Source organism: Bufo bufo, chromosome 2 (assembly GCF_905171765.1).
Source record: "Bufo bufo chromosome 2, aBufBuf1.1, whole genome shotgun sequence".
Taxonomy (NCBI): domain Eukaryota; kingdom Metazoa; phylum Chordata; class Amphibia; order Anura; family Bufonidae; genus Bufo; species Bufo bufo.
The window spans coordinates 683,537,620-683,609,708 of record NC_053390.1 but is presented as its reverse complement, the minus strand read 5'-3'; positions in this window follow the sequence as shown (position 1 = coordinate 683,609,708).

The following is a 72,089-nucleotide window of genomic DNA, read 5'->3' as shown; positions in this document are numbered from 1 at the left end:
TGTGTGGAGCAGGGACAGACTGTTAGGGACACAAAACGCTAGCTAATAGGCTACAAAAGTCCTTTTAAGGACTGGTATAGGTGTGCTAGTGATAGGTGTGACATACTGAGGGGTGTAATATACTTATAATATACTTTCTAACATAGAAAGTATATTATAGTGCATTTGTATTGTGCAGCAGTTGTGAGCGGTTCAGCTGCGATACTGCAGCCACACAGATTGCCAAACGCTATTGGAACAAATAATTTCTACTGGTGTGATTTACCAGTTGCCCCCCCAAAAAAATGATTGAAGCAGGGGTGCTATATCCCAATAATATACTTTCTATATAGTGCATTTAGGTAGTGCAGCATTTGTTTGCGGTTTTGATGCGCTACCGCATTTACACAGAGTGACAAACGACATTGGAACCAATAATTTCTACTGGTGTGATTTACTAGTTGCCCCCCCAAAAAAATGATTGAACGGTGACAACGGTGCTAATCTGCTCAGCGCGCTGAAACAGGGCAAAATGACACATGTGCCGTGAATGGCACACGTCCTGAACTTAGTCGTGCATCGATTCTTTTCCAAATACCCTGGGTCCAGGATGTCTTGTGGCAGGCCAGGAAAATCTCTGGCAATTTGAGAAGATCTTACACGGCCAAGGCTGACCTTGCTGACATTCAGCGGCAACACCACCTGCCCATCAGACGTCTGATTTGTGACTGCCTGATGCGATGGAACTCCACCTTGTATATGCTTGAGAGGCTGCTCCAGCAGAAACGTGCAGTTAAGGACTACCTGTACGAACTCTGTGGCAGGACAGGTTCTGGGGAGCTTGTTTTTTTTTTACCGTGCCAGTGGCTGCTCATGCGCAATGCATGCAGACTTCTGCGGCCATTTGATGAGATCACCAAACTGGACAGTCGCAGCCAGGGCACCATCAGTGACATCGTACCTTACGCCTTCTTTCTCGAGCGTGCATTGCATCGTGTCATTGATCAAGCCGTCGAGGAGCAGGAGTAGGAAGATGAGGAAGTCGCAATGCTGGATGAATTCCCAGGGGGGGCTACTCCATCTGAGACAAGTCAACAACAGGAGTCTGAAGAGGAGTCAGAGGAGGATGGTGCCGGGGCAGAGGAGGAGCAAGAAGAGCATGCTTTAAACTTTTCTGGGATCCCTTTGTTGTCCATGGCTGTGTCACGGTCTGGAGTCGGGCTCGGAGGCCAGTAGCTATAGCAGCGGAGCAGATATTCAAACAGGACACCTTGGCTGATGACACGAGTTCACCTGAGGTGCTTGGTCTAAGTACTAACCGGTATTCGCCAGAGCTCCTGATGGTGGAGATTGACTTTGCTGCGTGTTAGTACCAGGTCACGGTCCTCAGGATAGCCCCACCAGGAGGTGAACGAGCCAACGTCCAGTAGCAGATATAGCAGGCAGGGATCAAGCAGAAGCGTGGTAGAGAAACAAGCCAAAAGTCGGTAACGAATAGTACAGGTTGGGATTAGGCAGGAGCATAGTCGAGGAACAAGCCAAAAGTCAGTAACGGATGGAAGCAGAGATACGGTCTGCAGCAGGATAGACAGGAGCAAGATATTGGCTGGTAAAGGCACAATATTCTGGCAACCAGGAAGTGCAGAGACATGGCTTAAATCAGGAAGCTCATGGGAGGAGCAAAGAGTTCAAGGTTCAAGGCAAACAAGATTCAAGACAAGATCATTCAAGGAATTGTCTAAGGAACTGTCCAGCATTTCAGGTGGCTCAGCAAGTAGAGGCACCGCCAGACACAGCAGAGGTCCTGGGTTCAAGTCCAGATCCTAACAGTACTCCCATCCTCCCAGGACATCCCCTGGATGTCTTAGGGCCAGGTTTGTGTGGAAACCTCTGGTGGAATTCCTTTGTTAATCTAGGGGCATGAACATTCTTATCAGGCTCCCAAGAGTTTTCTTCTGGCCCATATCCTTCCAAATAGGTAGATCTGGAATAAAAACTGGATGATACCCAGTGTTTAGGAAAAAGGGGCTTTGAGAAGTGGAGCTATGTTTAGAGTTATTATAAGCAAACTCTGCCGTAGGAAGGTAGTCCACCCAATCATCCTGAAGATAACTCACAAAACATCGAAGGAATTGCTCCAAAGATTGATTGGTCCTATCGGTCTGACCATTAGGCCTCTTTCACACGACAGTATGTCTTTTTCAGTGTTTTGCGGTCCGTTTTAAACGGATGCCGTTTTTTGTTTCCGTTGTGTTTCCGTTCCGTTTTTCCGTATGGCATATACAGTGTACAGTAATTTCATAGAAAAAATTGGGCTGGGCATAACATTTTCAATAGATGGTTCCGCAAAAAATGGAACGGATACGGAAGACATACGGATACATTTCCGTATGCATTCCGTTCTTTTGCGGACCCATAGACTTTAATGGAGCAACGGAACGTGATTTGCGGCCAAATATAGGACATGTTCTATCTTTAAACGGAACGGAAAAACGGAAATACGGAAACGGAATGCATACGGAACACATTCAGTTTTTTTTGCGGAACCATTGAAATGAATGGTTCCGTATACGGACCGTATACGGACCGCAAAAAACGGCCCGCAAAACGTAAAAAAAAAACGGCCGTGTGGATGAAAAGCTGAGGACAGATTAATTGTTACACCCAACGCTGAGCAAAACCCAACGCTGAGCAAAAACTTCTCCAAAATTTAGAGGTAAACTGTACTCTTCTGTCCGACACCACATCATCAGGAATTCCATGTAGTTTAAAAACTTCCCGGACCATTACTACTGCAGTGTGTTTGGCAGAGGGTACCCCCTTAACTGGAATAAAATGAGCCATTTTAGTGAGACGATCCACAACTACTAGGATGGTGGTCATCACTTTAGAGAGGGGAAGGTCGACCACAAAGTCCAAAGAAATTGACCCCCATGGTCTTGATGGAACAGGCAGGTTTAAGTAACCCCAGAGGAGAAGATCAGGGTGTCTTATTGCGAGCACAGGTTCGACATGAAGCCACAAAACTCTTGACATCTTTCTTGTACCCAGGCCACCAAAAGTAACGTGATAAGAGTTCCTCTGTCTTAGAAACCCCAAAATGACCAAGTTTAGAGTCGTTAACCAACCTGAGGGCTTCTACTCAAACTGATTCAGGTACATAGAGGCTATGCGCTTGAGTCCAAAAACCGTTGCTGTACATGAGGTTAAACTCTTTAGGAGGATGATTAAGAAGTGGGTCATTTTCATACCCCTCCTTGAGAAGATTAAGAAAGGTTTTAGAACTCATGGCCCCTAGAAAGTTCTTTTGAGGCAGTATCGTACATTCAGAGTTGCTTTCCTGGAGAGGCCCAGACAACATCCGTGACAGGGCATCAGCCTTACCATTCCTTGACCCAGGGCGGTACGAGATAACAAAATTGAACCTCGAGAAGAATAGGGTCCAAAGTGCTTGTCTAGATGACAACCTCTTGGCAGAACGAATAAATTCAAAATTTTTATGATCCGTGAGAACGGTTACAGGGTGCTTAGCCCCTTCCAGCAGATGCCTCCACTCAGAAAATGCTTGCTTAATTGCCAGCAGCTCCTTGTTTTCAATGTCATAATTCTTCTCGGCTGGAAACATCAGTCGAGAGAAATAAGCACAAGGATGAAGCTGCATTCTTTCTCCAATTCGCTGAGAAAGAATAGCTCCCATAGCAGAATCTGAAGCTTCTACGATGAAAGGTAGTTCAGGATCTGGATGTACCAGTATTGGTGCAGTAGTGAAGAGAGTCTTTAATTTACTAAAGGCAGCCTGTGACTCAGGTGACCACAAAAAGGGTAATCCTTTCTTTGTCATCTGTGTAATTGGAGCTGTTACCTATAAAATTCCTTATAAATCTTCTGTAAAAGTTGGCAAATCCAACAAATCGCTGTATCTCCTTGACATTCCTAGGGACAGGCCAATCCACCACTGCTTTGATCTTATCGGGATCCATGCTTACCCCTTCAGAAGAAATTATGTAACCCAAAAACTGGATCTGACTTTGTTCAAACTCGCATTTCTCTAGTTTGATGTAAAGTTGATTCTGCCTTAGTCTCTCGAAGACAATACAGATGTGCTTGTGGTGTTCTTCCAAATTATCTGAAAAAATGAGAATATCATCCAAATATGCTATTACAAACTGATCCAGCAAATCTCGGAAAACATCATTAATAAAATGCTGAAAGGTTGCGGGAGCATTGCACAGTCCAAAGGGCATGACCAAAGACTCAAAATGTCCATATCTGGTTCTGAAAGCAGTTTTCCATTCATCTCCAGGACGAATGCGGACAAGGTTGTATGCCCCCCGTAAATCTAATTTGGTAAAGAGCTTGGCGGATCGGAGTCTCTCAAGCATTTCTGGAATCAGTGGGAGTGGATAGCGATTTTTAATTGTGATCCTGTTTAAATCTCTGTAGTCGTTACACGGACGTAGGGTTGAGTCCTTTTTCTCCACGAAGAACAAGGCTGCCCCAGCAGGAGAGGTTGAGTGTCTGATAAAACCCTTTTCCAGATTCTCATTAAGCCACTCCCGGAGCACCTTCAGTTCAGGTTCTGATAAAGAAAAAAGGCGACCAAAGGGTATTTCTGCCCCTGGAAGCAATTCAATGGGGCAATCATAAGAGCGATGAGGAGGCAGCTGATCGGCGTTCTTTTTATCACAAACGTCCCGAAACTCAAGATATTGTGGAGGTAGCTTGTCGTATGACTGGGTAGTTACCATAACTGCTTGAGAATCCAGGGTTGGTGGAGGGTAGTGATGAGCGGGAGGTGCCATATTCGATTTTGCGATATTTCGCGAATATTCGAATGAATATTCGTATTATATTCGTCGAATATTCGTAATTATTTCATTTATCGCGAATAATATGCGATTAAATTTGTAAGGCAACATTCCTATGACTATGGCTAGGCTAATATGTGTATTTTACGAATATTCTTAATATTGCTCTAACTTAGTCTTTTAGAATATTCGTAATATTCTAAAAGACGAAGTTAGAGCAATATTACGAATATTCTAAAAGACGAAGTTAGAGCAATATTAAGAATATTCGTAAAATACACATATAGATTGTAATTTAGCTAATATAGCGCTACAATCCTTTTTTTTTCTCAAATTTTTTTTGCCTCTTCTGAACTTCAGTTTTGGAAAATATGTACACTATTAAAAAAATTACTATAGCAGTATATTAGCTAAATTACAATCTATATGTGTATTTTACGAATATTCTTAATATTGCTCTAACTTCGTCTTCTTAGAATATTTGTAATATTCTAAAAGACGGAGTTAGAGCAATATTACGAATATTCTAAAAGACGAAGTTAGAGCAATATTAAGAATATTCGTAAAATACACATATAGATTGTAATTTAGCTAATATACTGCTAAAGTAATTTTTTTAATAGTGTACATATTTTCCAAAACTGAAGTTCAGAAGAGGCAAAAAAAATTAGACAAAAAAAAAAGGATTATAGCACTATATTAGCTAAATTACAATCTATGTGTATTTTACGAATATTCTCTAATATTGCTCTAACTTCGTCTTTTAGAATATTCGTAATATTGCTCTAACTCCGTCTTTTAGAATATTACGAATATTCTAAAAGACGAAGTTAGAGCAATATTAAGAATATTCTAAAATACGAAGTTAGAGCAATAATATTCCACTTTGGCATACTGCTCCCCGACAAGCGTCCCCGTCACCATGGGAACGCCTGTGGGTTAGAATATACCATCGGATCTGAGGTTTTACGATCTCAGGGAAAACACAAATCCGATGGTATTTTCTAACCCACAGGCATTCCCATGGTGACGGGGACGCTTGCCGGGGCGTTTGTTGTATGCTGAAGATGATTAAATAACGATTTTGTCATGCACTCGGGCACACATATTAACCATTACGATTTTCTGTTGTAATATTCGTGAACTCGAATATTATAACCGAGATTATTGGTTTTGATTAGAATAGGACGAATATTCTAAAATTGAATATACAGCAATATATTCTTTATTTCGATATTCCGGTCCATCTGAAAACGTGATTCCTTCCATCTTCAATTCAGTTGCTTGTGGGCCAATGGCTCATTGACCCACAAGCAAGAAGCAGGGAGGAATCATATATTTTCACATGAAAAAAATAAAAATAAAATACGAATATTCGATTTCGCGAATATATGGAACTATATTCTAAATATTCGCGAAATCTCAAAATTGCGATATTCGAGATAAAAATTCGAAATTCGAATATTCTCAACACTAGTGGAGGGCTTATTTGATAAGCTTCCTTGCAATGTTTTTTGCAATGGTCAGATGTAAAGCTTAAAGAATGTGTTTCCCAATTGATAGAGGGATTATGGATAGAGAACCAAGGAATGCCCAGGATGATAGGGAACTTGGGTGATGTGATCAGCTGAAAGCTGATAGTCTCCTGATGGTCAGTCTCAATTAGGAGTTTAAGTGAAACAGTCTCATGGGTAACTGGTCCTGAAGATAAGGGTGAGCCATCCACAGTTTCCATATCAATAGGGGCGAGTTTATTTCTTATTTGAATGTTATGATTTTGGGCAAATTCAATGTCCATGAAGTTTCCCCCAGCCCCTGAGTCCAGCATGGCAGAACAAGGTATTTCACCATCTTCAACGATAAGCTTTATAGGGATGATAAAATGAGTTGATAAAGAATTAACTTTATTTTCTCCCTGAATCAAAGGAGAGACAGACTGAGAAATTGAGTTTATTTGTTCAGATACATCAGTTGCCGCAATTGTTCTTCTAAATTTATTGGGACAATTAATTGCGTAATGTCCAGAGTTTCCACAATAAATTCATAAGTTCTCTGAACGTCGTCTTTCTTTCTCCTGAGTAGTAATAGATCTTGCATAGACCTGCATAAGTTCAGGACTGTCAGAATCCGGAAGAACTCTTGGACCCTTAGGAGTAAACTGACTAAACTGACTAGTAGAAAAACGCATGTCACCATTACTGCCTAGGATTCCCAGTCTCTCTTTTCTCCTTTCAGTAAACCTTTGATCAATTCGAATACATAATTTAATAAAAGCCTCAAGGTCTTCAGGACTTTCTACTCTGGCAAGTTCATCTTTTACTTGTTCAGAGAGTCCTTGAGGGAACTGACTCTTTTGTGCTGCTGGATTCCAATTGGTATCTGAGATCCAACATCGGAATTCCGTGGTGTACTCTGCAACAGAGCATCTACCGTGCCGTAATTTGTGCAATTTTGCCTCAGCAGTAGCGCAGCGGTTAGGATCATCGAAAACTTGATTCATAGCAGCCACAAAATTATTGAAATTATCCAGGATGACATCATCTTTTTCCACATAAGGGGAGGCCCAGGCTAAGGCTTTCTCAGTCAGGAGATTGATAATGAACAGCACCTTTTTCCTGTCAGAAGTAAATGCAGCTGGTTTCATCTGAAAGTATATACGACAATGATTAAGGAAACCTCTGTAATTGTGACGGCCTCCATTAAACTTGAGTGGTAGGGGCATTTGTGCGTTAGTATCTATGGCAGCAGCATCGCGGGAACGAAAGTCCCGCAATTGTCTATGCAGATCAAGGATGTCCTGTTGTAGCCCTTTCACTTCAATTTGTAAATCAGCAAACTTTTCCTGGTAGTTAACACCAAATGTCTGCAACTCAGAGATTTTCACCCTGAGAGGAGCCACAGCAGCTGCTACAACGGCCTCCATGTTTTAGGCCAGAATATTCTGTCACGGTCTGGAGTCGGGCTCGGAGGCCAGTAGCTATAGCAGTGGAGCAGATATTCAAACAGGACACCTTGGCTGATGACACAGGTTCACCTGAGGTGCGGGGTCTAAGTACTAACCGGTATTCGCCATAGCTCCTGATGGTGGAGATGGACTTTGCTGCGTGTTAGTACCAGGTCGCGGTCCTCAGGATAGCCCCACCAGGAGGTGAGCGAGCCAAGGTCCAGTAGCAGATATAGCAGGCAGGGATCAAGCAGAAGCGTGGTAGAGAAACAAGCCAAAAGTCGGCAACGAATAGTACAGGTTGGGATTAGGCAGGAGCGTAGTCGAGGAACAAGCCAAAAGTCAGTAACGGATGGTAGCAGAGATACGGTCGGCAGCAGGATAGACAGGAGCGAAATATTGGCTGGTAAAGGCACAATATTCTGGCAACCACAAAGTGCAGAGACATGGCTTAAATCAGGAAGTTCGTGGGTGGCTCAGCAAGTAGAGGCACCGCAAGACACAGCAGAGGTCCTGGGTTCAAGTCCAGATCCTAACAGTACTCCTTAAATTAGGAAGTTCATGGGAGGAGCATAGAGTTCAAGGTTCAAGGCAAACAAGATTCAAGACAAGATCATTCAAGGAATTGTCTAAGGAACTGTCCAGCATTTCAGGTGGCTCAGCAAGTAGAGGCACCGCAAGACACAGCAGAGGTCCCGGGTTCAAGTCCAGATCCTAACAGGCTGGGGGGAGGAGAACGAGGACAACATTATCCTGGCCACTCCACCTCTTCCAGTTTAGTGCAAATGGGGGCCTAAATGGCAAGGACCAGTACTGGGTGGCAACGTACTTAGACCCTCGGTACAAACACAAAATGGCAGAAATGTTACCACCATCACAGAGGGCTGTCAGAATGCAGCGCTTCAAGGCATGCTGCATTCTGCTTTTGCGGGCGCTGGCAGAGGAATTTCCACTCATAGAGAAACAGTTGCGGGTACCAATCCAACAGCGCATGCCAGAAGAGGGCGGTTTGAAGATGTGTTGGTGACTTCGTATATCAGATCATTCTTGCAGCCAACCCATCGACAGTCGTCCTCTGGATCCAGCCTCAGGGAACGCCTAAACTGACAGGTATCCGACTACATTGGGTTAGCGGCCGATGTGGACACTCTGAGAAGCGATGAACCCCTGGACTATTGGGTGTGTAGGCTCAGGGAACGCCTAGACTGACAGGTATCCGACTACATTGGGTTAGCGGCCGATGTGGACACTCTGAGAAGCGATGAACCCCTGGACTATTGGGTGTTTAGGCTTGACCTGTGGCCAGAGCTAACACAATTTGCCATAGAACTGTTGGCTTGTCAGTGTCCTGTTTGAAAGGATGTTCAGTGCAGCAGGGAGGATTGTGACCGATAAGTGCACTCGCCTAGCTCACGACAGTGTGGACTAGCTCACATTTCTAAAAATGAATGAGGCATGGATCTCAGAGGAATTCTACACATGACGAGTCAACCACGTATCGGACAAAGTAAATTTTTTTTATGAATTTTCACTTTTTTAATACATTATTTTTCTTACGTTTATATTTATATTACAGATGATGTGTCACAGAGTGTGGAGAGTATGGATGGTGGACCCTTCCTTGAGGAGATCCCTCTGAATGGTTGGTGATATGTGGGTTTGGGTCATGGATGCGGTGTGACCCTGCATTAACGTGCGGGCTTGCATTTGATCCGTGATCCCAGTTGGTGGCTCCATGTCCATCTGGCTGTGGTTGCCCTCATCTGGCCCCACACAGCCATCCGCTCATATTTGTAGCACTGAGCTGTGCATTAGGATCCCCAACCTGTGTGAAGTAGTTACCATTATGCACAAATACGCATGCGCCGGACCTTTTATGTGCTATTCCCTCACCCAAAATGGCTGACGATACATCCAAGCCACAGTGCGCAACCGCACAGAAATGAGGGCAAGTTCATCAGGAAGCAAGAATATACGTCATCCTGACATGCGCTGGAGGCACGCCGGAATACACGCTAAGAGCTGACGGCCGCCATTCTCCTCATCGCTCCTCCTTCGTGCTTCGTTAGATACATAATTTAGTAAGCACTCATCACTTTATATCATTGTTTGCACATGGCACTAATTATGGTATTTACATGAATTATACATTTGTATGCATTTTTCCACATGAGATGATTTTATTATGCACTGTAATCACTATGATGTAATCATATGATATATTAAGTAATTGTCACAGTTTAGTTTTTATCCATTTTTAACTATGATATTACATAATTGCTTGTGATTTTTGAAAATTGGCACAGTAATTTGGTTTGCTATATATACTGAGCACTTTGTCTGTATACACTGCTTCAGGAAGGCTCCAGCATCGAGCCGGAAAGTCGCATGTCCTGCTTGGGTGAATAACTTTTTTCTATTTTTATTTTATCGAGTGCTGCCCGTTTTTCGACTTTTATATATTGGGTTTGCTTAATCCCAACTGGGCCAGCTGCACCCCCTTGTCTTCTCAATAGACGGTGCTGCCACTTTTTTTCTTTTTTCTGTATACAGCATATGTGGCTTTTGTGCACGTCGTCCTGCTTTTTACCTTTTTCATCATGTCTACTGATGAACAAGTTACACCCAGAGGCTTCACATATACACAGGAGTGCTGCCAGTTTTTCGACTTTTATATATTGGGTTTGCTTAATCTTAACTGGGCCAGCTGCACACCCTTGTCTTCTCAATAGACTGTGTTGCCACTTTTATTATTTTATATATATATATATATATATATATATTGTGAGGCAGTGACAGGCCTCATAGCTGCTAGGGGACATTCATGGCAGGAGTTTCTGTGTGTTCCCCGTCAGACAACAGGTCTGAGGCAGCACCAGGTGACACAATCAGTTGGGATAAGAGCCCAGCCCAGACTGTCAGTCAAGGAGAGAGAGTCTTTGTGCAACAGAGGCCTGCTGGAGGCTCTGAAAGAGAGGACTCAGCCGGGCTGGCTGAGGGGCCATGGGGCTAGGTGTTAGCCTGAACTTTGGGGGACTCCGCGAAGTCTGGGAAACGGCGGTCGCAAGGTCAGAGTCGGCAGGACTGCTAGACCCATACCCCCAAAGGTACTGGATTGCGACTACCTGAGAGGCTGGAAAAGCCGCATGTTGTTGCCGTGTGTGAACGGCGCTTTAAGTGAAGTAGGGATATTTCCTGTTTAGTTAGAGCCCAGACGGGCAAGATTTAATGTTTTGTGGCTATGAGAATAAACCTCACGTTTGGACCTGCAAATCGGCTGTTGTGGAGATAATTGCGAGAATGACCCCCGAAAAAGAGCTAATCAATCACAATTGGTGTCGGATGTGGGCAGGCATCCGTGCTGAAAAGTAAAAAGCAATGTGGTTGCTAGGGGCAATGACAACTCAGGAGCCTGTTTGTTCGTTGGAGCAGGTGCTGCTGGCGTTAATCTGGATTTTTTTTTTGTGGTGCAAACTGTGTAGGATTTAAAGGGCCAGAAGCACAGTAAAAGAAACTGACCTGTCAAAATGGCTGCAGTTCGGAGGAGCCTATGGGGGATATCCTGCGAGATGGTGATTGGGGGACTCCTGGCGAGGGTTACGCTAGACTCCCGCCAAAAAGTGTCTCTGGTCAGGCCCAAAGTTCTGGAATTTCTGGAGAGGGGGCCAAAAACAGATACCAAGGTGGCCATGGCCTTTTTTTAACGGACTGTGGCTCTGTACAATGGGAGCTCTTGATATGTGAGACCCTGATGGAGGAAGTCATACTGGGCAAAGACTTTCTGTTATTTTGCCAGCTATGGAGCGGAGAGAATGCTTCAAGTTCTGAGGTTGGAGTTCCAGAGACAAAGATGTATGCCATTGCCAAGGGCAACCGTCGGGAAGACAAGATAGAGAACAGTGCAGTTTTCCGGATTTCCTATATTACTTGCGACTGTGAACAGAGTCCAAAAGTGTGCGGCTGGAGTGACCGTCAGAGAAAAGTCGGGACTCCAGGCCATGCTGTTTCCGGTTGCAACGGTTGCAGTAAGGAGTCTGCCGGTGTTCGGGATACCAGGAACCAAGAAAAGGCTGGTGATCTTGGTGGAGATGTCCTGGGAATATCGTTGTTTCCCGATTCCACAACGTCAGGCGGTAAGACTGTTCCTGTTAATAGTTTTGGGGCAGTTCCAGTGACCGTGAGCCGGCCGCAGTGGAAACCGGCTGGGTCAGTGACTAAAAAATCACTGAGGCGAAAAACTGTCTTGGAAGTGTATGACATTGGGAAAAAACGCAGTGTCTGAACAGGCGGGTAAGCCTGTTGCGGTTACTCCCTTGCAGCAACCTGTAGGGCAGAAGGTTTCTGGGTCGCCCAAAGAGCCTGTGATCAAAGCTAGATTTGGGGTGGTGAAAGTCAGAGATCCCATGCTAGCCCGGGTAAGAGGTAGCATAATAGCCGCCCGAGAGACTGATAGAATGTTAAATGTTCGGGCCAATTATGTGGATAATACGGACTATCAAGTGGTTCTCACTGAGGGAGAGTCTCCGGTGAGAACTGGGACTTGTGAACCTGATGTTACAAATACGCTCATACATGAGGGAATGGTGGGCCGTAATTTTCCCTTATGTTTGGAGGTTTTGTGTAATGGAGACACTTCTGCAGAGAGTGACAGAACTCCTGCAGAACCTGTACCTGTCCCTTTAAATGATAATGTGAAGGAGCTGCACATTGAGAACAAGGGTGCAGATAATATGCAAAGTGAAAGTGTCAAGTTACTTGAACGCCATAATGACAATGTGGATTTTTGTAAAATATGTGAACTTGATGTTAAGGTGCTCGTCCATGAGGTGAAGTGGGGAAACACTTCTGCAGCTAGTGGTGAAACTCCTGCAGAAGTGGTTTCTAGCCCTTTAAATGAAGTGATCATTAGAAACAATGGTGCTGATAAAATGCAAAATGAAAATGTGACGTCTTGTGAAATAGGTGATGATGATGACATGCCTTTTCCATTGCAGGATGTGGTCGGGGAAATAGCGCCCCTGGAGTAAAAAAAAAAAGGCAGAAGGGTTGAAAAATATTGTGAGCACAGAGTGGAGCAATCCTACTCTGGTGAACGTGCAAGAAAGGGTGTACCACACATATCAGAGGTGGATATGCAGTCTCCACAGTGTTCTATGACCAATAAAGTAATGTCCCAGGTAGGGATTAACTTGTCAATGCCCCTAGAGGTCAGCATTAACAATGACACGAGCGGCATAGGTGACGTATGCGCTGTGACCATTAGCAACTCCGAGAGGGAAGCTACCAGGTCGAAGTATTGCGAAGTTGAGGTGGTTACTAGTAGCTACCAGATGACAGTTGTATCTGGCATGACGAGAGTTAAGTGGGGAGACTTCAGTCTAATGTCTGAGACCCATACCCAATCTGTGGTAAATGACCTGACATGTCAATATGCAGTTGCAAGAAAAAGTATGTGAACCCTTTGGAATGATATGGATTTCTGCACAAATTGGTCATAAAATGTGATCTGATCTTCATCTAAGTAACAACAATAGACAATCACAGTCTACTTAAACTAATAACACACAAATAATTAAATGTTACCATGTTTTTATTGAACACACCATGTAAACATTCACAGTGCAGGTGGAAAAAGTATGTGAACCCTTGGATTTAATAACTGGTTGAACCTCCTTTGGCATCAATAACTTCAACCAAACATTTCCTGTAGTTGCAGATCAGACGTGCACAACGGTCAGGAGTAATTCTTGACCATTCCTCTTTACAGAACTGTTTCAGTTCAGCAATATTCTTGGATGTCTGGTGTGAATCGCTTTCTTGAGGTCATGCCACAGCATCTCAATCGGGTTGAGGTCAGGACTCTGACTGGGCCACTCCAGAAGGCATATTTTCTTCTGTTTAAGTTATTCTGTTGTTGATTTACTTCTGTGCTTTGGGTCGTTGTCCTGTTGCAACACCCATCTCCAGTTGAGCTTCAGCTGATGGACAGATGGCCTTAAATCCTCCTGCAAAATGTCTTGATAAACTTGGGAATACATTTTTCCTTCGATGATAGCAATCCGTCCAGGCCCTGACGCAGCAAAGCATCCCCAAACCATGATGCTCCCCATACTTCACAGTTGGGATGAGGTTTTGATGTTGGTGTGCTGTGTCTCTTTTTTTCCACACATAATGTTGTGTGTTTCTTCCAAACAACTCAACTTTGGTTTCATCTGTCCACAGAATATTTTGCCAGTACTGCTGTGGAACATCCAGGTGCTCTTGTGCAAACTGTAAACATGCAGCAATGTTTTTTTGGACAGCAGTGGTTTCCTCTGTGGTATCCTCCCATGAAATCCATTCTTGTTTAGTGCTTTATGTATCATAGATTCGCTAACAGGGATGTTAGCATATGCCAGAGACTTTTGTAAGTCTTTATCTGACACTCTAGGATTCTTCTTCACCTCATTGAGCAGTCTGCACTGTGCTCTTGCAGTCATCTTTACAGGACGGCCACTCCTAGGGAGAGTAGCAGCAGTGCTGAACTTTCTCCATTTATAGACAATTTGTCTTACCGTGGACTGATGAACAGCAAGGCTTTTGGAGATACTTTTATAACCCTTTCCAGCTTTATGCAAGTCAACAATTCTTAATCGTAGGTCTTCTGAGAGCTCTTTTGTGCAAGGCATCATTCACATCAGGCAATGCTTCTTGTGAAAAGAAAACCCAGAACTGGTGTGTGTTTTTTATAGGGCAGGGCAGCTGTAACAAACACCTCCAATCTCATCTCATTGATTGGACTCCAGTTGGCTGACACCTCACTTCAATTAGCTCTTGGAGATGTCATTAGTCTAGGGGTTCACATACTTTTTCCACCTGCACTGTGAATGTTTACATGGTGTGTTCAATAAAAACTTGGTAACATTTAATTCTTTGTGTGTTATTAGTTTAAGCAGACTGTGATTGTCTATTGTTGTGACTTAGATGAAGATCAGATAACATTTTATGACCAATTTGTGCAGAAATCCATATCATTCCAAAGGGTTCGCATACTTTTTCTGGCAACTGTAGCTGCAAGCAGGAAGATGATATTCCTTCCTGTCTATACAGTCCCTAGATCTCATGACAAACCAAGCGCTGTTGTCCTGGGTCTGGCAGAATAAGGGGAAGACTGTAGGCCAGGTAGATGCCCGTTCACGAGCATCTGGATTTGATGCTAGTGTTCACCCCTACCGGCCTGAACAGAGAGGAGGGGGGTATGTGAGGCAGTGACAGGCCTCATAACTGCTAGGGGAGATTCATAGCTGGAGTTTCTGTGTCTTTCCCGTCAGTCATCAGGTCTGAATCAGCACCAGGTGACACAATCAGTCTGGGATAAGAGCCCAGCCCAGACTGTCAGTCAAGGAGAGAGAGTCTTGGTGCAACAGAGGTCTGCTGGAGGCTCTGGAAGAGTGGTCTCAGCCGGGCTGGCTGAGGGGCCAGGGGCAAGGTGTTAGCCTGAACTTTGGAGACTCCATGAAGTCTGGGAAACGACGGTCGCAACTTTGCAAGGTCAGAGTCGGCAGGACTGCTAGACCCATACCCCCAAAGGTACTGGACTTGCTACTACCTGAGAGGCTGGAAAAGCCGCATGTTGTTGCCGTGTGTGAACGGCGCTTTAAGTGAGGTAGGGATATTTCCTGTTTAGTTAGAGCCTAGACGGGCAAGGTGTTATTTTATGTTTTGTTGCTATGAGAATAAACCTCACGTTTGGACCTGCAAACCGGCTGTTGCGGAGATAATTGTGAGAATGACCCCCGAAAAAGAGCTAATCCCCCAATATACAGTCAGGTCCATAAATATTGGAACATCGACACAATTGTAACATTTTTGGCTATAAACACCACAACTATGAAAATTAAATGAAACGAACACGATGTGCTTTAACTGCAGACTGTCAGCTTTAATTTGAGGTTATTTACATCCAAATCAGGTGAACAGTGTAGGAATTACAACAGTTTGCATATGTGCCTCCCACTTGTTAAGGGACCAAAAGTAATGGGACAATTGGCTTCTCAGCTGTTACATGGCAAGGTGTGCGTTATTCCCTCATTATCCCAATTACAATGAGCAGATAAAAGGTCCAGAGTTCATTTCAAGTGTGCTATTTGCATTTGGAATCTGTTGCTGTCAACTCTCAAGATGAGATCCAAAGAGCTATCACTATCAGTGAAGCAAGCCACCATTAGGCTGAAAAAACAAAACAAACCCATAAGAGAGATAGCAAAAACATAAGGCGTGGCCAAAACAACTGTTTAGAACATTCTTAAAAAGAAGGAACGCATCGGTGAGCTCAGCAACACCAAAAGACCCGGAAGACCACAGAAAATAACTGTGGTAGATGACCGAAGAATTCTTTCCCTGGTGAAGAAAACACCCTTCACAACAGTTGGCCAGATCAAGAACACTCTCCAAGAGGTAGGTGTATGTGTGTCAAAGTCAACAATCAAGAGAAGACTTCACCAGAGTGAATACAGAGGGTTCACCACAAGATGTAAACCATTTATGAACCTCAAAAACAGGAAGGCCAGATTAGAGTTTGCCAAACGACATCTAAAAAAGCCTTCACTGTTCTGGAACAACATCCTATGGACAGATGAGACCAAGATCAACTTGTACCAGAGTGATGGGAAGAGAAGAGTATGAAGAAGGAAAGGAACTGCTCATGATCCTAAGCATACAACCTCATCAGTGAAGCATGGTGGTGGTAGTGTCATGGCGTGGGCATGTATGGCTGGCAATGGAACTGGTTCTCTTGTATTTATTGATGGTGTGACTGCTAACAAAAGCAGCAGGATGAATTCTGAAGTGTTTCGAGCAATATTATCTGCTCATATTCAGCCAAATACTTCAGAACTCATTGGACGGCGCTTCACAGTGCACATGGACAATAACCCAAAGCATACTGCAAAAGCAACCAAACAGTTTTTTAAGGGAAAGAAGTGGAATGTTATGCAATTGCCAAGTCAATCACCTGACCTGAATCCGGTTGAGCATGCATTTCACTTGCTGAAGACAAAACTGAAGGGAAAATGCCCCAAGAACAAGCAGGAACTGAAGACAGTTGCAGTAGAGGCCTGGCAGAGCATCACCAGGGATGAAACCCAGCATCTGGTGATGTCTATGCGTTCCAGACTTCAGGCTGTAATTGACTGCAAAGGATTTGCAACCAAGTATTAAAAAGTGAGAGTTTGATTTATGATTATTATTATTATGTCCCATTACTTTTGGTCCCTTAACAAGTGGGAGGCACATATGCAAACTCTTGTAATTCCTACACCGTTCACATGATTTGGATGTAAATACCCTGAAATTAAAGCTGACAGTCTGCAGTTAAAGCAGATCTTGTTTGTTTCATTTCAAATCCATTGTGGTGGTGTATAGAGCCAAAAATGTTAGAATTGTGTCAATGTCCCAATATTTATGGACCTGACTGTGTGTGTGTGTATATATATATATATATATATATATATATATATATATATATATGGAAAAAATGGCGGCACCGAACAAACAAGGAGCGAGTGCTATGTCCCAGGGCATATCTCCAGAGCCCAAATATAAAAGAGGAAAATCGGACAGCACTCCAGGTAGAAAGCAAAATTTGTTCACCCATGTGGCAAAAAAGGAAGCAACGTTTCGGCTAAACAATAGAGCCTTTTTTCAAGCATTGAACACAAGCGCAAAGTGAAATATATATATGCCAAACAATTCATCAAATCAGTGAACATGATCAATATATAAATAAAAATACTCTATAATGATAAAAAAAATGTGATCGATATAATATCCTATACATAAGGTGATACAACAATGCAAAACAAATAGCAGTGTTACATACATCCCGTTACGGGAGTGTCCTTCCCTATTCACCATTATCTTACTTGCAACTCTAATTTTGTTATTTATGTTTTAACATGTCCTTGCAAACTTTTATATGTTGGTGAGACCCCCACTGACCTTAAGACCCGCCTCAACAACCATCGTTATACGATCCGCAAAAAGCGCTCTGATTTACCCTTAAAATGGGACCTCCACAGCAGCCCACCCCCTTAACTTTGACCTTTACAGCAATCTTCCCCTATAACAGTGAGTTCCACAGCACCCCACCTTCTTAACCTTGACCTCTACAGCACCCCGCCCGCTTAATTGTGACCTCCACCATTTCCTGCCCCATTAACAGATACCTCCACAGTGCCCGCCCCTTTAACAGTGACCTCCACAGCATTCCACCTCTTAACAGTGACCTCCACTGTGGCTTCCCCTTTATTAGTGACCTTCACAATACCTCATCTCCTTAACAGTGATTTCCACAACACCCCGCCCCCTTAACAGTGGCCACTACAGCAATATGCCCCTTAACACTGACCTCCATAGCCGACCGTCCCCTTAACTGTGACCTCCACAGCAGGATACCCCTAGGGTAGCCAGAAGTCCGGTTTTAGGTCGAACAGTGTGTATTTCAGACTCCCTGTCCTCCGCCTTGCGCAGGGCCTGGACGGACACAGGGATGCCCTTTTGAACAGCTCACTCTCAGACAGCAGCACTGTGCTCTCTGAGCATCAGCTGCAGGGAGAAAGTCATCCTCCCTCCCACCCCTGCAGCTGACAGAAGTTGATTTTTGCCTTAATTTTTTTCAATTCCCATCAGCTGCGGAGTGGGAGGGAGTGTGGCCTAGAAGGGTCAGGGCGTGGCTTAGTGGGACCTGGGGCGGGGTTTTTAAGTCAATCTTTTAAGGGTGGCCTGAATGTCCACCCTACCTGCCCCCTTAACTGTGATCTCCACAGCACTCCGCTCCCTTAATAGTGTCATCCACAGTGCCCTGCCCCTTTAAAGCTGACCTACAGCAGTAAGAAAAAAATTTCTGGTTTGTTATGGAAACCTGGTGTAAAACTGTGTGTATGTGGAGACTAAGCACATGAGAGCTTCTATTGGCTGATAAGGGACATGTGACCATGTGTATGGCAGTTGAGATATGAAGGGAAAGACCTGCAGGCTTCTATTGGCTAATATAGGTCATATGATATGCTATATAAGTTTTTTATTTTTTATATCTCAGGAATAATATGTCCTAGAGTGCTGAGACCCAGTCTAAAACCTTCCCAGACACCTGATATACCTGTGCGCCAAATTTCGTGATTGTAAATGCGACGGTGCGGAATCCTTTAGCGGACATACAGTGAGAAACAGAAGTATTTGAACACCCTGCGATTTTGCAAGTTCTCCCTCTTAGAAATCATGGAGGGGTCTGAAATTCAAATTGTAGGTGCATTCCTACTTTGAGAGACAGAATACAATTTTTTTTAAAAAAATCTGGAAATCACATTGTATGATTTTTAAAGAATTTATTTTTCTTGGTCTGCTGAACATTGAAGTATTTGAACACTTAAGAAACAGCAAGAATTTGGGCTCTCAAAGACCTGTTACTGTGCTTTTAAAACGTACACCTCTACTCCACTCATTAATCTAACTTAGTAGCACCTGTCTGAGCTCTTTAAAGACACCTGTCCACCCAACAGTCAGTCAGACGCCAACTACTACCATGGGCAAGACCAAAGAGCTGTCAAAAGACACCAGACACAAAATGGAAAGGGCTGGAAAGGGCTGGAAAGGGCTACGGGGCAATTGCCAAGCAGCTTGGTGAAAAACGATCAACTGTTGGAGCAATTGTTAGAAAATGGACGAGGCTAAAGACGACTATCAGTCTCCTTCGGACTAGGGCTCCATGCAAGATCTCACCTTGTGGGGTATTACTGATGATAAGAAAGGTGAGGAATCAGCCCAGAACTACAAGGGAGGAGCTGGTCAATGACATGAAGAGAGCTGGGACCACAGTTTCAAAGGTCACTGTCTGTAGAACACTACGCTGTCATGGTTTCAAATCATGCATTGCACAGAAGGTTCCCCTGCTCAAGTCATCAAATGTCCAGGCCCATCTGAAGTTTGCCAATGACCATCTGGATGATCCAGAGGAGGCATGAGAGAAAGTCATGTGGTCAGATGAGACCAAAGTAGAACTTTTTTGTCTAAACTTCACGTGTTGTGTTTGGAGGAAAAAGAAGGATGAGTTGCATCCCAAGAACACCATCCCTACTGTGAAGCATGGGGGTGCCTTTTCTGCGAAGGGGACAGGACGACTGCACTGTAGGAGAGGATGAATGGGGCCATTTATTGTGAGATTTTGAGCAACAACCTCCTTCCCATTGAAGATGGATCCTGGCTGGGTCTTCCAACATGACAATGACCCGAAGCACACAGTCAGGATAACCAAGGAGTGGCTCCGTAAGAAGCATATCAAGGTTCTGGAGACCTAAAACCTCCAGACCTAAATCCAATAGAATGTTTTTGGAGGGAGCTGAAACTCTGTGTTTCTCAGCGACAGCCCCGAAACCTGACAGATCTAGAGGAGATCTGTGTCGAGTAGTGGGCCAAAATCCCTGTTGCAGTGTGTGCAAACCTGGTCATGAACTACAGGAAATGTTTGACCTCTGTAATTGCAAACAAAGGCTTCTGTACCAAATATTAACACTGATTTTCTCAGGTGTTCAAATACTTATGTTCATCAGTTTAAGAAAAATAAATTCTTTAAAAATCATACAATGTGATTTCCTGAATTATTTTTAATTTTTTATTCCGTCTCTCAGAGTGGGAATGCACCTACAATGCGAATTTCAGAGCCCCCCCCCCTTGATTTCTAAGTGGGAGAACTTGCAAAATTGCAGGGTGTTCAAATACTTCTGTTCCTCACTGTACATACACACACACACACACACATACACTCAGCTTTATAATATATATATATATATATATATATATATATATACTAGCAGAAGGATGGGTATATTTCATCTATTTCATTTTATGTTTCCTTGTGTCGATAAAGATATCAACAGTTTCCCCCATGACAGTGACCTCTACAGTACCCGCCCCTTTAACAATGATCTCCACAGTGGCCACCCCTTTTGCAGTGACCGCCCCTTTAGCATTGACCACCCCTTTAACAGTGACCTTGATAGTGCCCGCCCCTTTAACAGTGACCTTCACAGTGCCCGCCCCTTTAACAGTAACTTACACAGTGCTGGGCCCTTTAAAAGTGACTTTTACAGTGACAGCCCCTTTGACAGTGACTTTGACAGTGACATCCCCTTAACAGTGACTTTTACAGTGACCGCCCCTTTAACAGTGACCGCCCCTTTAACAGTGACCGCCCCTTTAACATTGACTTTTACAGTGACCGGCCCTTAAACAGTGATTTTCCCAGTGATTGCCCCTTTAACAGTGACTGCCCCTTTAACAGTGACTTTCACAGTGACCAACCTTTAACAGTGACTTTCACAGTGACCACCCCTTTAACAGTGACCGCCCCTTTAACAGTGACTTTCACAGTGACCGCACATTTAACAGTGACTTTCACAGTGAACGCCCCTTTAACAGGGACCTTCATAGCGCCCGCCCCTTTAATACCAGTGACCTCCACAGTGCGCGCCCATTTAATAACAGTGACCTCCACTGTGCCCGCCCCTTTAAAAACAGTGACCTCCACTGTGCCCGCCCCTTTAAAAACAGTGACCTCCACAGTGTCCGCCCCTTTAAAAACCGTCGGGCACTGTAAAGGTCACCATTATTAAATGGGCGGGCCCTGTGGAGGTCACTGTTATTTAAGGGACGGGCACTATGAAGGTCCCTGTTAAAGGGGCGGGCACTGTGAAAGTCACTGTTAAAGGGGCGGTCACTGTAAAAGTCACTGCTAAAGGAGCGGTTACTGTTAAAGGGGAATTCACTGTGAAAGTCACTGTTAAAGGGGCGGCCACTGTGAAAGTCATTGTTAAATGGGCGGCCACTGTGAAAGTCACTGTTAAAGGGGCAGTCACTGTGAAAGTCACTGTTAAAGGGGCGGTCACTGTAAAAGTCACTGCTAAAGGAGCGGTTACTGTTAAAGGGGAAGTCACTGTGAAAGTCATTGTTAAAGGGGCGGCCACTGTGAAAGTCACTGTTAAAGGGGCGGCCACTGTGAAAGTCACTGTTAAAGGGGCGGTCACTGTGAAAGTCACTGTTAAAGGGGCGGTCACTGTTAAAGGGGCGGTCTCTGTGAAAGTCACTGTTGAAGGGGCAGTCACTGTTAAAGAGGCGGCCACTGTAAAAGTCACTGTTAAAGGGGCGGTTACTGTGAAAGTGGCGGCCACTGTGAAAGTCACTGTTTCAGGAGAGATCACTGTGAAAGTCACTGTTAAGGGGGAGGTCACTGTGAAAGTCACAGTTAAAGGGGCGGTCACTATGAAAGTCACTGTTAAAAGGGCGGTCACTATGAAAGTTACTGTTAAAGGGGCAGTCACTGTGAAAGTTACTGTTAAAGGGGCAGTCAATGTGAAAGTCACTGTTAAAGGACAGTCACTGTGAAAGTCACTGTTAAAGGGGCGGTCACTGTGAAAGTCACTGTTAAAGGGGCGGTCACTGTGAAAGTCACTTTTAAGGGGGGGCACTGTGGAAGTCACTGTTAAAGGGGTGGACACTGTGGAGGTCACTGTTAAAGGGGCGGACACTGTGATGGTCAATGATAAAGGGGCAGTCACTGTTAAAGGGGCGGGCACTGTGGAGGTCACTTTTAAAGGGGTAGGCACTATTAAAGGGGTGGGCACTGTGAAGGTCATTGGTAAAGGGGCGGGCACTGTGGAGGTCAATGTTAAAGGGACGGCCACTGTGGAGGTCAATGTAAAAGGGGCGGGCACTGTGGAAGTCATTGTTAAAGGGGCGGGTACTGTAGAGGTCACTGTTATGGGGGATACTGTCTATATCTTTTTACGACACACGGAAACATAATATGAAATAGATTAAATATACCCATACTTACCTGCTGCGCTGTCTGTGACCGGCCGGGAGCTCCTCCTACTGGTAAGTGACAGATCATTAAGCAATGCGCGGCACAGACCTGTCACTTACCAGTAGGAGGAGCTCCCCGCCGGTCACAGACAGCGCAGCAGGTAAGTATGATGCTTCTAATATTGCTAAGTAACCATGGCAACCAGGACTGCAGTAGCGTCCTGGTTGCCATGGTTACCGATCGGAGCCCCAGCGATTAAACTGGGACTCCGATCGGAACTCTCCGCTGCCACCACTGATTGGGGGGGGGGAGAGGGGAGGCCGCACACTGGCAACCAATGATATTAATACAATAGAGGGGGGGCGCACACTGGCCACCAATGATAATACAATAGAGGGAAGGGGGCCGGGGGGGGCGCACACTGGCCACCAATGATATTCAAACTGGGGAGGGAGGGGGGTCTGCCCACTGCTGCCTGGCAGCCCTTGATCTCTTACAGGGGGCTTTGATACGCACAATTAACCCCTTCAGGTGCGGAACCTGAGGGGTTAATTGTGCTGATCACAGCCCCCTGTAAGAGATCGGGTTCTGCCAGGCAGCAGGGGGCAGTCATGTACACAGTTCGTAGTATATTCTAACTTGAAGCGTCCCCATCACCATGGGAACACCTCTGTGTTAGAATATACTGTCGGATATGAGTTTTCACGATGTAACTCAAATCCGATGGTATATTCTAACATAGAGGCGTTCCCATGGTGATGGGGACGCTTCAAGTTAAAATATACCATTGGATTGGAGAAAACTCCGATCCGATGGTATAATAGGGACTCCTGACTTTACATTAAAAGTCAATGGGGGACGGATCAGTTTGCAATTGTACCATATTGTGTCAACGTCAAACGGATCCGTCCCCATTGACTTGCATTGTAAGTCAGGACGGATCCGTTTGCCTCCGCACGGCCAGGCGGACACCAAAACGACTTTTTCCTTCATGTCCGTGGATCCTCCAAAAATCAAGGAAGACCCAAGAAGGAAAAATGGACACGGATCACGGAACTACGGAACCCGTTTTTGCGGACCGCAAAAAAAAACCGTCGTGTGCATGAGGCCTTACTATGTAAGAACCTCCCCAGCAGCCATTTTCTACAGTTTTTTTTGCAGTTGGGAGAGAGACAGCAGTGTCATTGCTGTGCTCTGCTGTCTCATTACATTAGATAGTTAGATAGCTTATATATATACACTCACCTAAAGAATTATTAGGAACACCATACTAATACGGTGTTGGACCCCCTTTTGCCTTCAGAACTGCCTTAATTCTACGTGGCATTGATTCAACAAGGTGCTGATAGCATTCTTTAGAAATGTTGGCCCATATTGATAGGATAGCATCTTGCAGTTGATGGAGATTTGAGGGATGCACATCCAGGGCACGAAGCTCCCGTTCCACCACATCCCAAAGATGCTCTATTGGGTTGAGATCTGGTGACTGTGGGGGCCATTTTAGTACAGTGAACTCATTGTCATGTTCAAGAAACCAATTTGAAATGATTCGAGCTTTGTGACATGGTGCATTATCCTGCTGGAAGTAGCCATCAGAGGATGGATACATGTTCTCATTCTGTTTACGCCAAATTCGGACTCTACCAGTTGAATGTCTCAACAGAAATCGAGACTCATCAGACCAGGCAACATTTTTCCAGTCTTCAACAGTCCAATTTTGGTGAGCTCGTGAAAATTGTAGCCTCTTGTACCCGGTGGGGTCTTCTGCTGTTGTAGCCCATCCGCCTCAAGGTTGTGGGTGTTGTGGCTTCACAAATGCTTTGCTGCATACCTCGGTTGTAACGAGTGGTTATTTCAGTCAACTTTGCTCTTCTATCAGCTTGAATCAGTCGGCCCATTCTCCTCTGACCTCTAGCATCCACAAGGCATTTTTGCCCACAGGACTGCCGCATACTGGATGTTTTTCCCTTTTCACACCATTCTTTGTAAACCCTAGAAATGGTTGTGCGTGAAAATCCCAGTAACTGAGCAGATTGTGAAACACTCAGACCGGCCCGTCTGGCACCAACAACCATGCCACGCTCAAAATTGCTTAAATCACCTTTCTTTCCCATTCTGACATTCAGTTTGGAGTTCAGGAGATTGTCTTGACCAGGACCACCCCCCCAAATGCATTGAAGCAACTGCCATGTGATTGGTTGACTAGATAATTGCATTAATGAGAAATAGAACAGGTGTTCCTAATAATTCTTTAGGTGAGTGTATATATATATATATATATATATATATATATATAGTATCCAAAGATGAGTCAGCACTCCAAATGAAATAAAAAAGTGGATCCTTTATTCCCCTTTTATTGCACAGAGGGGAATAAAGGATCCACTTTTTTATTTTATTTGGAGTGCTGCCTCATCTTTGGATACTATACTCGTTTATAGCCGTCTAAGCCTGCGCCTGAGAGGACTTGCACCTGCAATTTTTTGGTCTTGTGCTGCTGTGATTCTTTTTTGGTTTATATATATATATATATATATTACAGAGAGTTAGTGGGAGATAGTCAGTGTAGGTTATATCCTGATATAGTGTAGCTGTTGCAGTGCAGGGTGTTAGGTAGTGCGATAGGTTCTGCTGTCCATACATACATGCTACAGACATAGTGCTGTGATGTCACAACAATACATAGTGCACCAATCCGTAATATGTAGTCAGACCTGATAAAATGTAAAGTTTCACGTATTGCGGCAAAATATGCGCATAATTAATTGCCGATTTGCACAATCGCAAATATATCGGAGCACTCTATCTGCATATAAAGTTATTGTAATGTTCTACCGTGCCAACCATTTTCTCCAGTCTCAGGAAAATTTTAGCAGCTTGGAAAATGTAGCAAAAGTGACCCACACCTGTATTGCGCACGCTTTACGCGAATATTACATTTCCGATTTTCGCAATCAAGAAAACAATAGCGAATTCTCAAATTCGCGAATATATGACAAATATTCTAAATATTTGCGAAATCTAGCAAATTTGAATATTGCTCCTGCCGCTCATTACTAGTTACCACCATGAGAAGTTGTAATTGAGTCTGCTGAATACTAAATCTACCAAGATAAGTGTCCTCCTTACTCCTAAATAGTGCCATGGCTAGGCAGCTTTGCCTTTCAGGGTCCTGGGAAAGCTGGGTTACCACTATGTGGAACTGTAATAGAATGTAGATGTCACAGTGTAGTTCACTGTGTCACGGGTTACCGTTAGAGTTGAGCGAACACCTGGATGTTCGGGTTTGACGAGTTCGGCCGAACATTCGAAAAATGTTCGGGTTCGGGATCCGAACTCGACCCGAACTTCATCCCGAACCCGAACCCCATAGAAGTCAATGGGGACCCGAACTTTTGGGCACTAAAAAGGCTGTAAAACACACCCGGAAAGGGCTAGAGGGCTGCAAAAGGCAGCAAAATGTAGTTAAATCCCCTGCAAACAAATGTAGATAGGGAAATGATGAGTTAACATAAAATAAATAAAAATTAAACAATATTAATTGGAGTGAGGTCCCATAGCACAGAATCAGGCTTCAAGTCACCCACCAATGGAGAAGGTCACTTACTATTATTTTGACCACAGCACCCAGACAAAGGAGAGAGGTCCCACAGCAGAGAACCAGGCATCATATCACCCACCACAGGAGTAGGCCACCATTTAGTTACTTTGACCCCTACACCCAGACGGAGGAGAGAGGTTACACAGCAGAGAATCAGGCATTTAGATCACCCACCACAGGAGTAGGCCACCATTGAATCAGACCCCGGCAACCATGTCAGATGGCACAAGCATAAGCTTTATATCAATCAGCACAGGAGAAGGCGACTTTGACAGACTTTGACCCCTACACCCGGACGGAGGAGAGAGGTTTCAAAGCAGAGAATCAGGCATTTAGATCACCCACCACAGGAGTAGGCCCCAATTTAATGGGACCCCGGCAACCATGTCAGATGGCACAACCATCAGCTTCATATCAATCAGCACAGGAGAAGGCGACTTTGAAAGACTTTGACCCCTACACCCAGACGGAGGAGAGAGGTTTCACAGCAGAGAATCAGGCATTTAGATCACCCACCACAGGAGTAGGCCCCCATTGAATCAGACCCTGGCAACCATGTCAGATGGCACAACCATCAGCTTTATATCAATCAGCACAGGAGAAGGCGACTTTGAAAGACTTTGACCCCTACACCCAGATGGAGGAGAGAGGTTTCACAGCAGAGAATCAGGCATCATATCAACCACCACAGGAGAAGCCACCATTTAGTTACTTTGACCCCTGCACCCAGGAAGAGGAGAGAGGCACCACAGCACATATTCTGGCATCATATCAGCCACCACAGGAGAAGCCACCATTGAGTTACTTTGACCCCCGCACCCAGGAAGAGGAGAGAGGCACCACAGCACATATTCTGGCATCATATCAGCCACCACAGGAGAAGCCACCATTGAGTTACTTTGACCCCCGCACCCAGGAAGAGGAGAGAGGCACCACAGCACATATTCTGGCATCATATCAGCCACCACAGGAGAAGCCACCATTGAGTTACTTTGACCCCTTCACCCAAACAGAGGAGAGAGGTTCCACATCAGAGAATCAGGCATCATATCAACCACCACAGGAGTAGGCCACAATTTAATGGGACCCCGGCAACCATGTCAGATGGCACAACCATCAGCTTCATATCAATCAGCACAGGAGAAGGCGACTTTGAAAGACTTTGACCCCTACACCCAGACGGAGGAGAGAGGTTTCACAGCAGAGAATCAGACATTTAGATCACCCACCACAGGAGTAGGCCCCCATTGAATCAGACCCTGGCAACCATGTCAGATGGCACAACCATCAGCTTTATATCAATCAGCACAGGAGAAGCCACCATTGAGTTACTTTGACCCCTGCACCCGGGAAGAGGAGAGAGGCCCCACAGCACATATTCTGGCATCATATCAGCCACCACAGGAGAAGCCACCATTGAGTTACTTTGACCCCCGCACCCAGGAAGAGGAGAGAGGCACCACAGCACATATTCTGGCATCATATCATCCACCACAGGAGAAGCCACCATTGAGTTACTTTGACCCCTGCACCCAGGAAGAGGAGAGAGGCCCCACAGCACATATTCTGGTATCATACTAACCACCACAGGAGAAGCCACCATTGAGTTACTTTGACCCCTGCACCCAGGAAGAGGAGAGAGGCCCCACAGCACATATTCTGGCATCATATCAGCCACCACAGGAGAAGCCACCATTGAGTTACTTTGACCCCCGCACCCAGGAAGAGGAGAGAGGCACCACAGCACATATTCTGGCATCATATCAGCCACCACAGGAGAAGCCACCATTGAGTTACTTTGACCCCTGCACCCAGGAAGAGGAGAGAGGCCCCACAGCACATATTCTGGCATCATACTAACCACCACAGGAGAAGCCACCATTGAGTTACTTTGACCCCTGCACCCAGGAAGAGGAGAGAGGCCCCACAGCACATATTCTGGCATCATATCAGCCACCACAGGAGAAGCCACCATTGAGTTACTTTGACCCCCGCACCCAGGAAGAGGAGAGAGGCACCACAGCACATATTCTGGCATCATATCAGCCACCACAGGAGAAGCCACCATTGAGTTACTTTGACCCCTGCACCCAGGAAGAGGAGAGAGGCCCCACAGCACATATTCTGGCATCATACTAACCACCACAGGAGAAGCCACCATTGAGTTACTTTGACCCCTGCACCCAGGAAGAGGAGAGAGGCCCCACAGCACATATTCTGGCATCATATCAGCCACCACAGGAGAAGCCACCATTGAGTTACTTTGACCCCCGCACCCAGGAAGAGGAGAGAGGCACCACAGCACATATTCTGGCATCATATCAGCCACCACAGGAGAAGCCACCATTGAGTTACTTTGACCCCCGCACCCAGGAAGAGGAGAGAGGCACCACAGCACATATTCAGGCATCATATCACACACCACAGGAGAAGGCCTCTTTCAGTGATTTAGGCCTTTGGACCCAGACAGAGGAGAGAGACACCACAGCACATATTCTGGCATCATATCAGCCACCACAGGAGAAGCCACCATTGAGTTACTTTGACCCCTGCACCCAGGAAGAGGAGAGAGGCCCCACAGCACATATTCTGGCATCATATCAGCCACCACAGGAGAAGCCACCATTTAGTTACTTTGACCCCTGCACCCAGGAAGAGGAGAGAGGCACCACAGCACATATTCTGGCATCATATCAGCCACCACAAGAGAAGCCACCATTTAGTTACTTTGACCCCTTCACCCAAACAGAGGAGAGAGGTTCCACATCAGAGAATCAGGCATCATATCAACCACCACAGGAGTAGGCCACAATTTAGTTTATTTGACCCCTGCACCCAGGAAGAGGAGAGAGGCCCCACAGCACATATTCTGGCATCATATCACACACCACAGGAGAAGGCCTCTTTCAGTGATTTAGGCCTTTGGACCCAGACAGAGGAGAGAGGTCAGAGATTAGCTTCATATCCCCCAGCACAGCAGAAGACCGCTTTATTTGACTTAGGCCTCAGCACCCAGACAGAAGACAGAGGTAGCATGGCAGAGGTTATGGCTTCATGTCACCCGTTAGTTTAACCGGCCACTTTCATCTGGTTAGGCCCCGGCGCCCAGACAGAGAAGAGTTTCATTCAACTGTGGGTTTCATAAAATTTGTATCAAATAAAGAAGTGGCCCGTAGCACAACAAGACATGTTTTAGGCAGTTAATAAGGACTACTCTGCACAAGGGAGGGACAGGTCCTGTGGGATCCATGCCTGGTTCATCTTTATGAAGGTCAGCTTGTCCACGTTGGCTGTGGACAGGCGGCTGCGCTTGTCAGTAATGACGCCCCCTGCCGTGCTGAATACGCGTTCAGATAAAACGCTGGCCGCCGGGCAGGAAAGCACCTCCAAGGCATAACATGCTAACTCTGGCCACTTGGACAATTTCGAAACCCAGTAGTTAAATGGGGCCGAACCATCCGTCAGGATGTGGAGGGGTGTGCAGACATACTGTTCAACCATGTTAGTGAAATGCTGCCTCCTGCTAACACGTTCCGTATCAGGTGTCGGTGCAGATAGCTGTGGCGTGGAGACAAAACTTTTCCACATTTCTGCCATGCTAACCCTGCCCTCAGATGAGCTGGCCGTGACACAGCTGCGTTGGCGACCTCTTGCCACTCCTCTGCCTTCACCTTCCACCTGTTCCCCTGTGACATGTGGGAATGCTCTCAAGAGCGCCTCTATCAGCGTGCGCTTGTACTCGCGCATCTTACGGTCGCGCTCCAGTTCAGGAATTAAAGTGGGCACATTGTCTTTATACCGGGGATCCAGCAGGGTGGCCACCCAGTAGTCTGCACACGTTAAAACGTGGGCAACTCTGCTGTCGTTGCGCAGGCATTGGAGCATATATTCGCTCATGTGGGCCAGGCTACCCATGGGTAAGGACAAGCTGTCCTCTGTGGGAGGCGTATCGTCATCGTCCACCGTATCCCCCCAGCCACGCACCAGTGATGGGCCTGGGCTGCCACCCCGCTGTGAACTTGCGTCATCCTCGTCCCCCTCCACCTCCTCCTCCTCATCCTCCTCGTCCTCCAGTACAGTGCCTTGGCTGGCGACTTGTGAACCTGTCCTCTGCTGCTTAAACAAACCTCCCTCTGAGCCACTTCGAACAGACTGGCCCGAAAGTGTTAGAAACGAGCCCTCATCCTCCTCCTCCTCCTCCACCTGGGCCACCTCCTCTAACATCATTGCCCTAAGTGTTTTCTCAAGGAGACATAGAAGTGGTATTGTAACGCTGATAACAGTGTCATCGCCACTGGCCATGTTGGTGGAGTACTCGAAACAGCGCAGCAGGGCACACAGGTCTCGCATGGAGGCCCAATCATTGGTGGTGAAGTGGTGCTGTTCGGCAGTACGACTGACGCGAGCGTGCTGCAGCTGAAACTCCACTATGGCCTGCTGCTGCTCGCACAGTCTCTCCAGCATGTGCAAGGTGGAGTTCCACCGGGTGGGCACGTCGCATATGAGGCGGTGAGCGGGAAGGCCGAAGTTCCGCTGTAGCGCAGACAGGCGAGCAGCGGCAGGATGTGAACGGCGGAAGCGCGCACAGACGGCCCGCACTTTATGCAGCAGCTCTGACATGTTGGGGTAGTGGTGAATGAACCTCTGCACCACCAAGTTCAGCACATGCGCCAGGCAAGGGATGTGCGTCAAACCGGCTAGTCCCAGAGCTGCCACGAGATTTCGCCCATTATCGCATACCACCAGGCCTGGCTTGAGGCCCACCGGCAGAAACCACTCGTCGGTCTGTTGTTCAATACCCCGCCACAACTCCTTTGCGCTGTGGGGCCTGTCCCCCAAACATATGATTTTCAGAATGGCCTGCTGACGTTTACCCCGGGCTGTGCTGAAGTTGGTGGTGAAGGTGTGTGGCTGACCGGATGAGCTGGTGGAAGCAGTGGAGGAGGAAGCCGAGTAGGAGGAGGAGGCTACAGGAGGCAGAGAATGATGCCCTGCGATCCTAGGGGGCGGAAGGACGTGCGCCAAGGAACTGTCCGCCGGGGGCCCAGCCGCCACTACATTCATCCAGTGTGCAGTTAGTGAGATATAGCGTCCCTGGCCGTGCTTACTGGTCCACGTATCTGTGGTTAGGTGGACCTTGCCACAAATGGCGTTGCGCAGTGCACACTTGATTTTATCGGACACTTGCATGTGCAGGGAAGGCACGGCTGTCTTGGAGAAGTAGTGGCGGCTGGGAACCACATACTGCGGGACAGCCATGGCCATCAGCTGTTTGAAGCTGTCTGTGTCCACCAGCCGGAATGACAGCATTTCAAAGGCCAGCAGTTTAGAAATGCTGGCGTTCAGGCCAAGGGCTCGAGGGTGACTCGGGGGGAATTTGCGCTTCCTCTCTAAGGTTTGAGATATTGAGAGCTGAACGCTGCTGTGTGATATAGTGGAGACGCTAGTTGACGGTGGCGGTGGTGGTGGTGTCGGTGGCACATCCTCTGTTTGCTGCTCGGCAGGTGGCAACATTCCTCTCGAGGCGGAAGCCGAGGCAGCAGCGGTAGAGGGAGCAGGGGGAGCCTCAGCGAGTGCCTGGTTTTTAAGGTGTGTACCCCACTGCAGTTCATGCTTTGCATGTAGATGCCTGGTCATGCAGGTTGTGCTGAGGTTCAGAACGTTAATGCCTCGCCTCAGGCTCTGATGGCAGAGCGTGCAAGTCACTCGGGTCTTGTCGGTAGGACATTGTTTAAAGAAGTGCCATGCCAGGGAACTCTTTGAAGCTGCCTTTGTGGGGCTGGGTCCCTGTTGGCGATGTCCAGTAGCAGGCGAACTCTGGGGGCGGCGGCTCGTCTGCTTTGGCCCCCTGCTCCCTCTTTGGCTTCGCTGTTGTCTCGGTCTCACCACTACCTCTTCCTCTGAACTGTGAAAGTCATCGCCACGACCTTCAGTCCATGTGGGGTCTAAGACCTCATCGTCCTCTGCATCGTCTTCCACCCAGTCTCCCTCCCTGACCTCCTCCTGTTCAGTCTGCACACTGCAAAAAGACGCGGCAGTGGGCACCTGTGTTTCGTCATCATCAGAGAGTCGGTGACTCTGCTGTGGTGGTATTCCCATGTCCTCTTCATCTGGAGACATAAGTGGTTGTGCGTCAGTGCATGGTATGTCTTCCTCCACTGGGGAAGGGCTAGGTGGACGCCCCTGGGAAACCCTGGAAGCAGAGTCTTCAAACAGAAGAAGAGACTGCTGCATAACTTGTGGCTCAGACCGTTTCCCTGATATGCTTGGGGGTGATGTGACAGACTGATGGGCTTGGTTTTCAGGTGCCACCTGTGCGCTTTCCGCAGAAGACTGGGTGGAAGACCATGTGGTGAACGTGCTGGAAGCACTGTCGGCCACCCAATCGATTAATGCCTGTACCTGCTCAGGCCTTACCATCCTAAGAGCGGCATTGGGCCCCACGAGATATTGCGGTACATTCTGCCGGCTAGTTGAGGGAGTTCGTTCCCTACTGTGTGCGCCTGGGGCCGAACGGCCACGTCCTCTACCAGCAACAGAGGCTCCACGGACACCACCACGACCGCGTCCTCGTCCCTTAATAGTATTTTTCTTCATTGTTGCGATTCAACTCGCACCACAATGAAATATATAATTTTTTATAAGCAAAATCCCCTCACTGGAATACTTTCAGTCTTTTGACTGTATGGATTACAGATGGAATGACTGTTATATGTGAGTACCGCTTTCTTTGACAGATTCTAGTATGGGTACATATATGTTTTCCCAACCCCAGCACATTAGTTTGCTAATTCCAGATGTATGAAACGCAGGCCTAACTGTATCTAGTATATTGAACGCCAGATAAACTAACTTGGCCTTTTTTAAATAAAAAAAAAATTCCCTCACTGGAATACTTTCAGTCTTTTGACTGTATGGATTACAGATGGAATGACTGTTATATGTGAGTACCGCTTTCTTTGACAGATTCTAGTATGGGTACATATATGTTTTCCCAACCCCAGCACATTAGTTTGCTAATTCCAGATGTATGAAACGCAGGCCTAACTGTATCTAGTATATTGAACGCCAGATAAACTAACTTGGCCTTTTTTAAATAAATAAAAAATTCCCTCACTGGAATACTTTCAGTCTTTTGACTGTATGGATTACAGATGGAATGACTGTTATATGTGAGTACCGCTTTCTTTGACAGATTCTAGTATGGGTACATATATGTTTTCCCAACCCCAGCACATTAGTTTGCTAATTCCAGATGTATGAAACGCAGGCCTAACTGTATCTAGTATATTGAACGCCAGATAAACTAACTTGGCCTTTTTTAAATAAAAAAAAAATTCCCTCACTGGAATACTTTCAGTCTTTTGACTGTATGGATTACAGATGGAATGACTGTTATATGTGAGTACCGCTTTCTTTGACAGATTCTAGTATGGGTACATATATGTTTTCCCAACCCCAGCACATTAGTTTGCTAATTCCAGATGTATGAAACGCAGGCCTAACTGTATCTAGTATATTGAACGCCAGATAAACTAACTTGGCCTTTTTTAAATAAAAAAAATTCCCTCACTAGAATACTTTCAGTCTTTTGACTGTATGGATTACAGATGGAATGACTGTTATATGTGAGTACCGCTTTCTTTGACAGATTCTAGTATGGGTACATATATGTTTTCCCAACCCCAGCACATTAGTTTGCTAATTCCAGATGTATGAAACGCAGGCCTAACTGTATCTAGTATATTGAACGCCAGATAAACTAACTTGGCCTTTTTTAAATAAAAAAAATTCCCTCACTGGAATACTTTCAGTCTTTTGACTGTATGGATTACAGATGGAATGACTGTTATATGTGAGTACCGCTTTCTTTGACAGATTCTAGTATGGGTACATATATGTTTTCCCAACCCCAGCACATTAGTTTGCTAATTCCAGATGTATGAAACGCAGGCCTAACTGTATCTAGTATATTGAACGCCAGATAAACTAACTTGGCCTTTTTTAAATAAAAAAAATTCCCTCACTGGAATACTTTCAGTCTTTTGACTGTATGGATTACAGATGGAATGACTGTTATATGTGAGTACCGCTTTCTTTGACAGATTCTAGTATGGGTACATATATGTTTTCCCAACCCCAGCACATTAGTTTGCTAATTCCAGATGTATGAAACGCAGGCCTAACTGTATCTAGTATATTGAACGCCAGATAAACTAACTTGGCCTTTTTTAAATAAAAAAAAAAATTCCCTCACTGGAATACTTTATGGCTTTTCACTGTATGGATTACAGGTGGACTGGTATTAGTAGGGGTGACACAAGCACACCCAAGTCCCTGATGTAGGATTTCTATGGCACAGACCACTATTACAAGTGATTAATGGACGTTGGGAGAGATTGTGCTGCAGCACTAGTCCCAAGATGGCCGCCGCCTATCAGCCCAGTAACATGTGCCACAAAATGGTCTGCACAACCTTTAAAAAAAATAGCCTTGGACTGTGCTGCTAAATCGCTATTGGTCTGAATCCCAGGTGTAGATGTCTGACTTGTTTGGAGCTTTGGAATGCACACTGTGGCAGCTTCTGCTGCAGCACTACAAGTCGCAAAATGGCGGCCGGCGGTCAGCCCAGGTACATGTGGATGGAAAAATCACTCTGGCCACTCTAAAAATAGCCAATCCCTATCAAAAAAGCAGCTCAGCTGCAGTTGTTCAGATGAATCACAGGTGGAGGAGAGAAATTTGCTTCCAGTTATTCAATTATCCCTGCCTATTCTCGCCCTAGCATCAGCTGCGTCTATCCCTGTTCTATTCACATCGGGAGTGAGCACGTCCCGACGTGCGCACAAGCTTATAAAGAGGCTGAGTCACATGCTGCACTTGGCCAATCACAGCCTTGCCAATAGTAGGCATGGCTGCGATGGCATCTTAGGGCAAGTAGTATGATGCATGTTGATTGGCTGCTTTGCAGCCTTTCAAAATGCGCCAAAATACATGCCGAACGACGAACCCGAACCCGAACTTTTACGAAAAAGTTCGGGTTCGGGTCCGTGTCACGAACACCCCAAAATTCGGTACGGACCCGAACTATGCTCGAACTGTTCGCTCAACACTAGTTACCGTATGTACTCACTTTAGTAGCTCTCTTGTGTACTGGCTGTGGTGGATTCTGTGTAGGTTGGTTGCTATGACCTGCATGTAGTTGCAGTTTCCATGTGTGAACTGTGGCTTTTATTGGCCTTACTGTGCCTTCACTGTTCAGTTCCCTATTGTCATGGTTTATGGCTTTATTGGCTGGCTGCCCTTACACTCATACTGGTTAAGGTGGATTCCGTGTATGCCGGTTGTTTGTTTGGGTGTGCTGGCTGCAGTTTATGTGATCTGTGTGTGAACTGTTCCCTGCTGTGGTTCTTGTTACTTCTGGTTCATGTTGGGTTAACATTCCCTGTTCTGTCTGGGTGTGTCTGCTAGGTCAATGGAGACCTGAACTTTGGAGTACTAAAATGGCTCTAAAAAAGTCCTGGAAAGGGCTAGAGGGCTGCAAAAGGCAGCAAAATGTGATTAAGAGCGTGGCAAGTGCTCTGCAAACAAATGTGGATAGTAAAATGACTTAAAATAACATAAAATACATAAAAATAAAAAATAAAAATCTTGATCTAGGAGGAAGAAGTCCATATGGAGTAGGAGGTTGAGAAGGCGGTGGATGTGGCGGTGTAGGTGGAAGCGTCGGTGGAGGAGGAGGAGTTAGCAAACACTGCTTTTTGGTTTTGTTTTTTAAATTATTTTATTATTATTTTTTGTTTAAATTTGGCTAGACCACAAAACATTGGGAAATATAAAAAAATAAAACAAAGACAAAGTGCGCTGGAGTATAACAATGGCTGGGTGAGGCCGGTTAACATGTCTATTCTGCACAAGGTACGGACAAGTCCTGTGGCAGGGCTGGCCAACCTGCGGCTCTCCAGCTGTTGCAAAACTACAACTCCCAGCATGCCCAGTCTGCCTACAGCTATCAGCTTACAACAGGAAATGGTGGGAGTTGTAGTTTTACAACAGCTGGAGAGCCGCAGGTTGGCCAGCCCTGTCCTGTGGGATCCCTGCCTGGTTCATTTTAATGAATGTGAGCTTGTCCACATTGGCTGTGGACAAGCGGCTTCGCTTGTCTGTGATAACCCCTCCTGCCGTGCTAAACAAATGTTCAGACAATAAACTGGCTGCAGGGCAGTCCAGCACCTCTAAGGCGTAATGGGAAAGCTCAGGACATGTGCCCCATTTGGAGACCCAGAAGTTGAAGGGGGCAAACCCGTCATTCAGTACTTGTAGGCGTGCACACATACTGCTCCACCATGTTGGTGAAATGCTGCCTCCTGCTAAGACGTTCCATATCAGCTGGTGGTGCTTGTTGTTGTGGCGTGCTGACAAAGCTTTTTCACATTTCGGCCATAATAACCCTGCCTTCTGAGGTGCTGGCGGTGCAACAGCTATGTTGGTGACCTGTTCCTCCTCCTCAGCCTTCGCCTTGTGCTTCCACTGAGCCCTCGCTCTCAGGTGGGAATGCTATCAGCAGCGCGTCGACCAGCATGCGCTGGTAGTCACGCATCTTCCGATCAGTAACAGCCATTTTTTCCAAATTTAGTTCCCTGTCCGCTATGTAGAGCAGGGGTATATCACAGCCAAAAATTGGTGAATGTCACTCAACAATGTATCAGACGAATTAGTGAAATGTATTTCCCTGTCCACTATGTAGAGCAGGGGAATATTACAGCCAAAAATTGGTGAATGTCACCCAACAATGTAACAGACGAATTAGTGAAATGACTTAAAATAACATAAAATACGTACAAATAAAAAATTATAATCTTGATCTAGGAGGTGGAGGTCCATATGAAGTAGGAGGTGGTGGACGTGGAGGTGTAGGTTGAAGCAGCGGTGGAGGAGGAGGAGGTAGCCAACCCTGGTATTAAATATTTTTTTTTTGTTGTTGTTTAAAAGAGGGTACACCCCAAAACATTGGGAAATATTAACAATAAAACAATGAGAAAGTGCTCTGGAGTATAACAATGGCTGGGTGATGCCGGTATACATGTCTGTACTGCACAAGGTACGGACAAGTCCTGTGGGATCCATGCCTGGTTCATTTTAATGAACGTGAGCTTGTCCACATTGGCTGTGGACAGGCGGCTGCGCTTGTCTGTGATAACGCCCCCTGCTGTGCTAAACACACGTTCAGATAATACACTGGCTGCAGGGCAGGCCAGCACCTCCTAGGCCTGAAGCGCAAGCTCAGGCCATGTGCCCAATTTGGAGACCCAGAAGTTGAAGGGGTCAGACCCATCAGTCAGTACGTGTAGGTGTGTGCACACATACTGATCCGCCATGTTGCTGAAATGCTGCCTCCTGCTAAGACGTTCCATATCAGCTGGTGGTTCTCTTGTTGTGGCGTGCTAACAAAGCTTTTCCACATTTCGGCCATGCTAACCCTGCCTTTTGAGGTGCTGGTGGTGCCCCAGCTGCCATGGCGACCTCTTCCTCCTTCTCTGCCTTCGCCTTGTGCTTCCACTGTGCCCCCGCTGTCAGGTGGGAATGCCATCAGCAGTGCGTTTACCAGCATGCGATCACGGTCCAGTGACGTAAGTAAGGACAGTATGTTGTCCTTGTAATGGGAATCCAGCAGCGTGGCCACCCAATAATCAGCAAAAGTAAGAATGTGCGCAACTCGGCGGTCGTTGCGGAGACACTGCAGCATGTAATCGCTCATGTGTGCGAGGCTGTCCAGAGGCAACGACAAGCTGTCCTCTGTGAGAGGTGTATCATCTGTGTCCTCTGTATCCCCCCAGCCACGCACTAGTGATGCCCATGAGTTGGTTTGGGTGTCACCCTGCTGTGAAGACGGTTCCTCTTCCTCATCCTCCACCTTGTCATCCTCCAGAACTGTGACCTGGCTGGACAATTGTGTACCTGGCATATGTTGGTGCAGGAACCCACCTTCGGAGCCACTTGTGAATGACTGGCCTGAAACCCTTGTAAATGATCCCTCTTCCTCCTCCTCCTCCTCCTGTGCCACATCCTCTTCCATCATCGCCCAAAGCATTTTTTTTTAAAGAGGCATAGAATTGGGATAGTAACGCTGAGAACAGCGTCAGGCCTCATGCACACGACCGTTTTTTTTTGCAGTCCGCAAAACAGATTTCCGTTGTTCCGTGATCCGTGACCGTTTTTTATTCCGTGGGTCTTCCTTGATTTTTGGAGGATCCACGGACATGAAAAGTGAAAAAAAAAACGAAGTCAAGTTTCCATTGAAAATGATGGGAAAAACGGACACGGATCACGGACACGGATCACGAACGCAGATGAATATCTTGTGTGCATCCGTGATTTTTCACGGACCCATTGACTTGAATGGGTCCGTGAACCGTTGTCCGTGAAAAAAATAGGACAGGTCATATTTTTTTCACAGACTGGAAAAACAGATCACAGACGCGGAAGCTAAACGGTGCATTTTCCGATTTTTCCACGGACCCATTGAAAGTCAATGGGTCCGCTAAAAAATACGGAAGACGATAACAACGGCCGCGGATGCACACAACGGTCGTGTGCATGAGGCCTCATCGGCACTGGCCATGTTGGTGGAGTACACGCTGACAGGCGAGCAGCAGCATTGTGAGAACACCGAAAGCGCACACAGACGGCCCGCACTTTCTGCAGCAGCACTGACATATTGGGGTAATTTTTTAGGAATTTCTGCACCACCAAATTCAGCACATGCGCCAGGCAAGGGATAAGGGTCAAACCGTCTAGGCCCAGAGCTGCTGCGAGATTTCACCCATTATCGCACACCACCAGGCCGAGTTTGAGGCTTACTGGCACCAACCACTCATCGGTCTGTTGTTCCATGCCCGTCCACAGCTCCTGCGCGGTGTAGGGTTTGTCCCCCAAACAGATACGTTTTAAAACTGCCTGCTGTCGTTTACCCCTGACTGTGCTGAAGTTAGTGGTGAAGGTGTTATGCTGACTGGATGAGGAGGCAGTAGAGGATAAGGAAGCAGAGTAGGAGGAGGAAGCAACAGGAGGCAAAGAGAAACGCCCTGCAATCCTTGGTGGTGGAAGGACATGCGCCAAACTGCTATCCGCCTCAGGCCCAGCCGCCACTGCATTTACCCAGTGTGGTGTTAGGGAGATAGAACGTCCCTGACCGTGCTTACTGGTCCACATATCCATAGCTAGGTGGACCTTGCCACAGATGGCGTTGCGCAGTGCACACCTGATTTTGTCCCTCACTTGGTTGTGCAGAGAAGGGATGGCTCGCCTGGAAAAGTAGTGGCGGCTGGGCACAACATACTGTGGGACAGCCACCGCCATCAAATTCTTAAAACTGTCCGTGTCCACCAGACGGAATTACAGCATTTCAAAGGCCAGGAATTTTGAGATGCTGGCATTCAGGGCCAGGGATCGCGGGTGGGTAGGTGGGTACTTCCTCTTTCACTCCAGTGTTTGGAGATAGACAGCTGAACGCTTCCATGGGACATTATGGAGATGCTTGGTGACCGAGGTGGTGGAGTTGCTGGCACATCCTCTGTTTGCAGTGTGGCAGGTGCCACTGTCACTCCAGGGGGGGATGAAGAGGCGGAGACTGCAGCAGAAGAGGAAGCAGGAGGAACCAGAGACCTTTCTTTGTTTTTAAGGTGTCTACTCCACTGCAGCTCGTACTTTGCACTTAAATGCCTGGTCATGCAGGTTGTGCTCAGGTTAAGAACGTTTATGCCTTGCTTCAGGCTCTGATTGCACAGCGTGCAAACCACTTGTGTCTTGTCATCAGCACATTGTCTGAAGAACTGCCATGCCAGGGAACTCCTTGGAGCTGGCTTTGGTGTGCTCGGTCCCTTGCTGCGGTGGGCAGTAGCAGGTGTACTGTCTAGGAGACGTCCGCTCTGCTGTTGCACCCTGCTCCCTCTTCTGCTGTGCTGGTGGCTCTGTGCGACCGCCGCCTCTTCCTCCGGACTACACAGGTCACTCGCATGACTTTGATTCCATGTGGGGTCGAGGACCTCATTGTCCTCCACATCATCTTCCACCCAGTCTTCACCTCTGCCCTCCTTGTCGGTCTGCACACTGCAGAAAGCCACAGCAGTTGTCACCTGTGTTTCGTCATCATCCGAGACGTGCTGCGGTGGTCCTCCCATGTACTCATCCTGAAACATAACTGGTTGGGCATCGGTGCACTCAATCTCTTCCACTTCTGGGGCAGGGCTATGTGGATGGCCCTGGCAAAACCCTGCTAGCAGAGTCAACAAAAAGCAGAAGAGACTGCTGCATGACCTGGGGCTCAGACTGCTTGGCTAATTTGCAAGGGGGTGAGGTGAAAGACTGATGGCCATGGGCTGCAGGTGCCAACTCTGATCTTTTAGCAGGGGACTGGGTGGGAGACAATGTGAAGGAACTAGAGGCACTGTCAGCCACCCAATCTACTATCGCCTGTACTTGTTCTGGCCTCACCATTCGTAGAGCGGCATTCGGGCCTACCAAATAATGCTGAAGGTTCTGTCGCCTGCTCGCACCAGAGGAAGGTGTTTATGCGGGTAGCTGGCACAGATCGACCACAGATCGACCACGTTCTCCCTGCAACAGGAGCTCCTCCAACACCAGCAGCACCACGACCAGGGCCACGTCCCTTATTTGACGATCTCATTCTTTGCGTTCACCAACCAAACTAACAGATGTTTTATGTCAGGCGACAATGTAACCGCCAATAGTCAAAAATTAAGTTCACTGACAGTAAGGCTGTGCCGGTGTCATAAAGAGAAAAAATTTCTTGAGATCACACAACAGTGTGACAGGTGAATTTAATACAATTACTTCACGGTCACAAAAAATGTGAATTTGTCAACCAACAATGTAACAGCAGTATTGACTGGTTTTATTGGACTTTCAGAAATGCAGCTCAGGCCTCAAATGTACGATGTAGCACAAAAAGGGTGTTTTTTTTCAAAGAAAATTATAACAACAGTATTTAATGGTTCTATTGGACTGTCAGAAATGCAGCGCAGGCCATGTGGCCACATGGCCGCAGCGGTATGACGTGAAGACGTGCCGCGCTCTCTCCTCCCTCCTCCCTCCTCCCTCGTGCAGGCTGTCGGCGTCTCGGCACGCTGCTCTCTATGGAAGGCACACGCATGGCATGGAGAGCCTCTGAATGATCCGCAGACCTTACCGGTGAACCGCTGAGAGGAATCAGGGAGACCGTGACCACAGGAGCGGAGCGGAGCCGAGATGTAGCGGTGATGTAACTTTGTAACCCTGTGGAATGCGGAAGTGATCCTGTGAGCCTGTGGAAGTGAGCCTTGCGTTACTGGGAGATTGTTCTGTATGCAGCGCGACTCTGTTGCTCTCCCGGCGGTGTATGGAGCGGCGTATTGGCGATGTGAAGCTGAGGACGCAAGCAGGGAAGGAAGGCGGTATGATGATGGGGGTTATTTGCCCTTTCTCTCTGCCGGAATAACTGCTGGGAGGATCTGGTATAAGAAGTTTGATGGACATTACAGATTACCGTTGAAATCAGGCTGTACAGTATTATAAACGTCGCCCAGTGGGTTCGGGATACTGCTGTTAAGGGGGGCCCGCAAGCGGGTATACACCTGGAGCCACTTGGAGGCTTTCAAAGCTGCCCTAATGTGTTAGGTACCCCTAGCAGGATAGGTGTCCGCCCAGAAAATTTAACTTGCCTTCTTTAAGGGTCTCTAAATATCGGGTGACCTGGGAGACCACCGACATATTATGTGCCTTTGCGTGGTGCACCTGACGGTATAACAATATAAATGGCACGGTACAGTGCCTCCTGAGCTGCTTTTTCCTTTTTTTTTTTTTTTTTTTTCTCTTCTCCCAAATATGCCTGAACCCAGCCGCTGAATATCACCCGTTGTTCGTTAGGAAGAACAAAACGGACAATTCTTTTCTCCTTTTTCTCATTTTTTTTTTTTTCTCTTTTTGTGTGTGGACTGGTAAATAGAGCTGTTGGCTTTGGCCCGATTTTGGACTGCGTCGAGGGGACATACCCCTCCTTTATCTTTCGGCCTTTCTGCCTATATTGCCTTGTGATTGTGTGGTATTCACCTGATACTTTTTCGTTTGAGCATTTCCGTTTTTTTTGTGTGCTGGATGTGGGAAAAAATGCCACCTAAAAATTACAGTAGAAAATCCGTGGGCACTTCCTCACCGGGCGGAGGAAAGGGTACTAGTATAGCAACTGGCCTAGAAAAATATCTAAAATCCCCTCCAAACCCAAAGAGTAGGAGTGCACTACGGGGGAATAAGGAGGCCCAGAAAGATGGAGGTGATCCACCTGTTCCAGACGAATGTTCTGGGGTGGAAAGAAGGATAGGTAATGGAGAAGGGATGGAGGAAAGAATAAATTCAGTGGATAAAAAACTGGGAGAGATTTTAGGGGCGGTGCAACAGTCTAATCATAGCCTGGAGGATTTGACCATCAAGATCGCTTCTGCTCAGGCGGATCTTTCCCTGATTAAGGAAGAGATGAATAAAGTGAGGGAAAAAGTCAAAGAGCTACAGATATCCTCAGGAGGAATGAAGAGAGACATTGAGGGGATAAAAAAAAGAGTGGAAGTTATAGAAGGGGAAAAGAAGATCCTGCTAGAGAGAGTTACCACTATGGAGGATAGATCCCGGAGATCTAATATGAGATTAGTGGGATTTCCAGAGGGAGTGGAAGGAGAGGATATAGCGGGGTTTATCCAGCAGTGGCTGGAGGATAGTTTTGATAAAAGTACCCTGTCCAAATGGTTTTCAGTTGATAGAGCACACAGAATCCCGGGAAGACCACCGTTAATAGGGATTCCCCCTAGGGCTATCTTAGTTAAAATCTTAAGTTCCAGAGACAGAGACGTAATAATGAGGGCAAAAAGGAAGATGCAGACAATAGAGTATAATGGTCGTAATATAGAAATATACCCAGATTATTCCAGAGCAACGCAGGAAAAGAGACGTGAATTTAGAGAGGTAAAGAGGAGGTTAGCAGCCGCCCAGTTACAATACTCCCTGATATATCCAACTAAGTTACGCGTAATAGACCACGATCAAGTTAGTTTTTTTGGATCACCATAGGAGGCCGTGGAATGGATGGATTCCAAGGGAATAGGATTATGAGATGGCCTGTGGAGTGGGTGAGGGGGGTGTGGGGGGGGAGGGAAGGGGGCGTAGAGTAAGAGGTGGGGGAAATGTTCTATTTCGCCGACCAGAAGGGGGGGGAGGGAGGGGCTGGGGGAGGGGGGTAGGAGGATGGGCTACGGGTGGGATGGTTGTCTTGATGGGATTATTAATGAAGATAAGAATGAAAACACAGGTGGACGGCACACATGAGTAGGATTCTAACATGGAATGTACGAGGATTGGGGGATAAGGTTAAGAGGGTTATGGTTTTTGGTACTATTACTAGACACCTCCCAGCAATTGTGGGATTAACGGAGACACATAACACTAAGGATAAGACATACTTATTAATGCGGAAATGGGCCAAGTACCAGTATCATTCATGTTTTTCTACCTACTCATGTGGAGTTAGTGTATATATCCACCACAAAGTTGATTACCTCCCACTAGATCAGAAGATTGATGATAGGGGCAGATATGTTTTCCTCCACTGCCAGTGGAACGGGATATTGTGTGTTTTAGCTTTTGTGTACATACCCCCACCATTTTCACTATGTGTTATCAATAGCTTAGTGGAGTTTGCAGAGTCGCGAGGTAAATGCCCCATACTGGTAATGGGAGACTTTAACAGCGTTATGAATAGCTCTCTAGATAGATACTCGGTGATACCAAATGATAAACATGGGACAAGTCAACCAACACTTCTTAAAAGAATATCACAAGAACTGCTGTTAATAGATGTGTGGAGGTATTTGTATGAGGACAAGCGAGCGTTCTCCTGGTTTGGTCATGGGAGCAAAATCATGTCAAGAATAGATATGGCATTAGCTAGCCCAGAACTGGCAGAGTAGATATCAAAAATGAGGTATGAGGTCAATAGTATCTCAGACCACTCCCCAATCTGCCTGACATTTAAAACAACGGTTAAACCAAAATGTAGAGTGTTCCGGCTAAATCCACACTGGTTAAATCTGATAAATAAAGACGAAAGTATTAGCGCTGATATAGCGGAGTACTGGAAAATTAATCTTGGATCTGCACAAATAGGGTATGTATGGGATGCATTTAAAGCATATTTACGGGGCATCCTCGTTGGTAGAATTCAGGGTTTAAAAACGGAATTCGCCAAAAAGGAGAGGGAGCTATGCGATAAAATAAAGAAACTAGAGGAGGATCTCCTGGTTAACAATTCCCCTGAGACGACGGCTCAGTTAGAAGAGTCTAAAATCTCCTTAAATAATTATCTGGAGAATAAGGCACAACAAAGAGTGTTTTTCGAGGGGGCCCGATATTTCGGGGAATCTGGGAAACCAGGTAGATTGCTTTCCACCATTGTACAGAATCAAAGGGGGGACGGCAGAATTAAGCATGTTGAGAGGAGAGATGGGGTGATAACATCCAGCCCGGGAGAAATTGAGCAGGAATTTGTTAAATATTACAGGGACCTCTACTCCTCGGAGGGAGTGGGGGACGATGGAGACATAAAACTCTTTTTAGAGGGGGTCTTGCTCCCTACTCTCTCCGAGGAGGACAGGGAGTACTTGAATGGACCAATAGAATTGGAGGAATTATGTGACACTCTGAAATCGATAAAGGGTAACTCTAGCCCCGGGCTGGATGGTCTCCCCTTCGAGATATATAGAAGATATGGGGAGGCTATCCTTCCAGTGTTCTTGTGGGTCCTTAATGAATCTATGGACAGGGGTGAACTCCCTGCCTCCCTCTCAGAGGCTGTAATAACCCTGATAGGGAAAAAGGGGAAGGACGAGAGTAAGGTGGACTCGTATCGCCCCATCTCTCTTCTCAACACGGACTTTAAAATATGTGCCAAATTGTTGGCAAATCGCCTAAAAAAAGTGATAGGTGGAATAGTACACCCAGATCAATCGGGGTTTATACCGAAACGTCAGGCTCAAATGAATATCCGCCGGGCCCTTCTTAATATACAGATGAGTGGAGAGGGCGCCCACTCCATCCTGTCATTGGACGCAGAAAAAGCGTTTGACAGGGTGGAGTGGGCATATCTCTGGAATATAATCCGTGAGCTAAACCTGGGGGAAAAATTTATTAGCTGGGTGCAACTACTTTACCAACATCCGAAAGTAAGGATCAAAATCAATGGAGAGACATCTGAATCGATAACATTGCAAAGGGGAACTAGGCAGGGGTGCCCCCTTTCCCCATTACTGTTTGCCATATTCATCGAACCGTTAGCATGTAAGGTGCGATCAGATGATAATATCAGGGGGTTCGGGAGTAGGGGCGCTTCAGATAAAATGTGTTTATACGCGGATGATGTCTTGTTCTTCTTGAAAGGGGGGGCGACGACGGTTCCATATTTGATGCGAACTGTAAACCAATTTGGCCAAATTTCTGGCTTTAGGGTGAATTGGATGAAATCAGTGCTACTCCCAATTGGCTATGAAACCAGGAGAACGGATATTAATGTTAAAATATTGAAACCCACAGATGCACTGGAATATCTTGGAATAAAAATTAGTGCGAGGATTCAGGAATATATAGAATTGAATTTTGCCCCTCTGCTTAAAAGGGTCAAAAATAAAATAAGTATCTGGCAAAAAATACTGATAAGACAGGCAGATCGCATCGCTATTATTAAGATGATTTTGTTGCCGCAGATCCTTTATGTTATATCCTCATGTCCTGTCTGGATAGGGGACCACCTTTTTAACGTACTGGAAGGATTGATAAATGATCTTATATGGGGGAAAAAAAGGGTCAGGCTCAAACAAAAATACTTATGGCTCGATGAAGAAGACGGTGGTTTGTCTGTGCCCTGCTTTAGAGGCTACTATTACGCATCCCAGCTACAATGGTTAATGACAGAGGATGACAGATTACGTCAGTATCTAGTGGGTGAGTTTGTAGGTCTCCAATACAATATTTTTAGTGTCTTGGAAGCCGGGATATTGAAATTAAAGGGTAAGAAGTGCCCTATTAGCAATATGATGCACTTGATATGGGTGAATGTTAAAAAATTACTGAGGATAAATTATTCATTAAAGATTACCCCTCTATGGGGGAATATAAACTTAGGCGAGTTTCAGAAGTTAGATGATTATGTATTTTGGGAAAAAAATTGTATTAAGTTTATTTCACAGATTGAGATAAAAGGAAAGCTCAGGACACTAGAAGAACTAGGGCTTAGCATAAAACTAGACACCCTCACACGTTTTAGATATTTTCGGTTAAAACACGCATTCGACACCACTGAGAATAAAGAGTATTGAATCACTAAACAATCAGAATTTGTAGAATTTTGTTGTCTCAATAAGGGGACCAAAATATCAATATCACAGATATATAAAAAAATTAAAAGGGGTTTAGGGGGAGTGATAAAGTTTAACAGTGAACAAAAATGGGCATTAGAAGTGGAACCTAACTCTCTAGATTGGAGATGAATCTATAAAAGTATAAAAAGAAGTACAGTATCGAGTAATTTTCGATTGATACAGTTCTTTATTGTCCATCGTACCTACATCACCCCACGGGTGCTGAGTAGGATGTATAAAACAAGGGACGCTAGATGCTGGAAGTGCAGGATGGATAACGCGGATTTCACCCACTTGACCTGGTACTGCCCCCTAATGCAGGTTTATTGGAGTCAGGTTTTTCGGGAGCTGACCAGATCGACTGGGTGTTCCGCTCCACTGGAGATTTCTATAGCGGTGCTTGGATATATCAGGAAAATAGGCCTCGATAGAGAAATAGAAATGAAATGGGCCAAAGGATTAATGCTGGCGCGGGTCGTAGTGGCTAGGGAGTGGGGGGCGGACACACCACCAAATATCGTAGAATGGAAGAATCTATGTGGGAGGGTACGTAGATACGAATATGCCAGTACCCATAAATAAATAGAGGAAAAAGGAAAAAAACCCTGATATGAGATCATGAAATCAAGCTCTTCTTTTTTGGTTTTGTTTTTTCTATTTGCGGTAACCATCAAGACAACCATGGGGGGGGGGGTAGGGGGGGGGGGTTATATTGGCTTTTTTGCATATGTATGACATGAGAAAAGAAACAGGACAGGGATACATCCCTGATGTCTAAGGATAAGCGAGTAACAATTGTATGTGTATATACAGGAAATATCTTCGTGCATGTCCTGTTGTATTATTGTTTATTGTTATGTCTTGTTTCTGAATTTTTTATATGATGAAAGGGAAAAATAAAAATATTCTTAAAAAAAAAAAAATGCAGCGCAGGCTGCAAATGTACAATCTAGCACAAAAAGGGTGTTTTTTTTCAAACAACAATACACTGCTCAAAAAAATAAAGGGAACACAAAAATAACACATCCTAGATCTGAATTCATTAAATATTCTTCTGAAATACTTTGTTCTTTACATAGTTGAATGTGCTGACAACAAATTCACACAAAAAAAAAATATGGAAATCTAATTTTTTAACCCATGGAGGTCTGGATTTGGAGTCACCCTCAAAATTAAAGTGGAAAAACACACTACAGGCTGATCCAACTTTGATGTAATGTCCTTAAAACAAGTCAAAATGAGGCTCAGTAGTGTGTGTGGCCTCCACGTGCCTGTATGACCTCCCTACAACGCCTGTGCATGCTCCTGATGAGGTGGCGGACGTTCTCCTGAGGGATCTCCTCCCAGACCTGGACTAAAGCATCTGCCAACTCCTGGACAGTCTGTGGTGCAACGTAACGTTGGTGGATAGAGCGAGACGTGATGTCCCAGATGTGCTCAATTGGATTCAGGTCTGGGGAACGGGCGGGCCAGTCCATAGCATCAATGCCTTCGTCTTGCAGGAACTGCTGACACACTCCAGCCACATGAGGTCTAGCATTGTCTTGCATTAGGAGGAATCCACGGCCAACCGCACCAGCATATGGTCTCACAAGGGGTCTGAGGATCTCATCTCGGTACCTAATGGCAGTCAGGCTACCTCTGGCGAGCACATGGAGGGCTGTGAGGCCCTCCAAAGAAATGCCACCCCACACCATTACTGACCCAATGCCAAACCGGTCATGCTGGAGGATGTTGTAGGCAGCAGAACGTTCTCCACGGCGTCTCCAGACTCTGTCACGTCTGTCACATGTGCTCAGTGTGAACCTGCTTTCATCTGTGAAGAGCACAGGGCGCCAGTGGCGAATTTGCCAATCTTGGTGTTTTCTGGCAAATGCCAAACGTCCTGCACGGTGTTGGGCTGTAAGCACAACCCCCACCTGTGGACGTCGGGCCCTCATATCACCCTCATGGAGTCTGTTTCTGACCGTTTGAGCAGACACATGCACATTTGTGGCCTGCTGGAAGTCATTTTGCAGGGCTCTGGCAGTGCTCCTCCTGTTCCTCCTTGCACAAAGGCGGAGGTAGCCGTCCTGCTGCTGGGTTGTTGCCCTCCTACGGCCTCCTCCACGTCTCCTGATGTACTGGCCTGTCTCCTGGTAGCGCCTCCATGCTCCCGACACTACGCTGACAGACACAGCAAACCTTCTTGCCACAGCTCGCATTGATGTGCCATCCTGGATAAGCTGCACTACCTGAGCCACTTGTGTGGGTTGTAGACTCCGTCTCATGCTACCACTAGAGTGAAAGCACCGGCAGCATTCAAAAGTGACCAAAACATCAGCCAGGAAGCATAGGAACTGAGAAGTGGTCAGGTCACCACCTGCAGAACCACTCCTTTATTGGGGGTGTCTTGCTAATTGCCTATAATTTCCACCTGTTGTCTATCCCATTTGCACAACAGCATGTGACATTGATTGTCACTCAGTGTTGCTTCCTAAGTGGACAGTTTGATTTCACAGAGGTGTGATTGACTTGGAGTTACATTGTGTTGTTTAAGTGTTCCCTTTATTTTTTTGAGCAGTGTATAACAGCAGTATTTAACGCTTGTATTGGACTGTCAGAAATGCAGCGCAGGCCGCAAATGTACTATCTAGCACGAAAATGTTTTTTTTAAACAAAAATGTAACAGCAGTATTTAACGGTTGTATTGGACTGTCAGAAATGTAGCGCAGGCCGCAAATGTACTTTCTGGCAAAAAAAAATATGATTTTTTTCACCCACAGTGAAACAGATGGATTTACTGATTATATTTCACTCAGATTTTCAGTGCAGGCCGCAAAGGTACTTTATGGAAAAAAAGATATGATTTTTTCACCCACAAATGAAAGAGATGGATTTAACAGATTTTCTTTCACTATCACAAATGCAGTGCAGGGCACAAATGTACTTTTTAGCAAAAAAAATTATTTAATTTGTCTCCCCAGAATCTAACAGATGGATTTACTGAATTGATTACACTCACATATGCAGCACAGGGGTCCTTTACAGAAAAAAATGTGAATATGTCACCCCCTGGGTCCCTGAACTCACAGACAGATTACCTATATTATTTTCCCTTCCCCTGGCACATATGCAGTGCAGGTGCACTTAAAAAATGGGTATACGTTGCCCACTGAACTAAAAGAACAGGATTCAATTATTGTCCCTGACACATATGCAGTGCACAAAAAAAGTGCCGCCGATGCCCACCTAACTAACAGATGGATAAAACGTATTATTATGTGTCACTGGGCTCAGGGCAGGGTACAAAAATGTTGCATTGCACCCACAAAAGAAAAAAATCGCTGTAGACTGCAGATTTCTGATATCATATTCTTTCCTATTCTCTACCTCACAGCAGCAGCATCCTATCCCTACAGTAGTAAGAGCTGAGTGACGTGCGGCGCTACGTGACTCCAGCTTATATAGAGGCTGGGTCACATGCTGCACTGGCCAATCACAGTCATGCCATTAGTAGGCATGGCTGTGATGGCTTCTAAGGGCACACTAGTTAAACGCTTGTTGATTGGCTGCCCTGCAGCCTTTCAAAAAGCGCCATTAAATCGCCGAACACCGAACTCGAACCCAAACTTTTACTGAAATGTTCGGGTCCGGGGTCAAAAAATCATAAAGTTCGGGGTTCGCTCAACCCTACTAGTGAGACATCAAGGTCACCTTGTCTTGGTCTTTGTCTTGATGTTGCCTCGCATTCATGTCTGTGTCTTGTGGTGCAGCTGTCTGTTCGCCCATGGAATAACTCTGCATGGGGAGCAGGGGGAGCAGGCATCTGCTAATCCGATACAACATATGCCACTGAGGAACGAAAGTTTTCCGAAATGTGTCTGGTGTGGACACACACAGTGTTTCTCTACCCTTGACAAACACTCCTGCCATTTTTTAAACAGCAAAAGTGAGGTGTTATTACCATTTGGAGGTCCAGCGTGGCCAAACAGACAAGGCGCAATGGTTAAGTTCTTCTAGCAGGCACATTGAGCGCTGCAAATGCCGAAACAGGACATAGTTGGGAAACCCAGTCATAGTTGGGATTATCTCTTCTACTGGAGGTGAAAACTTGGTCAGTACTCTACCCTCTAAAGGAACAAATTTTAGCAAGTGAGGCAGTGGAAAAATGTCCTAAGGGTCATTGAAAAGGGTTTAGGCAGAAACCTTCCTGTCCTGCGTGGGGGGCCTGGTTTGATCCTTGCTATGGGGCCCTTACTTCTCTATGTACGCCACTGCCTATAGAACAGTTTAACTATGAATGTGGGTGCACTAGTATGTAATGCACACAGCAATACACTCCCCCTGCACTCTCCCTGCAGTCTTAATGAACTATCCCTGCAGTTTAAGTTCCAAGGCTTCACACTGACATTGGGCCACCAAGTGGGATGAATATGATTGGGCAAAGGGGACTGAGTATAACAGATTTAGCGCAATTTGTGACAACTTAATTTGCAATGAATCAAATTTCTTGAAGAAGTTCAGCAGGTCACCCGAATCAGCTTTTTCAAAACTTTGCTCATCTGTAATTATAATTAATGACTTCATGATGTCCCGATCCTCACAAGTCCACTGCCTTGAGGTTACCTTTGAGTCTACCCTGTAGGTCAAAACAAATATCCATGCTCTTACTCCTCCTGCCACCTCCAACTCAAAAACAATTCTTGACTCTGCACTTTCCTCAGCCTTCAGTCAAAAAAATGCTAGTAATGTACAGGTCCTTATTATCTCCTAGACTACCACAACTCTTGTTCCCTTCCAATCTACCTACAACCCTCTTTCTCTGTTAACCTACCTCTCCTCTGTTTGTCTCCTCATGGCTACTATTGTTGAGCGAATCAAAGTATCCGAAGTCAATCCAAATTTCATGGAAAACTTGATTTGCCGCAAAAAAAATCATACTTATCTCATCCATTTGAGCGTGGCCATCTTCATTGAAGATTCTGTGCAAAATCTCATGCGTCGACCAGCCCTGAGATTTTTCAAGACGGCAGCCTCTTAGTGCTCAAATAGATAAGTAGAGTATTAATTATTTTTTTAACTGATTAACCCCTGAAAGCCCTAATTTTTTATCTCAGAAGCCACAATCAGTGATGAACGTGGCATCTGAGGGGTTCAATAATGGTGGCAGTGCAATCTCTGTTCCCCGTCATTGTGCCCGATACTTAAAAAGAAATGTGCTTTGTGACAAAGTAATTAATCACAAAGCAAATTTTCTTTGTGAAATTTGGCAAAGCAGCCGAATTTTTGTAAACTTCGCTCACCTCTATTGGATACTCATTACCCAAAAAATTCAGTCCAAAATATTATCAATGACAAACAAGATGGTCCACAACATCTTCTCTCTGATTTAACCTTCCCACAAATTAACTCTGGTCTTTACGCACAATGGAACTGGGGCACATTTATCAAGACCGGCTGACAGGCCTCTTCATAACTTCGGCAGATCTCCTCCAGTTCTAAATGTAAGACAGATTCCTAGCTGTCTTACATTTAGACCTTTTTCTATGCTACGTAAACCATTTTTTTTTATATATATATTTACAGCACTCTGGAATTAATAGCAATTTAAAATAAATAATGACATTTAGGGTCACTTTTATAATGATAAAATACATACTAATTGACATATACAGTATTCCATTGTGAATAAATCAGACATGTATTTATTGCGTAAGTAAAACACCTGGTACAGTGCCATATAAAAGCTTGGTTTACACAATTATAGTTGTATTTTGAAAGTAAATATAGTTTTAATGAAAGACATTTTGCTGAACCAGTGAGATTAAAATCCCAGTGAAATACAGCATTGAAGTGGAAATTTATATTTTCACCAAGGGCCAATAGAATGATCTAGGTTAGTTGTGAAGTCTTGGAGGCATTTACAGACCCTGGAATAACAAGACAAATACATGGCAATAAAGATACCTGACTTTTTTCTTGTTTTCTTCCTACAGTACAACCTTTTAAACAAAGCATACCAAACAAACTTTATTATCCCTTCCTAAACTGCTTCAAGTGAAACATTAAAATCAGCTGTATAACATCCTCTGGGGGTATATTAATCTTTCTGAACTCGTCAACACAGTTCAAAATGCTTGAAGCAAGACTTCTTTTTTCAGCTCACTGCAAAATATAACAAAAACCTTTTCCTATGGTAATAAAGATTATGTTAGTGCATAAACTGTACAACGTGAACAAACAAGGTTATCTAAGTGCCTTGATCCTTTATTTGTAACCGGGGAAAGTAGATCATGCTGAATAATACTTTGTAAAAGAATAAAATTGGTTGATCATATTGCACTGCAATAAATTTTATAACAGAACTCATTTTGTATGTTGTAAATAAGAAAGGTATAAAATGTGCAAAATTGATCCCTAGGATAATGAAAAGATATTCTAGCTAGAGATGAGCAAATCAATTCTATGGAATCAAAATTCGACCCAAATTTTTCAACAAACTCAGATTCTATAGAATTTGACTTTTTTGTGATTCAGGGGAATGTTTGCATAGAAATGGAAAAGATGGAAGGGTAAAGATGTTTGGTAGAATCGATTCAGGTCCAAATAAAACTAGGTTAATGTTTGTTCTATTTTTTTTTTTTAAGCTGGCTATACACGATTGGTCAAACCGACGATGGATGAACCATCTTTATGGAAATGATTGTTTTTCTTGATCTCTGGCAGCAGGCACAGTTTCAACGCGCCCAGGGCCACTGCCTCTGCGTGAACCATCAGCATCAATGCCACTTCCCCGTCCCTTACTGCTCGCCTTCTTCATATTAAATGTTATATGCATGCTTGATACACAGGATGTGGCACGGATGTCACAGTTCACAGCAAGCACATTATATAGAAAAAGTACGTAAAAGTATGGAAAAAGGAAAATAGTTTTCACGTATGTTTTTCCTATCCGTGGCCTTGTCACACAGAAGGTATTGCACAGATGTCACAAATCACTGCAGACACCCTCTATAAAAAAATATTGAAAAGTATGGAAAAAAAAAAATTGATGGCTATATTATATTGCTGCCACCACACACAATAGTCCATAACCCCTTTAGGACACAGTCTTATTTCACCTTAAGGACCAGGCCATTTTTTGCAAATCTGACCAGTGTCACTTTAAGTGGTGATAACTTTAAAACGCTTTGACTTATCCAGGCCATTCTGAGATTTTCGTCACATATTGTACTTCATGACACTGGTAAAATGAAGTAAAAAAATATATATTTTATTTATAAAAAAAATACCAAATTTACCAACATTTTTTTAAAAATAGCAAATTTCCAAGATTCAATTTCTCTACTTCTATAATACATAGTAATACCTACAAAAATTGTTATTACTTTACATTCCCCATATGTCTACTTCATGTTTGGATCATTTTGGGAATGACATTTTATTTTTTAGGGATGTTACAAGGCTTAGGGCTCTTTCACACCTGCGTTCTTGTCTTCCGGCATAGAGTTCCGTCGTCGGGGCTCTATGCCGGAAGAATCCTGATCAGGATTATCCTAATGCATTCTGAATGGAGAGAAATCCGTTCAGGATACATCAGGATGTCTTCCGTTCCGGAACGGAACGTTTTTTGGCCGGAGAAAATACTGCAGCATGCTGCGCTTTTTGCTCCGGCCAAAAATCCGGAACACTTGCCGCAAGGCCGGATCCGGAATGAATGCCCATTGGAAGGCATTGATCCGGATCCGGCCTTAAGCTAAACGTCGTTTCGGCGCATTGCCGGAGCCGACATTTAGCTTTTTCTGAATGGTTACCATGGCTGCCGGGACGCTAAAGTCCTGGCAGCCATGGTAAAGTGTAGCGGGGAGCGGGGGAGCAGTGTACTTACCTTCCGTGCGGCTCCCCGGGCGCTCCAGAGTGACGTCACGGCGCCCCAAGCGCATGGATCACGTGATCGCATGGATCACGTCATCCATGCGCATGGGGCGCTCTGACGTCACTCTGGAGCGCCCGGGGAGCCGCACGGACTGTAAGTATACCGCTCCCCCGCTCCCCGCTCCTACTATGGCAACCAGGACTTTAATAGCGTCCTGGGTGCCACAGTAACACTGAAAGCATTTGGAAGACGGTTCCGTCTTCAAATGCTTTCAGTACACTTGCGATTTTCCTGATCCGGCGGGCACCTCCGTCAACGGAAGTGCATGCCGGATCCCAACAACGCAAGTGTGAAAGAGGCCTTAGAAGTTTAGAAGCAAATCTTGAAATTTTTCAGAAATTTTCAAAAACCCACTTTTCAAGGACCAGTTCAGGTCTGAAGTCACTTTGTGAGGCTTACATAATAGAAACCACCCAAAAATTACCCCATTCTAGAAACTACACCCCTCAAGGCAATCAAAACTGATTTTACAAACTTTGTTAACCCTTTAGGTGTTCTACAAGAATTAATGGAATATAGAGATACAATTTCAAAATTTCACTTTTTTGGCAGATTTTCCATTTTAATAATTTTTTTCCAAACAAAACTCAATATTTATGGCTCTGATTCTGTAGTTTACAGAAACACCCCATATGTGGTCGTAAACGGATGCATGGGCACATGGCAGGGCGCAGAAGGAAAGGAATGCCATACGGTTTTTGAAAGGCAGATTTTGCTGGACTGTTTTTTTGACACCATGTCCCATTTGAAGCCCCCCTGATGCACCCCTAAAGTAGAAACTCCAAAAAAGTGACCCCATTCTAGAAACTACACCCCTCAAGGTATTCAAAACTGAATGTACAAACTTAGTTAACCCTTTAGGTGTTCCACAAGAATTAATGGAAAATAGAGATACAATTTCAAAATTGTACTTTTTTGGCAGATTTTCCATTTTAATAATTTTTTTCCAAACAAAACTCAATATTTATGGCTCTGATTCTGTAGTTTACAGAAACACCCCATACGTGGTCGTAAACCACTATACGGGCACACGGCAGGGAGCAGAAGGAAAGGAATGCCGTACGGTTTTTGGAAGGCAGATTTTGCTGGACTGGTTTTTTGACACCATGTCCAATTTGAAGCCCCCCTGATGCACCCCTAGAGTAGAAACTCCAAAAAAGTGACCCCATTTTAGAAACTACGGGATAGGGTGGCAGTTTTGTTGGTACTATTTTAGGGTACATATGATTTTTGGTTGCTCTATATTACACTTTTTGTGAGGCAAGGTAACAAGAAATAGCTGTTTTGACACCGTTTTAATTTTTTGTTATTTACAACATTCATCTGACAGGTTAGATCATGTGGTATTTTTATAGACCAGGTTGTCACGGACGCGGCAATACCTAATATGTATACTTTTTATTTATGTAAGTTTTACACATGTTTTAGTGTTTCCATAGTCTAAAGGCCATAGTTTTTTCAGTTTTTGGGTGATTATCTTGGGTAGGGTATTATTTTTGCGGGATGAGAAGACGGTTTGCTTGGCACTATATTGGAGTGCATATGACTGTTTGATCGCTTGCTATTACACTTTTTGTGATGTAAGGTGACAAAAAATGGTTTATTTAGCACAGTTTTTATTTTTTATTTTTTACGGTGTTCATCTGAGGGGTTAGGTCATGTGAAATTTTTATAGAGCCGGTCGATACGGATGCGGTGATACCTAATATGTATATATTTTTTTATTTATGTAAGTTTTACACAATAACAGCTTTTTTGAAACAAAAATAATGATGTTTTAATGTCTCCATATTCTAAACTATATTTATTTTTATTTTTTGGGCGATTGTCTCAGGTAGGTGCTCATTTTTTGCGGGATGAGGTGACGGTTAGAATGGTACTATTTTGGTGGGCATACACCTTTTTAATCGCTTGCTGTTTTACTTTTTGTGATATAAGATGACAAAAAAAAAAGTTTATTTAGCACAGTTTTTATTTTATTTTTTGCGGTGTTCATCTGAGGGGTTAGGTCATGTGATATGTTTATAGATATGTGATATGTGATGTGATATGTTTATTGGGCCGGTCGATACGGATGTGGTGATACCTAATATGTCTACTCCCCCCCCTATCTTTTACCAAATTTTTTTAACTTTATTTGGGGAAAATGACATTTATTTTTATTTTTATTTGAGACTTTTAACTTTTTGGGGGAAAATTTTTTTTGTCCCACTTAGGGACTTCATCTTTTGGGGGTTTAATCCTTTACAATGCATTCCAATACTTCTGTATTGGAATGCATTGGCTGTATGAGTAATACTGTGTGCATTACGCATACAGCTTCCGGCCTGTGAGATCCAGGGGGCTGGAGCTCACAGGCTCGTCACCGGAAGTCAGCGCAATGCCTTCCTTAGGCATCGCGCTGCCTTCCATGCCATCGGCTCCCCCCTACAGCCCCACGATGATTTGATGGCACAAGCGCCCACCGCCGCACCACCATTGATCGCCGTCACGGGGGGGTCGCAGGACCCCCCCACGCATTTAGCCAAGGTGCCTGTGCAGTACGCAGCCCTGCAGGGTGAGCGAATGTGAGGTCACAGGAGTAGTTAATAAAACCGAGGGTCGCTCTTGGTACCTAGTTTTTATATACCCTGGGCAGGCATACAGCAGTGATGGAGAGGCTGGCACATGGATCCTCTGGGGCACTCTCTGTGTATAGGGACGTGGCCAGGTGGTAGGTGAGGTGCCTTGGGTGTTGCAGGTTTAATGTGCCGGTGGCAAGATCCCTTTAAGTTCGTGACGCCAGTGCCGGTAACGGTGGCACACCGATTTCTTGTAATAATAATTGAGGAACACACGTAGCAGTGAACCAAAACTTCCTTTTACTGAATAGTTTAACTATTTACAGTCTTTAGTCAGTTCCACATGTAAAAGGTTGTGACAGGCAGGCTTTATATCAAATGGCAGGCAATGTTCTTGCAAGATACTCAGAGGGAATCACACTTACAGATCAGGCTGCACTTTTCCTCAGGTTTCTGTCTGTCTTTCTCCAAGGCCCATATGCCTGATTGCTGGCTTTATCCTTGGGTAGGGAAAAACTTCCTCTGGTATGTCTCCTTGCTGTAAATATATCCTTCTGCCCTTCAGCTCTCTGTTTGGCTGGAATAAACTTGGCTCTGCACTGTACTTTTATAGGAACTAGTTTTCTCAGGAGGTAGACTCTTCTCCTGGAGGCAACTTCTGAGCTTATTTTGCTCAGGAACCTCAGGCAGGCTAGACTGTACTAACTAACCTCCTGGAATATACTGCACTCCCCCTTTCCTGTCTGGGACTAACTATATATACTAGGGGGTTCCCTAGCTCCCTCTACAGCTTGGGAGGAGAAACTACACCCCTAACAGGCCTGGTACACAGGAGATAACATAAATAACATGACATTACAATGCAAATACAAAACACCATTCTCCCACAGGAGGTGGGAGCAACATATTCCTTAGTAGTGCCCACCTTTACGTAGTGGGACACTACACCTGCTTAACGATTTGAGCAGGCACCTTGTTCCGATCACCGCCCGACAGGCGGCGGTGATCAGAAATACACATGAAGTACCGGTACGTCATGTGTCCTTAATTACCGGGACAACATGCCGTACCGGTACGTCCTGTTTGCTAAAGAGGACTTTCTGGTCTTTGAAACATTTTTCAACTAAATAGATTGCGATCACACTCCCTACACTATCTGTCCCTTCCTAAGCGCTGCTCTCCCTGACTAATAATGAGCCAAACACGAGCCATCAGATGCTATATAGCACCCGATCACATGTTCCGGCCAGCCAATCACTGTAATGCCAGTAACCAACAAGGCTGCAGCATTACAGTGAAGGCAGTACTTACCTGCACGTTTATTGGCTGCATAGCAGCAGCGAAACGTGCGTGGAGGAGACTCGAGCATGGCGCTCGAGCACATACGGTACTCGGTCGAGTACCGCCATGTGCCGAGCATAGCTATGCTCGAGCCAAACAGAAGTTAGGCCGAGCATGCTCGCTCAACACTAATAACTAGTGATGAGCAGCAGGGGCTATATTCGAATTTGAGATATTTGACGAATATTTTGTAGAATATTCGTCATATATTCGCGAATATTCAAAAAAAAAACAAATATATAGCAATATATTGAATATATTGCTATAGATTCATTTTTAGCATATTCAGCATTTTTCATCATCCATCTGAATTGAACAGTACTGATTCCTCCCTGCTTAGGGTGTCTGGTTCCCAAAAAAACAGCTCTTATCTGTCCGGGCTCTCTAGGATTTCAGTCCGCTCCAGTCAGTGCCCGTTGCCGTGCGCATGGAGCGTCCCCATCAACATGGGAACGCCCCGGGTTTTGAATATACCATTGGATCTGAGTTTTCACAATCTCACAACAGCGAATAGTATTGTCATAAGACTATGCAACCAATAGAGGGCGCTGTTCATGAGTTATGAACAGCTCCCTCTATTTTTTTACAATATTTGTGATATCTTCGTGAATTTGAATATTCGTTATATTAGACATCACGATTTTAAATGGAAAATCATGAACGTAATATGACCGAGTGCGAGCGCATGATGTAATTTATATCGCTGCGATACTGATTATTGAATGAAAGTCTTTTCTGTACGATTTGAAAAAATAATTCAAAACAGTTTTAAGAAAGCTGAGGAAGAAATCGTGATTACCGTAAGTAATATTATATTACAGTACTTTTTTTTTTTACATATTGCATGCTTGTCACAACAATTGTTATATGTAGATCGAGTCTTGCAAAATATTCGTACATACGAATATTGGCTATTTGGATAAGAATTTATTTTTCGTAATACAATCAACACAGTTTATCTGGTAAGAGTAGATATTACTGATTGGTGCACTAAGTATTCTTGTTACTTCACAGCACTATGTATGTAGCATGTATGTATGTACAACTGATAAATATCTCTCACATGCACATAGCACATCCATTTTCCTGCCACTCAATATATACCACACACTATATACTACACACTATCTACCATATACTATATACCATACACACACACAAAATATAAATATATATATATATATATATATATATATATCTATAGAGAGAGAGAGAGATTATATTTTATGTCCATGAGCTTTCTTTGTCTGACCGTAAGTATTTGCTGGTTCATTTAGCGTTTCCCAGGGTGCACCACGGGGAGGCGAACCAGCAGTACACCCCATACCGTACCGTCACTTAACTAGACAGATACATCTCTGCTCAGCTGGACAATATCTGATTGCTCAGACCCCACACACATACAATTGCAATACAATCTAATTTTATAACAGTAACATAAAATCTAATATTTTCCCTTCAAAGACGTAACTACTTTTTGCTGGTTTGTTGAGGACATATTTTTGAAAACTTGGATTTAAAATAAACTTGGGATTATATGCTTGCATCTTTATCCTGCAGCGAATGTTGGTGCGGGGGTACGAAAGGACCCGGAAAAGAGAGGAGAAGCAGGCCATAATCAGGTCTCTTTGTTCTGAACTGTACCAAAAATTCTTGATCTGGCACAAAAAAGAAGCCATACAGAAGAAATGGTACGATTTCAAGAGATTTCAATGCAATCGGGTCAAAGAGATGAGTGAACGATAATGCCCAGGTATAATGCTTACATTACTTTTGTATCTCTCTCTACAACACCCTGTAATGTATATATTCAGTTATGTTGCTAATCCGTACAGATGTAGTATGGTTATCACGCAACCTCTTAACTCAAATTTATCTTGAAACAAAAGCCATTTTAAAAAAAATAGATTAACGTATTTAATTGCATTTAGTTTACATAACACGTCTCCTAAAGCATGTGTGTTAACTAGTAATGATCGAGCACCAAAGTATTCGGGTGTTCGGCCCGAACACATTGCTATTAGGGTAGAGCGAACCCAAACTGTAAAGTTCGGGATCGTACCGAACTTTAGGATTTTTGGACCACGGACCCGAACCCGAACATTTCAGTAAAAGTTTGTGTTCGGGTTCGGGTTCAGTGTTCAGCGATTTCTTGGCGCTTTTTGAAAGGCTGCAAAGCAGCCAATCAACAAGCGTTTAACTGTGTGACCTTAGAAGCCATCACAGCCATGCCTACTAATGGCATGGCTGTGATTGGCCAGTGCAGCATGTGACCCAGCCTCTATATAAGCTGGAGTCACGTAGCGCTGCACGTCACTCTGCTGTGCTTAGTGTAGGGAGAGGATGATGCTGCTGTGAGGGAGAGAATAGGAAAGAATCTTTAATCAAAACTCCAATTGAACTCAGTGATCTACATAGATTTAGTTGTGTGGGTGCAGTGCACAATCTTTTTACCCTGCCCTGAGCCCAGTGACAGAGAAAAATAACTTTTATCCGTCTATTAGTTAGGTGGGCGGCAGCGGCCATCTTATGCAAGCTCAGTGCACCAGCACTGCATCTGTGCTTTTGTGACATTCAAATCCAAGCTTGAAATACTGCAATAATAATCTGGTTTAAAAAAAAAAACACCCTTTTTTGGCAATATCCTACATCTGGTGCCTTTACAGAATTAGTCAGTGTGCAATTTAAGCTAGAAATACAGCTATAATTTTCTGGGTTTTATAAAAACGCCCTTTTTGGACAAAATTCACAATTTCACAGCCCTTGCTGCATCTGCACGTGTGAAATTCAAGCGTTATATACAGCTGTCATATTCTGTTAGTAAAATAACACCCTTTTTGGGCAAAATACTTAATATTGCAGCCCTTGCTGCATCTGTGATTGTTAAAAACAAGTTTGAAATGCTTCAATAATTTTCTGGCTTTGAAAAAACACCCATTTTTGGCAATAACCTTAATTTTGGGCCTCTGCCGCATTACTCAGTGTGCAATTTAAGCTAGAAATACAGCTATAATTTTCTGGGTTTTAAAAAAGCCCTTGCTGCATCTGCACGTGTGAAATTCAAACCTTATATACTGCTGTCATATTCTGTTATTTAAAAAAAACACCCATTTTGGACAAAAAACTAAATTTTTCAGCCTTTGCTGCATATTGTTATGGATGTTATGTTGGTGCACCACTTCCTGTTTACTGTTTTCCGTTTGTGGCAGTTGCTGCTGTCTTTGTTATGTTACCAACATGGCTCCTGTGCAGTAATCCCGCGTGCTGTGTTTATTTACATCACATGAAACATGGTGTCAGAAGTATCTGGATCTGCGCTGCTTCTGCACATTTGCCGCTGAGAGCCTGCCAGCCTTGCAGCGTGATCGTGTCTCCTGTCCGTGGATTTGAGCATTTGACGCAAGCAATAGCAGCATCATGGCGGCTAACAGCATTCCGCTGCCTGAGCCAATGAGGGTAAGCGGCAACGTTTGGGATAACTGGGACACCTTCAAAACTGAGTTTGATGACTACTGCCTTGCCACAGGGTTAAAGGAGAAGCCTGCAGCAGTGCCGGCAGCCACTCTGAGGAGGGTGATGGGCAGTGAATGCCTCCATGTTTACAAGCATAATCTAAACCTTACAGAGGAGCAAAAGAATGACACCAAAGCCATCCTGGATGCATTAGAAACTTTCTTCAGGCCTTCTAAAAATGTCATATATGAAAGATACATATTTGGTTGCTGCAAGCTAGAAGACGGTGAATCGATAGACCATTTTGTCACACGGCTTACAGAAAAATCTGCAAGCTGTGAGTATGGCTCTTTGAGAGATGAACTTATTCGTGATAAACTGGTTCTGGGTATCATGAATGAAAACACACCCCGCCACTTGTTGAGGAAACGGGATTTAGATTTGCAAACAGCGCGTGAGATATGTCACACCGCAGAACTTACTGACAAGCATATGAAAGCTATGGAGCAGGATAAAACAACTGACAATATCAATATGGCCTCTTCACAGCAGCACAAGTTTCAACACAAGAGTCGCTCACACAACTCACTTGAGCAGAAGCCTGCATTATGCAAGTATTGTGGCAGTTTGCATTTACGTGTGAAAGAAAAGTGCCCCGCATATGGGAAATTCTGTACTGCATGCGGTAAGCCAAATCACTTTGCAAGGGTGCGTCTCTCCCGTGACATGAAAGTAAGGAAGCTACACACAATTCAGCAAGTGCCTGATTCTGAGCATGCACAACTGTTTAGCACTGGAATGCTTTACTCCTCAGAATGCATTGGTGCTGTAAACACAAAAGGCAAGAAATGGTTTGTAAACCTCAATTTAAATAATATAATCCAACCTTGTCAGCTGGATTCAGGTGCAACATGTGATGTAATGAGTTTAAAGGACAAAATGAAACTGGCGCCCAAAACAGCACTAGGCTAAAGCTGTATTCAGGGGAAATAATGGAATCATTGGGACTTTTCCAAACAAAATGCAGCATACGAGATTGTGTGCACAAATAGCACTTTGAGATTGTGGAAGCTGATCAGAAACCGCTATTATCTGGTTCAACATGTGAGCGCCTGGGACTGCTGCAGTTCACTATTCCTGCTGAGCTGCACTATGTTGATAACCAGCCAGCGAAATCTCTGACGAGGCCGCTGACAAAACAGCAAATTCTTCATGCCTACAGTGATGTATTTGAGGGCCCGGTAGTATCTGTTCCAGGGGAGGTGCGCTTTGAACTTGACCCTGCTATTCAACCAGTTCAATGTGCCCCACGGAATGTACCAATAGCTATTAAGCCACAGGTCAAAGCACAACTGGACAAGTATGAAGCTGAGGGACATCTTACCTCAGTATCAGAACCCACGGATTGGATAAGCAATATGGTGGTTATCAGAAAGCCTGAAAAGATCAGAATCTGTATCGATCCCAAGTTCCTGAATATGGCCCTGAAGTGGTCACACTACCTAATGCCTACGCTCAATGACATTCTGTACAAACATCCAAAAGCGCGTATTTTCACACTAGTCGATGCAAGAGATGCCTTTTTACAGTGCAAACTAGATGAAAAAAGCAGTTACATGACCACTTTCTGGACTCCTTGGGGCAGAAAGAGATGGATTAAACTTCCATTTGGGGTTTCCGTGGCACCAGAGGTCTACCAGCATAAACAACATGAACTATTGAGTGGGCTTCGTGGAATTGAGCCAATAGCTGATGACATTCTTATAGTTGGTTGTGGTAACACTGATGAAGAAGCTGAGCGGGACCATGACGAAAAGTAAATAGCGCTACTAGATTGTTGCAGACAGGCGATGCTGAGGCTTAGCGTGAAGAAATTGCAGTTCAAGGTGCAAGAAGTCCATTTCCATGGGCATATCCTGTCCTCACAAGGCTTAAGAGCTGACCCGGAAAAGATTAAAGCCATTGTTGACATGCCACAGCCTGCTGATGCCAAAGCAGTACAGAGATTTATTGGCTTTGTTACATATCTAGCAAAATTCCTGCCACATTTATCTGATGTGTGTGAGCCGTTAAGACGACTTGTGGACACTGGACAGAGATGCGGTTTGGCACTGGCTTCCCAAACATGACCAGACAGTAGAGGATATCAAATGCTTGGTCACCTCTGCACCAGTGTTGAAATACTATGATGTCACTAATCCTGTTGCCATACAAAGTGACTCTAGCAAAAATGGCCTGGGTTGTTGTCTTTTGCAGGAAGGTCAACCGGTTGAATATGCGTCCAGAGCTCTTTCACCAGCTGAGCGAAACTATGCTCAGATTGAGAAGGAATGTCTAAGTATTTTATTTGCATGCCAACGCTTCCATCATTATCTCTATGGGAGGGACTCCATTACAGCTGAGACTGGCCACAAACCTCTGATAGCCATATTCAAGAAGCCCCTTTTGTGTGCTCCCAAGCGTTTGAAGAGCATGATGCTTACATTGCAGCATTACAACCTCAATGTTGTCTATAAGCCAGGAAGTGAAATGTATATCAGCGATGCTTTGAGCAGAGCTACATTGGATAATGTGGCACCCGGAAGTGAGCACGAGCGTCAAACAATTTGTCAGCTGCAACAGGAACAAATTTTCTTTGCCGACATCAATCAAGCCGACTATCTTAATGTCACTGCTCAGCGTCTGCAGCAACTCATACAACACACTGACGGTGACGCAACATTACAAGCTCTGAAATCTGTTGTCTTGAGTGGATGGCCAGATGATGAAGTAGAAATTCCTGCAACTCTACGGAAATATTGGTCCTTCAGAGATGAGATCAGCGTACAAAATGGTATCTTGTACAAAGGCCCAAGGGTCATAGTGCCTAAATCACTGAGAGCCGAGATGTTATCACGAATACACTCTAGCCACATTGGAGGTGAAGCATGCTACAGACAAGCTCGTGATACTCTTTACTGGCCTAACATGCAAGGTGAAATCAAAGATTTTGTCAGTAATTGTCACATCTGCAATGAATATGCCCACTTACAGCAAAAGGAAACTATGATGTCGCATGAGATACCGACACGTCCATGGCAGATCATCAGTATGGACTTTTTCAACTACGCAGGCAAAGAATACCTGATATTAGTTGACCATTATTCAGACTTTTGGGAAATCGACCTTCTTCCTGATTTGACCACTGAAACCACAATTAAGCGGTGCAAGGCTCAGTTTGCCCGTTATAGCCAACCAGATAAAGTGATTTCTGATAATGGCCCTCAATTTTCAAGCTTGCAATTTAGAAGATTTACAATGGAATGGGAGTTTGAGCACGTTACTTCCTCAGGTAGCTACACTTTACAGACCTCCGATTCACAAAAAGGTCTCGGCCTGTGGAGTAGTCTTTGATGAACCCGAACCCCCGGCTTTTATCAAACGCCACTACTACCCCCATCCTTTTCTCCAGGTGGGGCTAAGTATTTGAGTGGCGCTCGTAGACCGTCTTCGCAAGTTCCTCCAAGTAATTTATTTTTCCTTGTCGTCTTTTGTATTGCCGCAGCGCGTATCTCGGCCATTAACAAGGGCCATTGCGCAGAGGGCTTTATAAATCCCTCACGCGAGCCAAGGCATGGCTCGAGCTGCAACCGCGGTGGGAAGCAAGGTAGCCTCTCCGGTCCCGGAGTATAGGCAGGCGGTGCTTCTCTCTCTTCCCTTATTGTAGGCTCTGGGGTCTCGCTTACAGGTAAGGTCATTCCGGCTGGAGACTCTCCCCTCTGCAACATGCTCGATCCCCTTTCTGCACACACTTGGGCGGCACGTAGGACTTAACACAAGACCTCCCACTGCTCCGGGAGGCCGCCCCCTAGGTACTCCAACATAGGGGAGGCGGAGTCCATCTTGGCAGACATGCAAATTAAAGGCGGTGGTACGAAAATACAGTCCTTCCCGCTCTCTTCAGCAGAAGGCGCCAAGATCTTCCCACCAATACAACACAGAGATGGCGCAGCAATAATTCAGTCAGCTTAGGCGGCCATCTTTAAGCATAAGGCTGTCAATTCACTGACAGCAAGCGGTGACTCAAAAAGCAGCAAACAGTCCACAATATACAGTTCTTCACACCGCGATACTACTATTAATAAAACACCCCTTTTGGGCAAAAATCTTTAAATGCGGCCTAGTCTGGAACTGCATGTGTGAGATACACCCTTTACATACTGTGGTTCTATTCTGCTATTAATAAAACAGCCATTTTGAGCAAGATCCTAAATTTGAGAAATATCAGGAGAGCGTCAAATAAGGGACGTGGCACAAGTGGGGGACAAAATCAGGTGTGCACTGCACAACGCCATCTGTGGCAAGGTGCACCTCACTACGGATACGTGGACCAGTAAGCACGGTCAGGGACGTTATATCTCCATAACAACACACTGGGTAAATGCAGTGGCAGCTAGGCCTTAGGCGGATAGCAGTTTGCCTCCTGTTGCTTCCTCCTCCTACTCCGCTTCCTCATCTTCTCCCGCCTCTTCATCCGGTCAGCGTAACACCTTCACCACCAACTTCAGCACAGCCAGGGGTAAACGACAGCAGGCAGTTTTAAAACGTATCTATTTGGGGGACAAACCCCACACCGCGCAGGAGCTGTGGACGGGCCTTGAACAACAGACCGATGAGTGCTCGGTGCCAGTGCGCCTCAAGTCCGGCCTGGTGGTGTGCGATAATGGGCGAAATCTCGTAGCAGCTCTGGGACTAGCTGGTTTGACGCACATCCCTTGCCTGGCATATGTGCTGAATTTGGTGGTGCAGAGATTCCTTAAAAATTACCCCGATATGTCAGAGCTGCTGCATAAAGTGCGGGCCGTCTGTGCGCGCTTTCGGCGTTCTGACCCTGCTGCTGCTCGCCTGTCAGCGCTGCAGCATAACTTCGGCCTTCCCGCTCATCGCCTCATATGCGACGTGCCAACAAGGTGGATATCCACCTTGCACATGCTGGCCAGACTGTGCGAGCAGCAGCAGGCGATAGTGGAGTTTCAGCTGCAGCACGCACGGGTGAGTCCCTCTGCGGAACAACACCACTTCACCACCAATGAGTAGGCCTCCATGCGAGACCTGTGTTCCTTTTTGCGCTCTTTCGAGTACTCCACCAACATGGCCAGTGTCGATGACGCAGTTGTCAGCGTTACTATCCCACTTCTATGCCTCCTTGTAAAAACGCTACTGGCGATGATGGAAGAGCATGTGGCACAGGAGGAGGAGGAGGAGGAGGAAGAGGGATCATTTTGTAGGGTTTCTGGCCAGTCATTCACAAGTGGCTCCGAGGGTGGGTTCCATCACCCACAACCGCCAGGTACACAATTGTCCAGCCAGGGCACAGTTCTGGAGGATGACGAGGTGGAGGATGATGAGGAGGAGATAGAGGAGAAAGAACCTTGTTCACAGCAGGGTGGCACCCAGACCAGCTCATTGCCATCACTGGTGCGTGGCTGGGGGGATACAGATGACACAGACGATACACCTTCCACAGAGGACCACTTTTCATTGCCTCTGGGTAGCCTGGCACACATGAGCGATTGCATGCTGCAGTGTCTCCGCAACGACCGCCGAGTTGCCCACATTCTAACTTGTGCTGATTACTGGGTGGTCACGCTGCTGGATACCCGTTACAAGGACAACGTACCATCCTTAATTCCGTCACTGGAGCGTGATCGTAAGATGCGCAAGTGCAAGAGCACGCTGGTAGACATTCTGCTGGTGGCATTCCCACCTGACAGCGGGGACACAGTGTAAGCACAAGGCGAAGGCAGAGAAGGAGGAAGAGGTCTCCAACGCCGCTGGGGCACCGCCAGCACCTCAGAAGGCAGGGTAAGCATGGCCGAAATGTGGAAAAGCTTTGTCAGCACGCCACAACAACCAGCACCACCAGCTGATATGGAACGTCTTAGCAGGATGCGGCATTTCAACAACATGGTGGAACAGTATGTGTGCACACGCCTACACGTACTGAAGACGGGTCTGCCCAATTAAACTTCTGGGTCTCCAAATTGGGCACATTGCCTAAGCTTACCCTTTACGCCTTGGAGGTGCTGGCCTGCCCTGCAGCCAGTGTATTATCTGAACGTGTGTTTAGTACGGCAGGTGGTGTTATCACAGACAAGCGCAGCCGCCTGTCCGCAGCCAATGTGGACAAGCTCACGTTCATTAAAATGAACCAGGCATGGATCCCACAGGACTTGTCCGTACCGTGTGCAGAATAGACATGTATACCGGCCTTAACCAGCCATTGTTATACTACAGCGAAATTGCTCATTCTTGTATTTTGGATATTTCACACTCTTTTGGAGTGTACCCTAATAAAAAAAAAAAATATTTAAATAAAAAACCAGTGTTGGCTACCTCGTCCTCCTCCACCGCTGCTTCCACCTACACCGCCACGTCCTCCGTCTCCTCCAACTCCTCCAACTCCTACTCCATATGGACCTCCACCTCAAAAATCAAGTTTTTTAATATTTTTTATTTTATGTCCATTTTATTTTATGTCATTTCACTAATTTGTCTGTTAAATTTTAGGGTGAAATTCAATAATTTTTGGGTGTTATATACCACTGCTATACCTTGTAGACAGTTAAAAAAATTCACTAATTTGTCTGTTACATTTTCGGGTAAAATTCACCAATTTTTTGCTGTGATATACCACTGCTATACCTTGTAGACAGTTAAAAAAAATTCACTAATTTGTCTGTTACATTTTCGGGTGAAATTCACCAATTTTTGGGTGTGATATACCACTGCTATACCTAGTAGACAGGTAAAAAAAAACACTAATTTGTCTGTTACATTTTCAGGTGAAATTAACCAATTTTTACTGTGATATATCCCTACTCTACCCAATTGACCTAATAAATTTCACTAATTTTTCTTGTACATTTTCGGGTGACATTAAACAATTTTTGGCTGTTATAGACCCCTGCTCTACCTAGTAAACAGGTTAATAAATTTCACATTTTTCTGTTACATTCTTGGGTTGACATTTTACAATTTTTGATGTGCATAAACCCCTGCTCTGCATAGGGTCCAAAATTTTTTTTAAATAATCAGTTCCATTGGTGGGTGACATTAACCCATTTCTGGCAATGAAAAACCCCTACTCTGCATAGGTGACAAGGACTTAAATTTCTACAATTCGTCTTTAATTGGCACTTTCCTTCAATCCTTCTGCTTTAATAATTTTTTCTATATTTTCGCTCGATCAAAATTTAATTTCATCTATTTATCTCCCTTGGATGTGGTCTCTCTTTCTCACGCTCCCTCTCCGGCGTGGAACCCTGATTCGCCGATAACCGTGATCAACATGGTAGGCTCAGAAAAGAACATTGAAAGTTGATATAGAATATATCCAAATGGATGGTGGACGTCACAGGGGCACCTCTGCATAGGTGACAGGAACATAAATTTAAAAAAATCGTCTGTTACATTGTTGGGTGACATTTTACCCATTTTAACGGATAGAAACCCCTGCTCTGCATAGGTGACAGGGAATTTAATTTCAGAAATTCTTCTTTAATTGATGCGCGCCATCTCCTTTCATTCAATGCTTAAACTTTAACAAGTTGTCCCACATGTGAGCTTCAATAGTTTGTACCACATTTCCGCTCTATCATATTTAATTTGAAACAATTAACCTCCCTTAGGATGTGGTCTCTCTTTCTCACACTCCCTTTCCGGCGTGGAACCCTGATTCGCCGATAACCGTGATCAACATGGTAGGCTCAGAAAAGAACATCGAAAGTTGGTAGAGAAGATATCCAAATGGATGGTGGACGTCACAGGGACGTGCGATCAGTCAGAAGTTATCTAGAGTCAACAAAGCGGCAGCAGGGCCTCTACTGTCTAACGTTTCCTAATCCAAAATACCGCAGGGACATTCCCTGTAATTTTTAATTAATCATTCAAATAACAGGGCATCTTAAGAGCCCTGTATTGTTATTTATAGTCACTACCTCCCCGAGTCGGGAGTGGGTAATTGCCACGCGCCCCCTCCTTTCTTTCAATTCTTCTGCTTTAATAATTTGTCCCACATTTCCGCTCGATCACAATTAAATTTCATCCATTGATCTCGCTTGGATGTGGACTCTCTTTCTCACGCTCCTTCTCCGGCGTGGAACCCTGATTTGCCGCTAACCGTGATCAACATTTTAGGCGCAGAAAATAACATCGAAAGTTGATAAAGCAGATATCCAATTGGATTGTGAACATCACGGGGACGTGCGACATGGTGGGGCAGTATGTTTGCACACAAACTGACTGATGGTTCTGCTCTCTGCAACTTCTGGGTTTCCAAATTGGGCACAGGGCCTGAGCTTGCCCTTTACGCCTTGGAGGTGCTGGCCTGCCCTGCAGCCAGTGTATTGTCTGAATGTGTGTTTAGCACGACTGTAGGGGGTTATCACAGGTTATATTTCCCAATGTTTTGGGGTGTACCCAATTAAAAAAAATTAAAATAAATTTAAAACAAAAAAGCAGTGTAGGCTACCTCCTCCTCATCCACCGCCGCTTCCACCTACACCGCCACATTCATCGCCTCCTCAACCTCCTACTCCATATGGACCTCGTTCTCCTTGATCAAGATTTTTTTTTTATTTTTTATGTATTTTATGTTATTTAAAATCATTTCCCTATCGACTTTTGTTTGCAGAGCACTTGCCATGCTCTTAACCACATTTTGATGCCATTTGCAGCCCTCTATCCCGACGCGAGTTTCGGCATGCCTTCGTCCCGGGGTAATGCCATCACTGTGGAGACTGCTATTTAAACCTGCCTCTAGCCAATGGGAACCCTGATGTTGTATAATGTGAACATGTGTGCGGCCGCACCGAGCGCGGCAGCCAGAGCCCTGTGATCCCTCCCCCAGGCGTCATTCCGTGACGCGATGGATCACATGATAATCATCATGTGATGCGTCCAGTTGGCATAGAGACGCACTGGAGAAAGGACACAGAGCGCGGCCCTGCGTCACCGTGCGTGCCATGCTCAGACAAGGAAATGCAACCAAGAGTTGCATAACATGGGTATTATCGGATATGTCATATTTTGATATGCCGTGATGCAACGCACAAAAGTAGATAAAATGAATCAGTAAACAATTACTGCTACATTATAGATAGTATAGATTAATTACTGTTCAATATTCAATAACAGAATATTTAATACTTCCATATACAGTGATACAGCACATAAAAATCAATTAAATAAATACATAAATGAGCCTTTTATGCTGCAAAATTTTATAGATATATACAGATAAAATGAATTACATTAATATATTAGTATCAAGATATAATGTGAAGTAAAAAAGTGTAATGTAAGAGCAAGGTTGTAATAAATAATACATTTATTATGTGAAGAAAAGTGATGGTGCTACAAGTGAAAACAATGTGCTGAAAATTTTTAAATTAACAATGTGTCACACAAAACCATTCAATGTGAATACAGGAGAAAATTTTAGAGAAAATTTCGAATAAATGACAATAATATCTCATAAGTGATGTTGGACATATATACTAGAAAAATGACATGATTATCTAAGTGAACAGAAATGAGTTGAAAACAATAATTGAATAGTTAAAAACATAAAGGGGGTTTATAGGGGGAAACCACAGTCATGGTCCTGGCAATCAGAGGAATGACGAGAAACCCAGATTCTCATTCAGAGCTCTTGGACGTAAGTGTAATGCAAGGCACCAACAAACAGACCAGTGATGAAAGCAAAAAGGTGTTTATTCACCAGAAACATAAACGTCCAGGACACTTGCTGGTAACAAGGAATAATAACAAAAACCAGGCAAGGAGATTCCAGGAATAGTCCCAACCTGTGCTGAATGATGCTGTGCACTTGGCAGTCGAGTCACTCCAGATCTTGGGTCCGTTGCAAAGGACAAAGTTCCTGGCAGTCTTCAGTCACTAGCAGTTGTGACCTATACCTGGTTGAGGGAAAATAACAGTGGGCACTGATCACCCTGAGAGACCTCCTTTTAAATGCCTGCTGACCAATCCCAGGGTGCCAAGTGTCCACTACCATAGGTGAACAAATTGCCCTGCACCTGAGTACATGGCCTAAGGCAATCACAAGTTGATTAACCCATGGCTGGCTCCCTAATCCACTTTGCTCTTGTGAGTCAGTATATTATGCGCCACTGGTCGACGAAGCGCATAAGAA